Source organism: Sciurus vulgaris (assembly GCF_902686455.1).
Source record: "Sciurus vulgaris genome assembly, chromosome: 6".
In the NCBI taxonomy this organism is placed as follows: domain Eukaryota; kingdom Metazoa; phylum Chordata; class Mammalia; order Rodentia; family Sciuridae; genus Sciurus; species Sciurus vulgaris.
Genome location: NC_136466.1, coordinates 30,561,826 through 30,632,573, shown reverse-complemented (window position 1 = coordinate 30,632,573; position 70,748 = coordinate 30,561,826). Strand labels below are relative to the sequence as shown.

Here is a 70,748-nt window from a genome sequence, read left to right as displayed (position 1 = left end):
GTGAGGACGAGGGCTCTGGCACTCCCTTGCCATCTGTTCTCGTTTCCTCTGGGGTATCTGGCACTGTCCAGGAGTATTAACAGCCTTCAAGACCCCAAGCCTGCCAAGGATCAGAGGATGGCGAAGTGAGGCAAGGAAACTCATCTGCCCAGAGCATGGAGCTACCTCCCTCCTGGTCTCAGTCTCTGCCCTCTCTTCCCCTTTGATCCCTTTTCTGACCACTTCTCCCTTCAGTTCAGACCATCCCTAGCAGAGAAATTACAACTGCTCCTCACAGACTCCCACTGACTTTGGGTCAGCACACTAGCCTAAGTGGTCCTTTAAAAATGCAAGTCCTTGAAATGGACTTTTTGTGGACTCCTCCTAGTCAGTCAGGTCTCAGCCAAATGTCACCTCCTCAGAAAGGCTCCCAGTGACCACTTTAAAGTCTCCAAGCCATCACGTTTTATTATCTCCATGACTTTTAGCTGATATTATCCTGGGATTTCATTTGTTGATTGCTTTACTATGTGTCTCCCTCACCAGAACCAACAGGACAAAGAATTCATCTTGTTTTCCGCTGCCTGGTGCACAGTAGGTAGGTTTTCAATAAGTATTTATTGAATGAATATATGAATGAATGAATGAATGAATGAATGAATGAATGAATGAGCCCTTCATAAGAAGTGCCTAACTGCCAGCCGCTGGGCTGCTGGGCTGTCATCAGGTGATCTGGGTGCAGGTGGAGAGGGGCGCCTCTCTATGGTGGTGAGCAAGGCATGAACCTGCCATAGCCCCAGGAGCTATCTATGGGGCAAGGGCCTCTTGACCTGATGGAAGCCAAGCAGTAGGCCATGTGACTTTTTAAAAGCAGCAGGAAGCCAGGCTCTGGAGATAAGAAGTGAGGAAAGAGAGCCAGAGGGTGGAGGGGTGCTCTCTGGGGATGCCCAAACCTCTGTGGCTGGCCAGCAGCACCACATGCTTCCTGTGGAGATCAAGAAGAGGAGATCCCCTCTATAGGCCCTAGAGCTGGGGCTGCCCCAGGAACCTCACCCTGGTCCTCTCTGAGGTGGCCAAGACATGGGGCTGCTCTCCCTCTAATTTGCCATTCAGGGACATGGAAGGGGCTGTCCTCAGATAGGTGTCAAATCCATGAGCATTCTGCCCCTGGATCCCTGTGCTCCTCTGTGTTTTAGTCTCTCCACTGGAAAAATGGACTCCACCACACCAGTGCTTGTGAGGAGGCTGAGGCATCTGGGAAAGCCAGGGGCTAGAGCCTCAAGGAGGAGTAAAGGTCTGGAAGGCTGAGATTCTAGGTATAAGAGGCAGCCAGGAAGGTGTCTGAGCTGGGAATTGCTGAAGCTGAAGTTCCCAAAGTAGGTGTAGGCAGACCCTTGAGACCCCAGGGCCTAGCTATCATTCTGATGCAATAAAACAAAGACCTGGCATCCCTGACTGGTTTACACCAAGTAAGGAAGGGTAACATAAGAGCATCTGAGAGTTCAGGTCTCATCTCTGCCAATCTGTGGCTGTGTGGCCCTGGACAAGTCATGTCTCTACTAACAACTTCAGTTATATCATTAGTAGAAGAAGGGTCATGATCTCTCTCTCGCATGATAATGGTGAGCCTTAAAGAAATAACATAGGTAATTCCAGCAACTATGGGCTTCAGCTCCCATTGCCTACCAGGGTCATCTCCTAGGGTAGTGAGGGTATCTGTGGACACAAACTAAGGAAGCTAGAAAACCACTGTCCTGACTCAGTTACATGCCCCACCCTGGCCTCTGGCCCAGATTCTGGAGGCCTTAGTCAGGGGGTGGGGGTCAGTTTGTCCACAGCTGGGGTTTCCCTATAGGAAACAGTGGTAGCCTGATGGAAAAGCTCTCAAAACAGATGGATGTAGCCCTACCTAAGAAGAACATTAAACTGCCAGAATGAATGGGTAGACCAGTTAGAATTGTCTCCTTGGGAAAACCCAGGCATGAGCTATCACCTGGACTGGAGTACAGTTCCTGTCTGTCCTGCTCTAGCCAGCCCTGGGAAGAATCTCAGATACAGAACCTGAGGTGATCTGCAGACCTGAGACTGCAGCCCTCTGAATCCCGCTCAATTTCTAGCCTGCTCAAAGGTCCTGGCCTTGAGCTGCCTGAACTGTCCAAGTCTCTTCCATTCATATCATCTTCCCTTGTCCCCCACCTGCCCAAGGCTCCTGCCACCTGATGCACCAGACCCCCACACTGACCTGTTCCCTCCAGGGTATTCTCAAGGAAGCCTCTCCACTTCTACGGTACCCCCATTCCTGGTTTACACCCTTCTCCATGACCAACCCTTCTCAGCCTCTTCTGCATTTCCCAATCCTCTTCCCATCTTCTAGGTTTGCGAATTCTTTAGGGCTTGGATCTTTCTCTCCTTGGCTACTACAGAGGTCTCAGAGTTATGGTCTGAAGGTCAAATCACAGTCACCGCACAAATGGTGTCTTATGCTAGTTGGTACTTGCCACCATGCTTCTGCATGCTCCCCTTTGGAAGAAACTCCATCATTGCAGAGCCACCTGGTGAGCTACTGCATCCAGACTTCTCTGATCTGACTTTAGCCTAACCCTGCCATGCCTCTCATGGAGTTGGGCCATCTGGCTTGGCTGAAAGGCTCTCTCTAAGGCCTCCATCACAGGCATGTTCACCACCTCCTTGCCACCTGGTGAATAAGTCCTCTTCCTTCACAGACCATCTGGAGCTATCTTCCCAAGGAACTGTACCTCATTCTGCACCCCAACCCCAGTGGGGCTGAATCGGCTCCGGCTGGTGGAACAATGACTGTGACTGTGTCCATGATACCTGGCAGCTGAGGCACAGTGAGCACCCAATATTAGGAAGGAAGAGGGACTCTGAAGACATTTTCCTTGAGGAATTAGGTATATGAAAACGGCAGAATGAGGACTTCTGGTTCCCGAAAGAGGCTGACACTGATGACACTGAAACAATAGAATCTTTTCCTCTTTTTGGAACCAGAGATTGAACCCAGGGACGCTTTGCCACTGAGCCACATCCCCAGCCCATTTTTATCTTTTTTTTTTAGCGAGAGGGTCTCTCTGAGTTGCTTAGGGCCTGGCTAAGTCACTGAGGCTGGCTCTGAACTAGCAATCCTCCTGCCTCAGCCTCCCAAGTTGCTGGGATTACAGGCGTGTGTCACCATGTTTGTCCAAAACAATCGAATCTTAGTCGGGGTCTGGCTCTAGGCACCAGTCTTCTGGTCCATTTTCACAGGGGTCAGCTTTGTGCACGGCATTTCAATATCGACTTGTAGATGCACACAAGACTGGGGCAGTCCAGACCCCAGTTTGTGAATGAAGGATTTATTTACCAGCTTCTGAGAGAGCTGCTCGAAGACAACGTCAGCCATCAGTTCTCTTTGGGGTCATCCTCTACTAAAAACAAAATGTCTTGTGTAAGGTCACACCTGCTTCCAGGTGAGGCCCACAGCCCTGACTGAAAAACATGAAATATAAAATTCTGGGTCCCTCCTTGTCTTGGAAAAACTCTAAAGGACCATGCAAAGGAGACTTAGTTTTCTCTTTTCCACATGTCGATCCCCAAAGCTTTTCATCTCTCTCCCTCTCTCTTCGTTTTTTTTTTTTTTTTTTTTTTTTTTTTTTTAGTAATGGGGATTGAACCCACGGGTGCTCTGGCAATGCACTAACCCCCCCCCACTCCTTTTTATTATTTATTTGAGATAGGGTCTCACTAAGTTACTAAAGCTGGCCTTGAACTTGTGATCCTCCTGCCTCAGTTTCTCGAATAACTGGGATTACAAGCATGCACCATTGCACCCAGCACTGAGAGTTTTTCATAGCAAAGGTGCTAAACTCTCAGAGTCTGCTTCTTGAACACCTAATCTATGGCATCTGGTTCCAGGAGTGAAAAAAAATGAGGTGCTAAAGTGGGGTTTTGAGCTGATCACTGCCTGTCTGCTAGTGAGGACCCCATCACAGGTGGCAAGTAAAGCAACCTATGGCACACAGTAGTAATACAATTGTTAAAACTTCCACCTGTGTTGGAAGAGAATGCACTTGCTGATAGCACATTAGGTATTTGAGAAATATGGGAGAATTTGTTACTATAAAGATAATGGATTTGCCAAACTTGTTGAGTCTCAACAAAAGATATTAAAGAGCTTAAAATGATTAATTTGCAGCATAAAACTCAATGTGAAAGCCAAAGGCCTCTTTGATGCATATGAATAGTTCTACTCTGTTATAATGGAAGCAAAGAAAAGCTGAGAATCAGGTCCAGAACTTGTCAGAGTAGTTGCTATGATTTGAGTGTGCCCCCTCCTGCTGTGGACTCATATGTTAGAAGGTTGGTCCTTGGTGTGGCATGTTGGAAAGTGGTGGGACCATTAAGAGGTAGGGCTTAGTGCAAGGCAATTAGGTCATGGCAGGAGGTGGGTGTTGATTTTAGAAAAGATTGATACATCTCATGGAGTGAGTCATTTGCTCTGACAAAAGGGGGTTATTAAAAAAAAAAAGAAAAAAAAAAAAACAAACAGGCCTGACTTATAAATCTCTCTGGCTTTGATCTCTCCCTGTTGCACATGCTCTAGCCAAGATGCCATCTGTCATGATGTGATACAACCAGGGGAACCCTTACCAGCACCAGTACCATGCTGTTCAAACTTTAGGCCTCAAAACCTGTGCACTAAATAAACTTCTTTGTAGAGTAGCAAGCTTCAGGTATTTTGTTATAGTCGTGGCAAATGGATCAATACAGTATGTGAACTCCAAAGGTTATATTCCTAACCAAGGCAGGTTTCCAAAGGAAACCCCTCATTGGGAAAGAATGAGAACCTAATACATGAAATGGGGCCATCTGTTACACCGGAAAATCTTGAATCCTCAGACTATCCTAAACATTCTGGTGCTTCAAAAGTCTATTAATCTTTGTTAAGAACTATAGATTCCTGGGTGTGGTGGTGCATGTCTGTAATCCCAGCTTCTTGGGAGGCCAAGGCAGGAGGATTGCGAGTCCAAAGACAGCCTCAACAATTTAGCAAGGACTTAAGCACCTAGCAAGACCTTGTCTCAAAATAAAATATAAAAAGGGCTGGGGATGTGGGTCAGTGGTCAAACCTCTCCTGGGTTCAGTCCCTGATACCCAAAAAAAAAAAAAAAAGAAAAGAAAAAGAAAAACAGAGAGCTAGAGATTGCCTCATACTTTAAAAAGATTGCCAGAAATGGTTGGCACACACCTATAATCCCAGTAACTTGTGAGGCTGAGGCAGGAAGATCTCGTTTGAGATCAGCCTCGGTAAATTAGCAAGGTCCTAAGCAACTCAGTGAGACACTGTCTCAAAAAAAAAAAAAAAAAAAAAAAAAAAGACCAGAGAGGTAGCTTAGTGGTAAAGCACCCCTGGGTTCAATCCATGGCATAAATAAATAAGTAAAGATCATACAGAGGCTTCTGCCCTGCGTGACATGTTCTCTCATCCTCTCAAGATCTGCTCCCAACATGCTTCTTGTCCACTAGACCAATAACTGGAGTTAAGTATAGCATAACCTGGTCAGAGGTGCTGAGCCTACAAGTGGAGTAAAGGACTATATACCTCAAAGGAAATGCAAGACCCAGATGGAAAATACTAGCAGGAGCTGGTAGAGTATGCACAGGACTGGGTTCTGGACTCACGGGTCAAGCAGAAATTTTTGATGAAAAGAATTACAGATATGGGGGCACTCTCCTAGGATAGAGTATTTTGAACTGTGGTGAGACCCCAGAAGATGGTGTAAATTCATTATTCGAGTGGCTTCTAGAATCAGGGACAAAAGGATGGCCTACATTAAGTGACAGAAATGCCAGGATCACTGTGGCAGACTGTGGAGGAAGCAGGTATGCAGGAGTGGATAAACTAAGCAAGCCTGGAAGACATCTGAGGGCCCAGAAGATACCAAGACAATAAGGAATGTCCTAGAAAGAAGATCATCAGTATCACTAAGAAATAAAATCCTCTCCATGCCAGGACTTGTGTTCACAGAACTGGACTCACTGTCAGCAATAGTAGTGCTATCGCCACGGAGAGGGTCCTGGAAATGGTTAAATGAACGCAGCATCCCTACCGTCAAAATAGATTGAAAGTCAACAAAACTACTGCTCATCTTTGCAATCAAAAGATATCAATCATGGATGAGTTCAGTCACCCCCGGTTAAAAAAAAAATCCCCTGCCGATCCCCTGCATGGTGAAAAAAAATAAAAGTCCCCTGCCAAATTGCCAGTTTAATGACTCCAAATCTACTGAATGTAGTAGTCAGATCTCCCAGAAGGAAGGCATCTCCTACGCCTCCGCAGCAAGGTCATGATCTGCCAGCCCTCCCCAAGGGGACCTGTGGTCATTTACTTGAGTAAGTGTACCTACCAAGAAAAAGAACACCCAAACATTTTAAATTAATTAATTAACTTTTTATTTGTTCTTTTTAGATATACGTGACAGTAAAGTGTATTTTGACACATACATGGAGTATAACTTATCCTAATTAGGAACCCATTCTTTTTTTTTTTTTTTTTTTTTTTCCCTCCTTCCTCCATTCTTGCCCTTTTCCCACCCCCTATATGTGTCATCATCCGCTTATCAGTGAGATCATTCGTCCTTTGGTTTTTTGAGATTGGCTTATCTTACTTAGCATGATAATCTCCAACTGCATCCATTTGCCTGCAAATGCCATAATTTTATTATTCTTTATGGCTGAGTAATATTCCATGGTATATATATACCACAGTTTCTTTTTTTTTTTTTTTATTGTAAACAAATGGGATACATGTTGTTTCTCTGTACATGGGGCAAAGGCATACCATTTGTGTAATCATAAATTTACATAGAGTAATGTTGTTTGATTCATTCTGTTATTTTTTCCCTTCCCCCCACCACTTCCACCCCTCTTTACCCTCTATACAGTCCTTCCTTCCTCCATTCTTGCCCCCCTCCCTAACCCTAACTCTAACCCTAACACTAACCCTTCCCTCCCCCCCATTATGTGTCATCCTCCACTTATTAGCGATATCATTCGTCCTTTGGCTTTTTCAGATTGGCTTATCTCACTTAGCATGATATTCTCCAATTTCATCCATTTGCCTGCAAATGCCATCATTTTATCATTCTTTATGGCTGAGTAATATTCCATTGTATATATATACCACAGCTTCTTTATCCACTCATCAATTGAAGGGCATCTAGGTTGGTTCCACAGTCTGGCTATTGTGAATTGAGCAGCTATGAACATTGATGTGGCTGTATCTCTGTAGTATGCTGATTTTAAATCCTTTGGGTATAGGCCAAGGAGTGGGATAGCTGGGTCAAATGGAGGGTCCATTCCGAGTTTTCTAAGGAATCTCCACACTGCTTTCCAGAGTGGCTGCACTAATTTGCAGCCCCACCAGCAATGTATGAGTGTACCTTTCTCCCCACATCCTCACCAACACCTGTTGTTGCTCGTATTCTTGATAATCGCCATTCTAATTGGGGTGAGATGGAATCTTAGGGTGGTTTTGATTTGCATTTCTCTTATTACTAGAGATGTTGAACATTTTTCCATATGTTTGTTGATTGCTTGTAGATCTTCTTCTGTGAAGTGTCTATTCATTTCCTTAGCCCATTTGTCGATTGGATTATTTGAATTCTTGGAGTAGAGTTTTTTGAGTTCTTTATAGATTCTGGAGATTAGAGCTCTATCTGAAGTATGATTGGCAAAGATATTCTCCCACTCTGTAGGCTCTTTCTTCACATTGCTGATAGTTTCCTTTGCTGAGAGAAAGCTTTTTAGTTTGAATCTATCCCAGTGGTTGATTCTAGCTTTTATTTCTTGTGCTATGGGAGTCCTGTTAAGGAAGTCTGATCCTAGACCAACAAGGTGAAGATTTGGACCTACTTTTTCTTCTATAATCTGCAGGGTCTCTGGTCTGATTCCGAGGTCCTTAATCCATTTTGAGTTTAGTTTCGTGCATGGTGAGAGATATGGGTTTAGTTTCATTCTGTTGCATATGGATTTCCAATTCTCCCAGCACCATTTGTTGAAGAGGCTATCTTTTCTCCATTGCATATTTTTGGCCCCTTTGTCTAGTATGAGAAAATTGTATTTATTTGGGTTTGTGTCCCTGTCCTCTATTTTGTACCATTGATCTACCTTTCTATTTTGGTACCAATACCATGCCGTTTTTGTTACTATTGCTTTGTAGTAGAGTTGAAGATCTGGTATTGCAATACCCCCTGTTTCACTCTTCCTGCTAAGGATTGCTTTAGCTATTCTGGGTTTCTTATTCTTCCAGATGAATTTCATAATTGCTTGCTCTATTTCTGTAAGGTACGTCATTGGGATTTTAATTGGAATTGCATTGAATTTGTATAGCACTTTAGGTAGTATGGCCATTTTGACAATATTAATTCTTCCTATCCAAGAACATGGAAGATCTTTCCATCTTCTAAGGTGTTCTTTAATTTCTTTCTTTAGTGTTGTATAGTTCTCATTGTAGAGGTCTTTCACCTCTTTTGTGAGATTGATTCCCAAGTATTTTATTTTTTTCGAGGCTATTGTGAATGGGGTAGTTTTCCTAATTTCTCTTTCTGAAGATTCATCACTTATGTATAAAAATGCGTTGGATTTATGGGCATTGATCTTGTAACCTGCTACTTTACTGAAATCACTTATGAGTTCTAAGAGTTTTCTGGTGGAATTTCCAGGTTCCTCTAAATATATAATCATGTCATCAGCGAACAGGGATAGTTTGAGTTCTTCTTTTCCAATTCGTATCCCTTTAATTTCTTTGGTTTGTCTAATTGCTCTGGCTAGAGTCTCAAGGATGATGTTGAATAGAAGTGGTGAAAGAGGGCATCCCTGCCTTGTTCCAGTTTTTAGGGGGAATGCTTTCAGTTTTTCACCATTTAGAATGATATTAGCCATGGGCTTAGCATAAATGGCCTTTACAATGTTAAGGAATGTTCCCACTATCCCTATTTTTTCTAGTGTTTTGAGCATGAAGGGGTGCTGTATTTTATCAAATGCTTTTTCTGCATCTATTGAAATAATCATGTGATTCTTGACTTTAAGTCTATTAATATGGTGAATTACGTTTATTGATTTCCTGATGTTGAACCAACCTTGCATCCCTGGGATGAAACCCACTTGATCATGGTGCACTATCTTTTTAATATGTTTTTGTATGCGATTTGCTAAAATTTTGTTGAGAATTTTTGCATCGATGTTCATTAAGGATATTGGTCTGAAATTTTCTTTCCTTGATGAATCTCTGTCTGGTTTAGGTATCAGTGTGATATTGGCTTCATAGAATGAGTTTGGGAGGGTTCCCTCCTCTTCTATTTTATGGAATACTTTGAGAAGTATTGGAATGAGCTCTTCCTTAAAGGTTTTGTAGAACTCGGCTGAGAACCCATCTGGTCCCGGACTTTTCTTTGTTGGTAGGCTTTTGATGACTTCTTCTATTTCAGTACTTGAAATTGGTCTATTTAAATTGTTTATGTCCTCCTCATTCAGTTTAGGCAATTCATATGTCTCTAGAAACCTGTTGATGTCTTCGAAATTTTCTATTTTGTTGGAGTATAGATTTTCAAAATAGCTTCTAATTATGTTTTGTATTTCAATCCTGTCTGTTGTGATATTTCCTTGTTCATTCCGAATTTTAGTGATTTGGGTTTTCTCTCGTCTTCTCTTTGTTAGTGTGGCTAAAGGTTTATCAATTTTGTTTATTTTTTCGAAGAACCAACTATTTATTTTGTCAATTTTTTGTATTGTTTCTTTTGTTTCAATTTCATTGATTTCAGCTCTGAGTTTAACTATTTCCTGTCTTCTACTACTTTTGGTGCTGTTCTGTTCTTCTTTTTCTAGGGCTTTGAGCTGTAGTGTTAGGTCATTTATTTGTTGAGTTTTACTTCTCTTATTAAATGCGCTCCATGAAATAAATTTCCCTCTAAGTACTGCTTTCATAGTGTCCCAGAGATTTTGATATGATGTTTCTTTGTTCTCATTTACCTCTAAGAATTTTTTAATTTCCTTCCTAATATCTTCTGTTATCCATTCATCATATAATAGCATATTGTTTAATCTCCAGATGTTGGAATAGTTTCTGTGTTTTACTCTTTCATTTATTTCTAACTTCAATCCATTATGATCTGATAGAATACATGGTAGTGTCTCTATCTTCTTGTATTTGCTAACATTAGCTTTGTGGCATAATATATGGTCTATTTTAGAGAAGGATCCATGTGCTGCTGAGAAGAAAGTGTATTCGCTCTTGGTTGGATGGTATATTCTATAAATGTCCGTTAAGTCTAAATTATTGATTGTGTTATTGAGATCTATGGTTTCTTTGTTCAATTTTTGTCTGGAAGATCTGTCCAGTGGTGAGAGAGGCATGTTAAAATCACCTAGTATTATTGTGTTATGGTCTATTTGGTTTCTGAAATTGAGAAGGATTTGTTTGACATACATGGATGAGCCACTGTTTGGGGCATAGATGTTTATGATTGTTATATCTTGCTGATTTATGCTTCCCTTAAGCAGTATGAAATGACCTTCTTTATCCCTTCTGACTAACTTTGGCTTGAAGTCCACATTATCGGAAATGAGGATGGATACTCCAGCTTTTGTGCTGAGTCCATGCGCATGGTATGTTTTTCCCCATCCTTTCACCTTTAGTCTATGGGTATCTTTTTCTATGAGGTGAGTCTCTTGCAGGCAACATATTGTTGGATCTTTCTTTTTAATCCAATCTGCCAGTCTATGTCTTTTGATTGATGAATTCAGGCCATTAACATTCAGGGTTATTATAGAGATATGATTTGGTTTCCCGGTCATTTGGTTCATTTTTTAAATTTTATTTATTTATTTGTTTGACACAACTAGTTTCCTCCTTTATTTGACGATTCCTTTAGGATAATTCCTCCCTTTGCTGATTTGCTTCTTTGTTTTTCATCTCTTCCTCATGGAATATTTTGCTGAGAATGTTCTGTAATGCTGGCTTTCTTTTTGTAAATTCTTTTAGCTTTTGTTTATCATGGAAGGATTTGATTTCATCGTCAAATTTGAAGGTAAGTTTTGCTGGGTATAAGATTCTTGGTTGGCATCCATTTTCTTTCAGGGCTTGAAAAATGTTGTTCCAGGCCCTTCTAGCTTTTAGGGTCTGGATTGAAAAGTCTGCTGATATCCGTATTGGTTTCCCCCTGAATGTAATTTGGTTCTTTTCTCTCACAGCCTTTAAAATTCTGTCTTTATTTTGTATGTTCGGTATTTTCATTATAATGTGCCTTGGTGTGGGTCTGTTGTAATTTTGTATATTTGGAGTCCTATAAGCCTCTTGAACTTGACTTTCCATTTCATTCTTCAGATTTGGGAAATTTTCTGATATTATTTCATTGAATAAATTGTTCATTCCTTTGGCTTGTTTCTCTAGGCCTTCCTCAATCCCAATAATTCTTAAATTTGGCCTTTTCATGATATTCCATAGTTCTTGTAGATTCTGTTCATGATTTCTTACCATCTTCTCTGTTTGTTCAACTTTGTTTTCAAGGTTAAATATTTTGTCTTCAATGTCTGAGGTTCTGTCTTACAGGTGTTCTATCCTACTGGATATGCTTTCTATGGAGTTCTTAATTTGGTTTATTGTTTCCTTCATGTCAAGGATTTCTGTTTGGTTTTTTTTCAATATCTCTAACTCTTTATTGAAATGATCTTTTGCTTCCTGTATTTGCTCTTTTAACTGTCGATTGGTGCGATCATTCAATGCTTGCATTTGCTCTTTCATCTCATTGCTTGCTTCTCTGATCATTTTAATTATGTACATTCTGAACTCCTTTTCTGTCATTTCTTCTGCCATGCTGTCATTGGGTTTTATTGATGTAACATCTAGATTTGTTTGCAGCATTTTCTTTCCTTGTTTTCTCATATTGTTCAGGTATCAGTGGACCGCTGAGATATTGCAGATTTCCTCTATTGACTTACAATGTCCCTGAAGATTTCTATATATATCCCCCCTTAGCCTTCAGTAGCCTGAAGTCTTGGAGGAAGTTGATAATGCGGTGCTCCACAAGGAAGCTGCCTCTCTAGGAGCGGTGGCCTTCAGGTGGGGTATAATCCCTGCTAGTGGGCAGAGGTGCCTCCACTTGTTGACCAATGGTCATCCAAAGGGGACCTAGGCTGCAGGCTGAGGCAAGGCCTGTTTGGGCCTGAGTCTCTAGTTTTACTGTCCTTTTGGGGAAACCTCACCCGGCAGGGAAGACTCACCCGGTGGGGAGGTCTCACTGGTCAGTTCCCTCCTAGAGGTTCCCCTCAATTTACAGCTACCGCCTGGGCTGGGCTGCCTTCCTCTGAAAAGTTCCCAGGGGCCCAGCCCTACCTCCTGGGCCTGGGAGCCTCACCCTTCGCAGATGAATCTCCTTAGGCTGCCCCTCCTCAGAGAATCTGCCCGCAGGCCTGGAACCTTCGCTCCGCCCTAACCTGTCTCTGTGCGGCTCTTCCACCCAGAAGCCTCCTAGATCCTGGGACCCTGCTCTGCACCTAATCACCTGGCTATGTGGCCCCTCCTCTGAGCAGCCACCTGGGGCCCCGTACAATCGCTCTGAGACCCAGAGACCCGCCACACGCCTCTTCCTCCAGACAGCAGCCCAGTATTCCGGTGCGGTCACTAGGAGTCCAAGAAACTCACTGCGTGCCTCCTCCTCCCACCAACCACCCGTAGCCCGGGGCAATCAATCACTCCGAGTCGAAGTGACCCTCCCCGTTCCTCCTCCTTCTCCAGATAACCCCCCAAGTGTTCAGGAGCGGTCACTCTGAGTGGCTCTGAATCCACGTGACCTGCAGCACGGGTCCTCTGGGCAACCGCCCGGAGCTCTGGTGCGGCCACTCAAGACCAAGCGACCCACCACGCTTCTCCTCCAGGCAGCCCCCCTATGTTCAGGCACTGTCACTTTAAGTCCAAACAACTCACCACTCGCCTTCTCCTCTGAGCAGCCACCTGGAGCGCTAATGCAGTCACTGCGAGTCCAAACGACCCGCCGCACTCCTCCTCCTCCTCCTCCTACTCCTCCGGGCAGGCCCCGGTGCTCAGAAGTGGTCCGAGTCCAAACAGCTCGCCACGCGGCTTCTCCTCTGGCAACCGCCTGTAGCTCTGGTGTAGTTACTCCGAATCCAAGCGGCCCCGCTCCTCCTCCTCCTCGTCCTCAGGGCAGGCCCCGGTGTTCAGAAGCGTCGTTCTGAGTCCAAACAGCTAGCCGCGGAGCTTCTCCTCTGGCAACCGCCCGTAGCTCTGGTGCAGTCACTCCGAATCCAAGTGGCCACGCTCCTCCTCCTCCTCCTCGGGGCAGGCCCCGGTGTCCTGAGTCCACACAGCTCTCCTTGCCTCTCCTCCCCTGGGCAGCCGCCCAGGAACCCATTCTTGTGGTTGTACATGATGCGGAGTTTCACTGGTCATGAATTCATAGATGAACATAGGAAAGTGATGTCCAATTCATTCCACTGTCTTTCCTACTTCCATACCCAACCCTTCCCTTCATTCCCTCTGAAATTCTATTCTCCCTCCCGGCACCCCATTGTGTGTTAGCATTCAAATCCGAGAGAACATTCAACCTTTGGTTGTTTGATACACAAACATTTTGAGGACTGTTGAAGACAGGATTTGAGTCCACATTGTTAGCTGGGGACCTGTAGGAACACCAAGACCAGCTTGTTAGAGTAGAGCAGGGAGCGTGTACAAGCCAATGACATAGATTCCCGGCCTGAGTTCTGCTCATAGAAGGCCCTGTGGACTCTCTCAGTGATACTACTGTATAAATGCACGTGATAGCACAATCCCTTACAATGGGACCTCAGCCTGTGTAGTAAAAGCTTTCATAGTAAAGAAAGCCAACTGGGTGTGGTGGTAGTAAACCTGTAATCCAGCAACTCAGGAGGCTGAGGCAGGAGGATCACTAGTTCAAAGCCAGCCTCAGCAACTTAGCAAGGCCCTAAGCAACTCAGCAAGGCTGTCTCTAAATAACAAAAAAGGGGCTAGGGATGTTGTTCAGTGGTTAAGTCCTCCTGGGTTCAATTCCCAGTACCAAAAATAAATAAATAAACCAAGTGGAAGCCTTCAAAACTTCGCCCCATCCCAGCTAAAGTAATAAATAAAAACCAATATCATGTTCTAGGGTAAAAATTAATGCTGCCTTTAAAGACTTACAGGAAGTCCAACATATCTGCATTTAATTTACCAGCAAAACCCAGATAGATCCTGGGAAATAATAGTGGGCTGCTACCAATTCAACAAATTTTAGCCCCAGCTGCAACCACTGTGCCTACCACACGTGGTATCTTTGCTGTGGTAGATTAACCTGGCCTTAGGCACAAGGTGTGTGGTCACTGATCTGAGGAATCCATTCTTTTCTACCCCCACCAGAAATAGTTTTAATTCACTTGGAAAAAACAATAGTTTAAATTTCTAGGGCAAGAATAATTCTCCTGCCCTCTGTCATAATATAGTCCCAAGATGTTCTGGACATTCTCCAGAACATCCCACTATTCTACTCTATCAATAATGTTATGTCAAACATAATTGGTGGCCATTTCAAGACATGTGCATTCTAGAAGATAAGCCCTGTGAACATTTAAAGCCTGCCAGGAAAGTTTTAGATCAGGAGCATGGTCAGGAAATTTCCTCTGAAGCATATAGAACAAATTGTGACATCTTGTGCTTCCCCATGAAGACAGTAGCACAACTTTGGCAACTTTCTAGGGTATTAGAAAAAACCTGTTGAATGCATGGGACTCTTACTCTGACCCATATACCTGGCAGTAACATAAAAGCCTGCCATCTTTGACTAGGACTCCAGGCAGGAAAGGGCTCTTTGGCAGTTTCAGGATGCAAGACAAGTAGCCTTGCCATATGAATCACCAGATTCTGTGGTTTTAAAAGTATCGGTAATGGGAAAATACACTGTTTGCAGGGTCCTGAAACAAGGCCATACCATCTGCATTGGAGAATTATACACCTTTTTGAAAACAGTTCCTGTCATACTTCTGAGCCCCAGTAGACCTGGAGGGCCTGATGGACTGGCCATGCAGCAAGAACTATCCATGATAAGTTTGCTTTTTTTTTTTTTTTCCAGATCTACTAAATTGTAAGTTCAGGTGAGTCCAGGAACAATTCATGATAAGATGGAAGTGGTATGTTGGAATCAAGCTTGAGAAGGATTGCAGGGCACAAGTGAGCTACACAAACAGGTAACTCAGAACCCCATGTTATCCACCTCCATGGCACCAAAAACCTTTCCTCCAGTTCATACCTATGGCTTCATGGGTGATTCCTTATGACCAGTTGTTGGAGGATATAAATGCTCAAGCTTGATTCCCAAATAGGTCCAGATAGAATACTGTACTGCAAGGAGATTCATGGAACACGTGGTGGCTAGTTGACTACTTTCATCCTCTTACACTTTGGAAGAGCCAATGAGTCATTTTTACCAGAATAGACACATATTTCATGTATGAGTTTGCCTTTTCTTTTTGCAGGACCTCAACTAACACCACTATCCAAGGGCTGTCTGAGATTTTGATCCATCAGCGTGGGAATGCCATCTATCATCACATCCCACAAAGGGATCTGCTCTATAGCAAAGAAGGTAAAGCATAAGTCCATGACCACGGGATTTGCTGGTCACATATCCTGCACCACCTAGGTGCTGTCGGTCTGACAGAGTATTGGGCATATAGAAGCATAGTTGAAGCACCTGAGCTATCTTCTAGAACACAATTCTCATTATAAATCAAAGACCCTTAAATAGAAATGTGTCCCAATAGGTATAATATAAATATCTTGGCACCAAAAGACAGAAGCAGGAGTGAGTGGCCCCATTTACAATCATTCCCAGTGACCTATTGGGAAAATTTGTGCTTCCCTTTCCTACAACTCAGAGATCTGTATGTTTAGGGGTCCCAGTTCCCCAGGAGAAAAATTTATATTAGGGGCCACAGAAAGAATTCCATTAGACCCTAAGCTAAAGTGGCTGACAGGGCACTTTGATTGCCTTTCAACCAAGGACCAGCATAAAAGGAGTCATATCTCGGCAGGAAGACCTAAGCCTGAGCATCAGGAGGAGATAAGGTTACACATGGTGTCCTCCTGGGACATCACCCAGGTGGTGTGCATAGGTGCTTCTTTGGTACTCCCTTCCCCTATTTGACACTAAGTGGATAAGTGTAGCAATCTCATCCTGAGACGGAATCAGACTTCTCTGAGATGCTAGCAGGCAAGCCACCAGGATGAGCACAAGTGCTGAGCATGAGGGGGGAATCTAGAATGGATAGTAGAGGGGGACGTGAGGAGTATCAGTGGTGGCCCTGAGATCACGGGCAATGGCAGGACCTCCAGTTCAATATTAACCTTCCCTTTCTAAGTTTCCCCCAGGAAGAGAAACCCATGGGAATAATTGGTGTGCTAGAGCTGACTACTTGCTTATGAGAGCCCATTACTATTTTGTGAGTGTGTGTGTCTGTGTGTGTGTGGTGCTGGGGATTGAACCCAGAGCCACACATGCAAGGCAAGTGCTCTACCACTAAGCTACACCCCAATTCCCCATTGCTAAGTTTTTGACAGCCTGTTTTTAAGCTGGTAATGCGAAACCAGTGATGATGGGAATATTTATACCATGACAATTTGAAAATGTTACAGGTTGAGATTTAACCCAGTGTTGACAGCACAGCACTGGAATCCCGGAGGAGCTGTTCCCAAATCTAAGGAGAAGTGGTCCTATGAAGAAGTGGATCCTTGGGCTGGGGATATAGCTCAGTTGGTAGAGTGCTTGCCTCTCAAGCACAAGGCCCTGGGTTCAATCCCCAGCACAGCCAAAAAAAAAAAAAAAAAAAAAAAAGTGGATCCAAACAGCCTCAAGAGGTGGCTGTGGTGGATGCCCAGGACACCCTCAGGAGTCAAGAATGATTGCCTCTGCTTATGAGTCCTGCTGGAAGACAGCTCATTGACAATGAACCTTCCCTGGGAATTTCCTTGTCGGAAGAAAATTGCCACATCTAAGGTCACACCTTCTTCCAGAGGCAGCTAATATCCAATTACTGATTAACATGAAGACATAAACAGATATTACCTCATGTACATATATGACTGCATGACTGATGTGATCCTACAATATGTACAATCAGAAAAATGAGAAATTATGCTCCATTTGTGTATGATTTATCAAAATGTATAAATGCATTCTACTGTCATGTACAGCTAATTAGAACAAATTTAAAATGTTTTTAAAACAAAGAAGTAGGATAAAAAAATAGGCTTGATCTCCTCACCCCAATTTAGAAAGCTCTTAAGGGCTCTCCTAGTTCTAGAACATGCCTTTGGTTCAGCTGAGACTTTTGCCATGACTGTTGCAGACAAGGCTCTCTTTCTGTTCACGCCTGCTCCCTTCCATTCCTTTCCATATACATGCTAATCTCATAATACATGCTAGACTAGACTCTAGTTTCTAGAGTCTAGGGAATCCAGACTGAGGAAGGCAGCCGGTCCTGGTATCAGCACAAAGTTCTTCTCCAAGTAAGAAGGAGAAGAGTTCTTGGGCCCTGTAGACTCAGAATGGAATGTATCCAAATGGGCCTGAGTCTTTACCCCTGTGAAGGAAACTAAGCACCCCGTCCTCACCTGCCTTAAGTCTTTCCCCTGGGCAGCAATCTTTTAGGCCTTCAGCTTTCCAGGTTCTGGAGGATATGGTAGGGTTGGTGAAGAGAATAACTGACCAGTTGAACCTAAGCATCCTCTGACAACCTTGTGGATGCCAAGACTGCTGGCACTGTCCATGGTGCCCAAAAAGCCTGGACTCACAGGGGTCTCCACCTTTTCCAGGACCACCCTGCTGTTAGTAGGTGGCCCCAGGAGGGATGGGGAAGCCTTTCTCTGCCTCACAAGCATAGCAAGGGGAAAGTTTACCTGAGGGAAAAACAGGAAAATGGATTGATCCTTGAGTCTGATTCCAGGGACAGTGAGAGACATAGCCTTCCTGGAACTCACAGGGCATGGAACATTGTAGCCCTAGACAGAGAGGTCCCAAAAGTCCTACAAAGTCTCTGATCATGGTGCCATGAGGCGGGGAACCTCCAAGAACCTCTCAGCATGCAGTCTGGGACTAAGACAGAACTGCCACTTCGTAACCCGACCACAGCCCACAGCTGTGTCTGTTTTCCCTGACAGGGGCTCTGACTAAATCTGTCCATGTGCCTCTATGTCATTCAATATGTCACTGCCAGCGTCCCCAGCTGATCTCTCCATCTGTCCCTTCCAAGCTCTGGCTGAGTCTGTTTTGTCTTTCTATCTATCCATTTCTACCAGAATCCCCAAGTTGTATCTGTTTATCACTGTAATGAGTCAGCTGAGTCCATCTGTCGGTCTCCCTGTGATTGTTGGGACTCAAACATGGTAAGGGATTCATTGTAACCAGAAGACATGGGGTCATAACCAGTTTGGCTTGGTCACAGAGTTCCAGGCTATGTCTCCTTGTTCATAAGCCCCACAGACACAGAAACCTTTGGTGTGACCATGGCCCAGGGATGGCCTGAGGCTCTGTAGCTTCCTCTTATTTTTATCTAGTTTCCAACACTGGTTGGTGTGCACCCCCAGGGTGGGGTTGCATCCATGGGAGAGGGTCTAGCCAATCCACAGCCCTGCCTCTAGCCCTGGCGACATATACAGCTTCTATTTCAGTTAAAGACCTGAAAGAGACCCACAGGAATTGTCCCAGAGAGGTCCCAGTGGAGAAAGGACCTGAAGGCTGTAAAGGTCAGTCAAGGAGAGTTTTTAGGGTGTGGGGGCAAAGGGGAGATTATGAGCTATCCTGTGGTTACGGCATTTCTGACTTGGAGCTGGGTTCCAGCAGCAATGACTGCTTCCCTGGCCTCTCCTCCCAGCGCATGAGCTCACCCTTATCCAGGCTGGCTGCAGAAAAAGACCTGGGCAAGAGCCAAGATCTCCACCAGGAGAGTTCGGGGCTGCCCCAGCCTCTGAGCTAGAGGAAGTGTGACACATGCCAGAGAGCTGGGCTTCCCTCCCTCCTGCTGCTTCCTTTGAGATGGTTCCCAAATCCATTAAGTGAGGGAAAAAGCAGGCAACTGTGCTGGTGTTAGGTTCCCAGCTCCCCTGGCCGAGGGCAAGGGCATACACTTGGCTCACCTCACAGATACTGTTGTTGATAAGGATAATGATAACAACATTCCTGGCTGCGCACTGCGTACCTAACCTGCTGCTAGTCTTTGTCCCAAAGAGCGTTTTCTATACTTTGGAAGATCCAGTTGCCTTTCCATCCTGACTTCTGTAAAATCTGTGACCATTTCTTTAAATCAAAGTCGGAAAGAGGCTCACTTTCATTAGACCCTGGAACATAGTCACAGTTGGCACCTATGCAGTGAGGACAGACTCCATAGTCCCCTGAGGAGCAGAAGACAGCATATTACATGGTCCAAGAGGTAGGCATGCAAGCCCAGAGTAGGTGTTGAGAAAGATGGTGTCCATTGGGAGACCCCCCAACCTCCCACTGGACTGTGATCTACCCGTTGAGGGGACAGATGTCAGCCAGTTGACTGGGTGGGATGCATTCCAGGAGGGGTTTGGGGAGGAAAGAGGAAAGTAGGAGAACTGTGGGTGGTTTGTGTTCCTGGGGCCCAGGGTGATGTGAGGGAGCCAGGGTGGTAGGCAGTAAGAAAGGGTAGTCTGCAGGGGCCACAATGGGAGGGTAAGGTCTTAGTCCAGACTAAAGCACTGAGAACTCACTCTGAGCTGGCAGGCAGCTCATATGGGACATGGCCAGACTAATCCCTTGAAATGTGAGCACCTCCAGGGTTGGGATTCCTGCAGAGCTTGGCACAGTTCCTGACTTCCTAGGCACTCAGCGAATACTTGTGAAATAAATTAATGTGCAGCTCCCAGGGGAGGGGAGCAGGAGGGGTCTGTCTGCAGATAGGGCCTGTGGAACATTTGAAGTGGTCGTCTGCGTGTGCAAGGTGGGTCAGGGCAAGGCCATAGGGATGGAGAGGAGTAGGCAGATTTGAAAGGGGCCAAGAAAATAAACACACCAGAACATGGTGGGGAACTGACAAAGAGCTGAAGTCCTTAAGCGGAACGCAGGACGGTACCCAGGGTTCTATCCCTCAGCCTGATCTTCTGCATGGGATAGTGGCATGTCACATTTGCTTCTGTGAAGAAAAAACCTCCCACAGGCTCTGAGGCCAAAGTCTTGCACCACAGGCAACCGGCAATCATCGTCCATGTCAGAAGGCCCTTCTTGAGCCCCTTGTGACTCCCCCAAAAGGAGATGCTAGAAGTGCAGATAGTCCCTCCACCACCAGGACAGCGTGGGAGACTGTCAAGTGACAAACTGACTAATTTCCCCTGTCGTCTGTGTTCATACTTCCCGGTAACCCGTAAGCCTGGCTACCCAAGGGTGGACCCCATGAACCTCTAAGCAAGGTCTGATCTCAAACCAGGACTTTGTTGGATTTGGCTTTGTTTCCCAATGATTGGCTTGTCAGAATGTTGACAGCTGGGCAAGAGGGAGCAACATAGAGAATTTCCAAAACAATAAGGACGTTTGGAAACAGTCTCAGACCATATGAAGGGAGAGAAGAGCTCCATTGTGTGGTGGCTCAGGAGTGCCTACACAAGGCAGGAAAGCCAACCACAATGCTGTTTGTAAAAGTCTTCCTTGGAAAAACGTTTGGTGGTACCTGTTAAAGCTAAAATACATATATCCCATGACCTACAATTCCCAGCATTTACTACAAAAAAGCAAACATTGACGGGTACAGTTCATGCCTATAATCCCAGAGGCTCTGAGGCTGAGGCCAGAGAATCCAGAATTCAAAGTCAGTCTCAGAAACTTAGCAAGGGCCCTAACCAACTTACCGAGACGCTGTCTCAAAATAAAAATTAAAAAGGAATGGGGGTGTGGCTAAGTGGTTAAGCACCCAGTACAAAAAAATAAATAAATTAATGATTTTTTTATAAAAAGAAAGAAATGCAAACATTGCTGACTGAAACCTGAATACAGAAAGTTCAAATCAGCTTTCTTTCTTTCTTTCTTTCTTCTTCTTCTTCTTTTTTTTTTTTTTTTTTTTTTTTTTTTTTTTTTGTTTGTTTGTTTTGTTTTGGTTTGGGGAATTGAATCCAGGGATGCTTAACTACTAAGCCACATCCCAAACCCTTTTAATTTTTTTTTTTTTTTTTTTTTTTTTTTTTTGGTGACAGGGTCTTTTTTGTTTTTAGTCTGCTTGCTTATTATTATTTTTTTAATTGGTTCTTCTTAGTTACACATGACAGTAGAATCCATTTTGATAAAATTATACAAGCATGGAATATATCTTATTCTAATTAAGATCCCATTCTTGTGGGAGGGCACACGGGTGGAACTCAGGTATTTTCATATGTATACATAGGAAAATTATATTAGATTCATTCTACTCTTTCCTATTCCTTTCACCCCTGTCTTCCCTTTGTTCCCCTTTGTCTAATCTACTGAACTTCTCTTTTTCCCCCTCCCTTCTTATTGTGGTTAGCTTCTGCATATCAGTGAAAGCATTCAACCTTTGGTTTTTGGGATTGGCTTATTTCACTTAGCATGATAGTCTCCAGATTCATCTATTTACTGGAAAATGTCATAAAGTCATTTTTCATTATGGCTGATTAATATTCCATTGTGTAGGGTCTTACTAAGTTGCTTAGGGCCTCACTAAGCTGCTGAGGCTGGCTTTGAACTTGCAATCCTCCTTCCTCAGCCTCCAAAACCACTGGGATTACAGGCATGCACAATTGCACACCGGCCAGCTTTCTTAACGTTAGCCAAAATGGGAATAGCCTAACCATTCATCAGCAATGTAATGATGAAACAAACTGTGGTATATTCATGCAATTAATGGAATACTACACAGCAATGGAAAAGAGACTAGTACTGCATGCAACAACTAGGAACAAATGCACTGGCACATGTTGAATGAAACAATTCAAACATCCAGGAAAACGTGGTCTATGCTTCTGCTCACATGAAGTCTGAGGATAGGCAAAACTAATGTGGGTGATAGAGGTTGGAACCGGGGCTGTACCTGGAGTAGGAAGCACAAGGAAGCCTTTGGGGATACTGGAAAATGTTCTGCCTTTCTCTGGTTGCTGATTTTATGGGTATAAATATCTATGCCAATGCTCTCAATTGTACATTTAAGATTTGCCACTGTATTGTACAATCATAGAAATGTTAAAAGAATTTTTTTAAAGAGACCTTTCCCCACTCCCAAAAGAATGACAGACAGCCTGAAGGAGGTGCCAGTTTTCCAGGGTGAGCTTCAGATGGTGTCGTAGGCACAGCCTGGGAGGTTTGTGCAGTTTTCCCCTTGAAGTTGAGAAGAAGAAAAGGGAGAAAGCTTTTCAGTTTGTCATCCCTCAGGTTGAAGAGCATGTCTGGGCTAGAGATAACATCAGTGGCAGCAACATGAAACTGTTTCTCTGATCTTATCTCAAACCACAGTGAAAAATAACCATGAAGCTGTAGCTTTCCTGGTAGGTGGTCAGGGTCTTCTCACAAGAGGGAACTCAGTCAGCCCTTTCTAAGGGTGAGGCCTATGCCCAGGAGCCTTTCTGAGGGCACAGAAAGGGGGCTTCTGAGAGGATTCTGTCTAGCACATCTCCTGTGTGGTCCTGAGGAAGTCTCCACCCTCTCTGGGCCTTGATGGGTAGGGAGCTCCTTCCAGCACTGACAGCAGGCCAGATGACTCCTCACCCCAGTGCCTGTCTGGGGGACTGCCTGCTCACACTGGCTCTGCAGACCTACAGGCCCTGAACATCCGGCCTCTCTGTGCCTCCCAGCCACAGGGCCAGGATGAGGACTCTGAGCCATGGCAGGTTACTCTGCATCTGCCTAGAACTCCCTGTTTTAGGACAGGCTGGTCTGGGCTATGGCTACTCCATTCCTGCCATATCGAACTTTCCAAATAAGAATATTGAGGCTTGGGAGAGAAATGAGTGCCAGATTTGTTTACTGTGAAGTTCATGTAACAATGTGGGAGGGTCCAGGGAAGGAGGTGCTGGATCTAGAAAAGCCAGCCATGTGCCTTCAACACAAACCAGCCTAGCATGATATAGTATATGTCTGATCCCTGTAGCCCCTGCCCTCCGCTTTAATCGTGCATATCTGAATTAGTAAGTATAGGCATGTGCAGGCAGCTAGGAACCAAAAGGAGTAAGGGTGCTGGCGTACAGCATACCTAGCTCCCAGTCTTGGGACTGTGTGGCACAGGCCATATGGGTAGCCTGGTAGCCACACCCATGTGTGCCTCTGTGCCCAGGGCATTAACATATGAGGCTGAGGATACCTGGACAGCTCCCTGCTCCCTTCAGGACCAATTCAAGAGCTGCCCTGTCTTCCAGGTGATGGAGCCACCTCCCCTCCCTTCCAGTCCAGGGGCTGAGCAAGGCTGGCCTCTCTTGTGACTCTCACTCTCCAGCATTTCCACAGCCAGGCTTTATTGAAGCAGCAGGCGCTAACTAATGCATCAGTTATAGACATGTGTCCCCAGGGCACCCCCCATCATCATCCACCCACAGCCTCGTCAGCCAGCCAAGGGCCAGCAAACTCCCTCCCCACCTCTGCAGTATATTGTTTCCAAGACTCCTCCAGTACTGTTCCTTCAACCTCAGGAGAAGACAAGTGCCAGAGGTCTCCGCCGGTCCTCTGACATGATTTCCATCCTTCTATGGATATGATAACACTCTCTAAGGCTTCCTTGAACTTGGAGAAATCACTTTGCTCAATAGTACAGTCCTTGGGTGTGTCTGTTGGCTAAATAAGAAACACATGTTTAAGTCATTGTCTTAGCAGAATTCTAAAAAATGAATAAAATAAAATAAAAGTGGATTCCTGACCTCCCAGCAGCCATGAGGGTCTTGTAAGCCCCCACCGCCTAGGAGGTAACTCAGGAATACACTCCCTGTCTGAGGAGCTACCTGCCTGGCAAGGTGAGGGGTAAGGGGGACAGAGTCTAAGGACCATTTGCAGTCATGGGGAAGGAGCCAGCAAGGTGACAGGAGACGTCATGGCTATCCAGGACAAGGTCATGAAGACAAGCAGGGTGGGAGTACACAGGGGGCCATGTAAACAGTGGACAAAGAGAGAGAGCAGCTCAGTCACTTTCCCAGACATGATCCCCTAAACTACAGCTCATCCCTCCATCATGGACTCCCTGTGGGGTTCCTCAGCCAGAAGAGGCCCCAAGGGCGGGGCAAATTGGCCCCTCCACCAACTGGAGTCAGCACAGAGGCCCTTCCCTCTCCCCAGGCTGAGTCTGTGTCCAGGCTGCTGTGACTTATCTCAGACCTGCCCTGCACTGACCTCTGTAGGGGAGGAGGGGCTTGGAGAAGACACAGACAGACACCTCCAAGAATCCCTTTGACTTCATACTCCCTCACACCCCACCCTCCACCCCATCAGTCAGTGTCAGCTCTGAGGCAGCCCAAAGAAGAGCTATCTGTATGGCCCAAGAATAGCAGCTGAGGATGACAAGTGGTATCCATAAGACCTCTGCCCCACTGGGCTCCTGCCTGTGGTGCAGGAAAATAAAAGCAAACAGCAACTTACTTCCAGTTTGGGGCAAATTTTGGCTAGCAGCTTAATGTCCTTATAAACTTTTGTTATGTGATGGTCCCGATGCTTATATTTTGCAGCGAGATCCTTCAGGGTGGAAGTGAAGTTCTTCGTAAACTCCCCATAGCAGAGTTCCTGAAACAAAGTTGGGGTGCACTGAGGTTGGGAGTACACAGCAGAGCACCAACTGCCTCCCCAACTCATCCATCCTTGGTCACCTGGCCTGACAGAGCCCTGGACCTAAGATCAGGTCATACCCTGACTCACACAAGAGACCGGAAAGCCCTGCAGTGGAGGCAATTGATGTCTTGTGCCCATTCGCTGCCCCTGCCATGGGGCCGGGGTGAGCTGGGACAGTGGCTAGAGAGACTAGCAAAGTCCAGGACCTGGCCACTGGTTCATCCTTTGGCTGATCTGAAAGTTCCATTCTTTAATTTTCAATGTCTCCAGCATCCCTGGTTCTTATCTTACCCTGTGTGTCAACTTAGGCAATCCCTCTCTCTCTGTTCCAATGTGATCAGAAAGGTTCAAAGGGTAGACACTCCTTACCTCGCTGGTATTCTGGGGCCTACTGAAGGAACCCTAAAAGCAAGAGAACTTGGTCAGAAACACAGTTCCATGAGAGCAAAATAAATTTGATGAAGACCCAGGCTTACCTCGTATACATTGTTGTCGGCAGAAAGTTCTTTCTGAATCTCAGCACAGAGCGCAGTGTGATTTTTGTGGGAATTCTCAGCGGCTACCTTCACTGGGGAAGAATTACTTTCTGACCCCCAGAGCACACAAGCCAGAAGCACGTACAGGTGCATGGTACTCCTTGAAGGTGGCTCCCAGCGATCTGAACTCGGGCAGGAAAGCATGTCTGCAGGAATGGGTACCTATATATGTGAGTCTAAGGAAATGCAAACCTCTTATCAGTCATCAATGGCTTCTGAGGAAGACAGAGAGGACAAGATGTGCTTTTCATGCATTTTCAATGAGCAGAGCACACTTCATGGATCTTTCTCTTTGCTGAAATTCAGTTTTGGTCTGAGACTTCTTGTTTGTAATCACATCTGGGGTTGTGACCTTTCTGCCTGCATGTGAGGCAGGTCTCTGACCAGGACTGTGCCATCTTCAGGTACAAACTTGAGTCAAGTGCATGCAAAGCTGCAGCCACAGCAAGCCACCCTCAAGGACAAGGCTGGCCCTGCTGCCCACCTAAGCTTTGGAGACACATTCACTTCCTCACTTTCCCGCACACAAGGAACACAAGGGACTAGGTTCAGGGACAAGCTATTCGGCCTGCCTGCCTAAGCAAGGAGAAAGAGGACTGCTTTTCTCTCAGCCTGAAGGCCATAGATTTTAGGAAAAGGTAACTGTAAACTTTATGGAAAACCAAGAACTAGTTTAGAAAAATGCTACACTGGAGCTATGTTTAACCCACTATGAACTTAACATTCTGACTCCTAAAGATTAAGATCACCCAGTTTGGGGTAACTTTGGTAAATATGCTGAGCTCTGACCCCTGTGGTTTGGTTTCTTTTTCCCTGAACAGTTGGTCTATTTGCTGATTTCCCTTAAGAGTCGTTGAAGCCCTGAGGTGAGGGCAGGGCGTGAGGCACCAGGTCCAAGGCCTCCAAGGGGCCTGGGTGTTTTGCCTGACACCAGGTTGAACCTATTCAGACAGTGACTAGCCAACCCCCAGCAGCACCCAGACCTCCCCACAAAGGAGGCTGCCCTTTCTCTGAGGCAAGCTTCCCTTAGTCACGAGCTGGTTGCTTGGTAAGCCTAAGTCCTTTCTCAGGGGTGGGAGCCCTTGAGCATCAGGGAAGTACATCCAGGTGTACCAAATGCTGCACCCAGACCCAACTACCCTTTGGCTCAGCAGCATTGCCCCCCGAGACGGTGCCCCAACCCCCGCACCTCCCCATCCCTTCCCCCACCTGCCAGCTTCCTCCCCTCCTTGAAAATAAACCAGAAAACTGTGTAAATAAAAGCAGACATTCAATAATTTATTATTATGATAAAACATCTTTAATAAATATAGAATACGAGCTTAAATAAATAAATAAATATTTTTTAAAATATAAATATATAAATAAATATTACCAATCCCTACCAGTATAAAATATCCCACACTCCTCTACCATGCTCATATCAGGGTCAGCATGACCCAGGGCAGATCCAGGCCATCCCCATTGTGTCTGTGGCCCACCCCTTGGTCCCTATAAGATGAAGATCCTAAGTTTCTGGCTTTTTCTGGTGAGAGAGCAGAAATGTATGAGGTTAGCTCCCAGAGCTGGCCTGGCTGGCCCAGACCCCTCACTGCTGGACTTGAGTTCGGCAGTTAAAGGAGATGTTAAACAGAAACTTCTTCAGGTCCTCTTTGAAACTTTCAAAGGTGATAAACTGGGTCATGCAGGAAGTTTCCTTAAGAAATGAAAATAAAAAACACTTGAGTCCAGGCGAGTGGGTAACGTGGAGAAACAGCAGCATATTTCTGTATTGCCTCTAAGAACTCAGAGGCCAGGAGGTCCATTCTGGGGGTATCAGGTGACACCAATGCCACCCATGTGCTGCCCAAGGGGTACACAGCTCTGCCAACAGCAGCTGGTGCCAGGGCCCTGACAAAGTGCCAGCCTGAGTCAGTTGTCTGGACAGTCAGACCGCCTCTTTGGCCCCAGATTAGGGCAGAATGGCTGGGTGGAAGCCTTCTTCCAGCACCCAGAAGGGACAGGGGTCAAGACAGCAGATCTCATCCTCATCCTGTAGGAAAAGAGGGGTGTTTGGGGCCTTGTCCTCTCCAGGTAGGCCCCTTTCCTTCCAGGCAATCCATGCACCCCACATGGGGCCATGGGAAAGTCCTGTCAGGAGGAGGTACTTGGGCCCTGGCACTTCCTCTGGACCTTGAGCAGGCCCTGAGTTTCCTTGGGTTTGCCTCACCTCTGACCTCATTCCTAATGACTAGAATAATAAGGAGGGCAGCAGCTGCTGCTAAGGGACACTGTGGCCTTCAGAGCTCTGTGCTTTTGACTGGAAGGGATGAAAAGGGACGTGTAGTTCCCATGCTGGAAGAGCTCATCATTACCTGTCAACGCAGAAAGCTTGTAGGGGTTCTGAACGACCACAGCCTGAGGTCTCTCCACACCCTGTCCCCACCCTCCTGCCTAGGGCCCTGATGTGGGCACTTACTGGGGTGGGGGAGCAGTACTCCTTGTAGTGGCTCGCTATCATGGCCAAGAGGCCCTTCAGCTTGGTGAGGCTGCCCTGCAGGCCCTGCTCGAACAGCTCCAGTCGGGTCTGCAGGCATGTTGGCTTCTGTAGAAAGAGTTCGTTCCTCCGTGAGCAGAGACAAGTGCCAGTAGTGGGCACAGGCCACCCTCCCCATCACTCCTTTCTGTTCCTATCCCCTTCCCCCAGGAGAAGGGCTTCAAAAGGACACAGAATGATCCCTGACTAGTCTCAGGCTGCGTCCAGTCATATACAGTGCCCTGTCCACTGTGGACATACAGTCCTTAGTAGTACAGCCACATTCTCTTAGCCTAACACTTTGAGAGGGTCCCACCCCCAGGAAAGAAGGCCACTCTCTCTCCACCATCCACAGAGAAGGGGAGGGGAGGGGAGAGGCACAGCCCAGACTTGCGCTGGAACAAGTAGTATTCCTGAAGCCCCTTGACAGTCAGCACCCTGATTTCACAGGATTTGGTCTCAGGGTACAATTAGCACCCGAAGCCTACAGTCCTATCTCATGAAGTGACCCACACTTTCCCACCTGACCCCTCCCCCATGAGCCTTTGAATGCTAGGTGTACCTATAGCTGCTCAGCTGACACCGAGCCCACACAACCAGCATAGGCTTCTTGAGCACCCAGATGCTGCCCCTTCTCCTGTGGACACATGCGAGGGTCCATCTAAAATGAAGCCCCCAGGCCAGAGGCCTCTAAAAGGTTGTAACAGAAAGAAGCATCTTACCGTGGGGTCAAACAAGTCAGAGACAACTTCTATGGTGTCATTCTGTAGAAAGGAAAATGTCATGTTATCAAACTACTATCAAGGCAGCGACTGACAGTCCAGAGCCAGCAGGGTGGCCCAGGTACAGCCTGCACCTTCTCCCTCACTCACCATCACACTGGCGGTGTCCTTACTGTGGTTCAGAAGTCTCAGGGCTTCCTTGATGATGGCATCCACGCACTTCCTGGGCTGGGGGACAGTGCTGGGAGGGCAGATGGGTGCAGAGATGCTACAAACCACAGTGCCCAGTAGAATTAGTTTCTGCAGCCACATCCTCCTGAAGACTTTAGCCTTTCTCTCTGAGTACAGGGCTCACTGGCAAAAGAGCTCTTATATACACAGTTAGAGGAAATGATTAATGGTGACCACAAAACGCCAGGGAGGCGGGGGAACTACCTGAACTGTGGAATCTCCTGGCCCTTATCAGCTACACATGGGAAAGGTGAGCCTTTCCCCCAGGTGGTCAGGCTTAGGGGTTTTCATTAAGGAACTCTTCTAAGAACCAACAGCCCACCTGCCCACCTCCCTGAGCGCTCTCCAGCCCTGGACAGTCTGACCGGGCCCTAGGCTACCCACTCCTTTTGAGGGGCCTCCGAGCACAACTTGAACTTCCTGGTCTGGAGTGGCCAGGGCGGGGCTTGGGAGACACTAGATAGGACTCCTACTCTCAGGCTCCCCATCCTGCCTGTTCTCCCAGGAGGGCTTGAGTAAGCTGTACCCACCCTGGTGGCCCACCCAGCCCCAGCCTTCCCCTTCTCCTTCTGGCCTTCTCCTCTAGTCACCATAAGACACCAGTGAAAGGAGGGGAATTCTCACAGGCCCCTCCCCTGTCCACTTAGAATTCAGCCAAACACAGTCCTATGATGGCTCAAGTGGGCTCCTCCCGAGCACCCACAGCAGTTGGCAAGGTCAGCCTGGTCAAAGACCTCTGTTCCTGTGAGCAGAAAGAACAATCATGTGTATAACCAGACAGACAGACTATAGCATGTTCCTTCATGGCAAGACCCCAGTTGATGGTTGCAGTCCTCATTTGCACTGCAAACACAAGCCTCAAGCTGCAGAGTTGGTTGGGGCTTTCAACGGGCCAGCCAGGGCCCTGAGTTTGACTCCTGGCTATGGGGAAGTAAGGCCCTTTGAGGTGGGCACACCACCACTACATATAGCCCCCAGCAGCACTAGGAAGCTTGGGGGCTGGCTGCAGAGTTGTGTGGCTGAATCCATACTGGGCACAGGGCCCACAGCTTCTCTGGTAAGGTCAGGCTTTGTTTCCTGCATGGTCCCAACTGCAGCCCACCAATAGCTCCAGAGGCCTTAGGTGGAAGCAGGAACTACTTCTGGAAAAACTACAGGCTCTTGAGGGGCTGACAAGTGTTTGATTTTCACAATGGGTTTGGAGAAGACAGCAGAGTTTGTGTTTACACAAGGGATCCAGCTCAAGCTGCCCCGTGCTGGGAGTTTCTTGGCTGCAGGACTGTAGGTCCGCACACGTCTATGTGTATGTGTGCAGTGTGATTGGGTGTGCCTGTCTGTACTCATAAGTGCATCTTGGAGGGGGAGATGTATAATATAAGGGTGTATCTTTGTGAGCCTGCTGCCTGCTTTGTGAGAGGCTCCAGGTCTGTGGGGTGCCCCTCAGATATGGGAAAAGCTCTCCATGCTGGGCATCATGTTTCTGGACCCCAGAGGCTGATTCAACCTAGACTGATGAGGACAGACACAAATGAGGACATTCTGCTGGACTCAGAAGGTCAAGTTCTCAGACAGCAGGTAGACCTCATGGCCTGACCACTATGGTCTGAGTCTGTGGCCCTAGCAAATTTCAACATGTGGTGGGGATTTTGCTGCCCTTGCACAGGCAAGCCAGGCCCCACTGGGGTTCCCTGCCAGAATCTGAGGCCCACCGTGAGGCCAGTTCTACCCTTCTGAACCTGAGGGAGCATTCCTAGTAGCCAGAATGGGCCTGGGAGGGCAACATGTCCAGGTGCTGGGACTTCCTTCACCTCTCCCACCAGTCCTGTGCTCAGCTCCTTCCATGGGGGCTCTCAGAGGGCAGGAGAGAGATGAGCGTAGATGTAGATGAACTCAGATGGGAGGTCTGAATCACATAGGCCTGGAGGCTGGGAGCAGAGAGGGACACAGACGGTGGCCAAGGGGGTAGCAGCCAGGGAGGCAAAGAGCTGGTGTGGCCTCTGTGGAATAGAAGGTCACTTTCTTCCTAGAAATGAGTTGTCACAGCTCAGATGGGTAACAAGCCTCTCCTATCTGTGCCAATTCCTGTGCTGGAGGAGGGGTACCTGGGCCCCTCCCACTGGCTCTTGAGGCTCTCAGTGCTAGGGAAAATTCAGATTCACCTTCCTCAGCTTGGGGGGTCCAAGGGAATTGGAGAGCTTCCAGGGAGACACTGCCTTGCAGTAAGGGTTAAATGGGCAAGTAGAAATCAGGTGGGCAGGTTGGGTTGTGGGAGAGAGGGGGAGGAGGAGACAGGGGCAGGTGTATTAGGCACCAAGAGACCTGGGGTTTTAGGAGCAGATATTATAAAGAGAAGACAGGTTCTAGAGAGATTTAGGAAGTAGAATCTTGGTGATGTAGTAGACTCATTCATTCAATATTTATTGAGTACCTTCTATGTTCCCAATAAGGAAGGAAGATTTTCTGTTTTTTGGTACTGTGGATTGAACCTAGAGACACTTAACCACAAAGCCACATCCCCAGGTCTTTTTATTTTTTATTTAGAGGCAGGGTCTCACTTAGTTGCTCAGGGCCTCACTAAGTTGCTTAGGCTGGTTTTGCACTTGCAATCCTCCTGCCTCAGCCCCCCAAGCCTCTGGGATTGCAGGCATGCAGCATGGTGCCCAGCTGGTTTGTCTTGATTCTACAGAAGCCACTTTGGGTGGAATCACAGGAGCCCACTTCCCTTCTCTGTGGGCCACAGTTCTGCGGGACCCTGCAGGAGAGGTACACCATGGCACCTGACAAGAAAGGGAGATGTTAAGATGATGGGAAATGGTCAGGGTTTTGCCTTCAAGGACTTTATAACTCCATTGATGGGAAAACAAAATTAATATACTAGCCTGTTCCCCCACTTCCCAAGGTGTGCTTTTGAATGTTAGCAAAAGGAGTTAGAATCACTGTGACAAGTTAGAATCCCTAGGTGACTAGGATGGAGACCCAGAAGACAAAAAGGCAGGTCCTCAAGGTCCAAGGGTCCAAAGGAAGTTTGGGGGCTTCAGAGGCTAAGTGTGTAGGAGACAGATCTGGGTGAAGTCCAAGTTCACATGATAGCTGAGGCCATGAGGGTTATTTAGGAAGAAGGGCTGAGGGCCAGAACAGCTGTGATTAAGGACTGAGTGACAGACAGTGGCCAAGGGCCTGGGGAAGGGCAGCAAAGGAGAAAAGCAGGGGTCACAAGGAAAGATCTGTGCCAGAATGTGGCCGGCAGGTGCCAAAGTCAGCGTAAGTAGGACAGAGATCCATGGGCTTGGGGAGGAGGTTTGTGGGCAGCCACATATCTTTCTTCTGGAAAGATGACATCAGGACAGAGGCCATGACACAGGCAGGCATTCCTAGATTGCACACATGGAAAGAAATGACAAGAGATAGCATCAGGCTAGCTGTGCTGACTCAGGGGTCCCAATGGGGCTGCGGTAGGGCAGAGGTGGGGACCAGATGGGCAGTGTGATCCCTCTTGGGACCCTGCTCATAAGGTCAGAAGAGAACCTTTGGAAGGAGTTTCCTGTGTGTATCCCTCCCCATAGGCTCTGGAGGAACTGGGGGCTGGAGATTACCCAGGGATCCTTATCTGAAGAGGAAGTTATCATAGGGGAAGGAAATGGGCCCCAAAGTCCCTCATACCCTGTGGGACGTCTCCATGGACATCTCAGATGATCTGAAGATTCTTTGTGCCTGCAGCCCCTTTGGGAGGTCCTTGTCCTCACTGGGGGTCTGAGATCCAGGAGACCCCTATGCAGCCCAGTTCACACAATTAATGACAGTAGAGCCAGGATTTGAACCTATTCTGTTTCTGACTAGAAAGTTAGGAAGTGCTGGTCACCTGACTGGACAAGCAGAGGAGTCGACTGAGCTTGCCTGTCCCCCTCAAGTCCGCTGTACAGGGAAACTCCTGCCAGGTGTCCCCAGGAAGTTAGGAGTGACCTATGACTGCCTCAGAGATGTATGAGGGCTGAAGGCAGAATTTTTACAGCAGATCCTGCCATCCAGACATCTCTATGAACCAGGCTTGGGCTCTTGTCCTTATTCAGCCATCAGCAATCCCTGGGTAGCCCAAGAAATTTCCTCTTTTCCCTGAACTCATCTGCCTCATCTGTGTGATGAGTGAATTACTGCTGCCTCTCAGAAGGAATTGTTGCTGGTCCCAGGAACCCTTGTGAGAGACTCTTCCCAGGGAAGAGATAGTGCTCCAACATCTCCCTCAACTCTAGGAAGTTTCTGAAGCCCAAACTGGGCAAAGGACCAAAGTTTTTCTGGAGTTTTCAGGGACAGCTGTCCTACTGCCCAGTCCAAGCCCCAAAGCACAACTTTCTGGACAGATGTGGTAAGGTGGAGACACCAGCCTCCACCCTGAGGGCTCACAGGGTCCTGCATCACCCTGAAGGACCCTGAATGGCTCATCCTTCCATGATAATGGGTTCTTATCCCTTCTGGCCACACCAGACATACAGACCACCTTCTCTGTTTTTGCCATTTCAGCTCCAGGATGACCCCCTCCTGCACCCCTGTCTCAATCCCCAAAAGTACACCTCAAAAAGGTCTGGCTGCTCTGGCCAGACTCTAGTTCTGATACTGCTCCTGAGTGTCCCCAGGCTCCTGGCACTGGTGAGTCCTGACCACCTGAGGCTCTGAGGGTGGATAACCTCATCCCTGGCTGGACTCTGCATCCATTCAGCCAAACTTTCAGGAGGGTCTGCAGCATTGCAAACCTCACAGGTCCCTTGCACTTGGAGAGCTTGGGTCGAGGTCCCATGGGGTGGAGAAAAGGGATGGGAAGGCCCAGACTCACAGGCACAGTATTAAGGGTGCCCACCGGGATGTGCACAGAGAAGGCACAGCTATGAGGAGGTGGTCATGAAATTAGAGTCAAGCAAGTTAAGAGAAGGCTGGGGGCATGTTGGGGTGTAGAAGGGGGCAGGAGGTGAGCGAGGAATCTTTGGTCCTGAGGTCTGGCTCAGGCAGCGGGGTGGACATCCAGATCATCTGCTGCAGTTGGGGAGACCCAAGGTAACAGAGAGATTTTGGAATCAACCAGAATGGACTGGATGTGATAAATTTGAAAAGCCAGGAGACCTCCAGGAAGATTCAATCAGTTGTCACTTTGTGTCCAGAGGTCCAGTCCCAGACAGTGGGGAGTCATTGGTGAAGGGGAGACTCCTAGCACCAGAGGAACTGTGTGGACCAAGTGGGCCATGGGTAGTCCTGGGGATGCCAGTTTTTAAGGATGGGCCAAAGGCACAAAGACCTCCTTATTTGCTTCATTCCTTATTCTTGGGGTTGCTCGCTATTTCCTCAGGATATGGCAACTACACCAAGCCCACTCAGGCAGACAAATTCTGTTTGCACACACCCAATGGGACCACCAGGCATGCCAACCATGACATCCTCCCCTACCTGTGCCCTCTACTTGCCTGGGAATGCATCCCCAGCCCTGAATCTCTGCCTGGAGCCTTAACCCCAGGTGGGACTCTACCTTTACTGCCTCCTTTTAAAGAGCCATTGGGGCTTGCATGAAAACAATTAAAAGGAAAATTAAGACTTGAAGAGTTAATAATTTCTGGAAGTTCAGAGGGTGTCCAGGTTAAGGTGCTGGGGGATTTTAGGCCCTTGTCTTGCTCTCGCACCCAACTGTCTCTGGAACCAGTGGGCCCGAACCAATGTGGCAGGTACAGCTTTCTGTTCTCAGCAGGATGGGGTGTTCTGTAATGAGCTTCCTCCAGGACTTCCTGGATCTCCACAAGCTCCCTCAGACTTTTCCTGAGACCCTGTCTGGGCAGGTGTATCTCTTGCTTCTGTTTTTCAGGCCCCAGAGAGCCCTGATCCCTGCTCCCTGTTTTGCAGCAATGACTGGATACTCCCCTGTGCTCCTCCCAGCACCTCCTGAGAGACCCCACAGCCCCTCACAGGAGTGAGGACCCCCTACATCACTCAGGCTGAGGGACAGCAGGAGTAGTGATTAAGGTGGCTATGAATCCGGAGGAGCCCCCTCCCAGCCCCGGGACCACCACAAATACTTCCCTCTAAACGCATACTCCTTTTTTTTTTTTTTTTTTTTTTTTTGTGGTGCTGGGGATCGAACCCAGGGTCTTGTGCATGCAAGGCAAGCATTCTACCAACTGAGCTATCTCCCCAGCCCCCTAGACGCATACTCCTTCCCATGCCCTCAGGCCACATTCCAACAAGGGAGGTGCCAAGTTGCCTGTGTAACTTCCTGGGGAGGCAGCAGCTCCCTTGGTGTTCAGTAGTGGGAGGGGGACAGACCTGCCCTCAGGCTTGGCCACTTCTGACTGCTAGACAGCTTTCTTAACTCTGAGCCCCTGCTGGCTCAACTCCTCCAGGGGTTGAAGACTTTTGCAAGTGGTTAAAGGTCCTGGAGATCTGCGCATCAAGATGCTTCCTGCATGCTGCCAAGAGCTGGGCCACAAAGAGGAATGTTTTCTGTTTGGGCTGACTGGAGGCCCCTCCTCCAGCCTCAGTCTCCCTGTCTATCAAAAAGAGAAGTACTAGGGTGCATTCCCAGCAGTTTGGGAAGCTGAGGCAGAAAGATTGCAAGTTCAAACCAGCCTCAGCAGTTTAGCAAGGCCCTAAACAACTTAGTGAGACCCTGTCGCGAAACAAAAACTAAAAAGAGCTGGGGATGTGGCTCAGTGTTATGACCTCTGGGTTCAATCCCTGGTACCAAAGAGAGAGAGAGAGAGAGAGAGAGAGAGAGAGAGAGAGAGAGTAGTTACCAGGGTCTGCACCAATCTCCAGAGTCTTCTGTGCCCTGGAGTGGGGAGCTAGGGTAGATGGAGTCTTCCCAATAGTGATTGCCCTGTGCAGACCCCTCCCTGGGGTCCCAACACCTCCCCATACAGTACCAAGGGACAAATGCCAAGGTGCCGAACTCAGTTAGCTGCAAAGTAACTGAGCCACACCCATTTTCCTGGAAAGAGTCAACAGGAAAAACCAGGACAATCAACTGTCCTCCCTAGTCCTGTACCCTGTACTGGCTGGGAGGAGGTGGCCCCAAGCTGCCAAGGGCCCAGGGCCATGCTTTGTAAGAACAAGCAGGCCTTGAGCCTGGCCCTTAGCCTGGGGAGGATACCCACTGCCTGAGGTGGGCCTGGCCCAGGTATTTCACCAACCCTCCCTGATTCAAGGCACACGGACCCTCCAAAAGGTAGCAGTGACTGCACGGGAGCTGGAGGAGGCCATGACTACCAGGGAATGTGGGGACAGTTATGAGTTAGCAGTCTCTCTCAGAAGCTCTATGAGGAATGGGGGAGGGGAGATGCTGATTGAGACAGGGAGGAACACCACTCTGGATCTAAGTTCTGGTTGTGTAGGGCAGGGGGCTGCTGGGTAGGAAGAAGGGACAGATAACCAGGAGCAGTGGTAACATCTGTAATCCCAGCAGCTAAGGAGGCTGAGGCAGGAGGATGGCAAGTTCAAAGCCAGTCTCAACAACTTAGTGAGGCCCTAAGCAACTCAGCAAGACCCTGTCTCTAAAAATATTAAAAAAGGGCTGGGGATGTGGCTCAGTGGTTAAGCACTCCTGGGTTCAATCCCCAGTAGCCCCCCCACAAAAAAAGAAAGAAGAAGAAGGAGGAGGAGGAGGAGGAGAAGAAGGAGGAGGAGGAGAAGGAGGAGGAGGGACAGACAGACATATAGAGGTTTTTGGTGGTAAACCTTGTGATGATTAGGCGCATGGAGGATGGAGCTGGAATACCAATGCTATGTCACACTCTGGGGGCTGGAACCAAGAGGCTGTCAAGCCAGATGGTACTACTGGGGGCCTGAGTCCAGGCCAGAGGAGACTCCAGGAAGGCCCTGGATGAGTCTCAGCATTTCGTGTGCCCCAGTGGGCACGGGCTGAAGCACTGTTGCTTAAGGACTCAGAGGCTCTGGAGTCACATTCCTTTCATTTCTCTGTGCCTCAGTTTCTCCATCTGTACAATGGGAGTAATCATGAACTTCATCGGGTCAATTTAGGGATTCTTTGAGTCCCTTCCAGATGCAACAGAGCTGCAGCAACTTTGCCTGGTCCATCTCCACCTCCTTGACCCTGACCTGAAGTTTTCAGGGGCAAAATTGAACACCCACTCATGCTGCCCTCAGCCCGGTCCACACCACCTCCACCTTCTCTCTCTCTCTTCCACCCTGTGTCCCCTCAGCCTCCTGGGCCCCGGGATTCTCCTCTGCTGTGCCAGCCTTCTCCTCCAGCACTCCTCGCCCTCTACCCTGGCTCCTTCCTGCTGGCGCCACACACAGTATCTACAATGGCTCCATGCTAACCGTCCCTCCCCCGCTGCCCGCCACTCCTCAGGCCATGGTCCTTCAGTCTTGTCATCTCCACTGTGGTTGGACTGGCTGGGCTGGCCTGGGATAAGGGAAGGAGGAATGGAGAGAAAGGACCAGTGAGACCCAAAGGGGTCTGGGGCCCAGGTGGCTGGGCCCAGCCCTTGCCTTGGCTACCTGGCACCCTACCACATAGGTGGCCCACTGTCTGAACTACCCTGTACCTCAGCTACCCTGCCCTGGTAAATCTCCAGGGCTTTGCTCCCCCAGTGCCCAACTCCTGCCTGCACCTCTCCCATCCCTCCTCTGCCTGATGGTCTCTGTTCCTCCTGGGCATCACCCAGGTGGGAAGCACCTCTAATGAGATCCATATTCATTCATCCATCTGTTATAGTCTGTAGGAACCCCTATCTTACCGTGCCAGGCAATCTGGACACAGTCAGGAGGACCCCAAAGGCCAACCCCTACCCAAGCATGGGGAAGCCACACAAGGTCCTCAGGTTCCAATTCAGATGGGGGTTCAAGGCCAGGGCGGGAGGAGCAAAGCTCCTTCCTGGAGCATCATGAGGTGAGGCTCCTCTGAGTTCTACCTTCCTTAGGCACTTGCCTTTCTGACAATTTTCTCTTTGCTCTATTCTTCTACATTTCCAAACTTTTTAATAAAGAGCAGATATACTCTCCTGTCTTGCCATCCCAATGAAAAGCTATATATTTTAATGGGGCAAAGTGGAGCATGCCTGTAATCCCAGTGGCTCGGGAGGCTGAGGCAGGAAGATCGCAAGTTCAAAGCCACCCTCAGCAATTTAGTGAAGCCCTAAGCAACTTAACAAGACCCCGTCTCAAAAAAAAAAAAAAAAAAAAAACAGGCTGTCAATATGGCTCAGTGGTTAAACGTCCCTGGGTTCAATCCCCTCCCCCACCAAAAAAAGCTGTATTTTTAAAGTTAAAATGAAAAATAAAATTCTTGGTTGACTGATATAATCTGCTTTCCTGAGAAAGCAATTGGATGAGGGAGAGTGGGCACACCGGCTCTGCAGTGGCCATCTTGGGGTGTACAACGGGGCATTGCTGCCCCCTGGTGCAAATTGGACTTATAGGCCTGGCACAATGCACGGTCTGCACAGGCTCAGAGAAGCCAGATAGAAGTGACAGCTTACAATATGTAAGCAGCCTCGGGCTTCCCATTGGGTCAGGAAGTGTTCAGCCCCTTCCCCGCGGGTGGTCAAGCATGGCCCAGTGTCAGTCCATTCGGGCCACCATAATAAGTTACTACAAACTAGTTGACTCTTAAACAAAAGAAATTTCTTTCTCACAGTTCTGGAGGCTGAGAACCACAACTGGTAGATTCGGTTGGTAGTGTGTCCCCACTTCTTGGTTCATGGATAGCCATTTCACTGTGTCCTCACATGGTGGAAGGGTCGAAGGGATCTTTCTGGGGTCCTATTCAAAAGGATACTGATCTCATTCATGAGGGCTCCCTTTCATGACCCCTGCCTCCAAATACCAAGACATTGGAGATTAGGTTTCAACATAAGAATATGTGTGGGGACATAAACATTCAACCTAAGTCTATAACATACAGGAATTCCCTCTTCCTGACCCAAGGACTGAGCACCACTTGGTTCCAGACTCCAATATAAGGCTATGTGTGGGCCAGGCTGTACTGGTCCCAGGAAAGATCTGAGGTTGGCAGTCAAGGGTAAGCCTGAGTGGATGAGGTCAGTTGTCACCCCAAACTCCAACCTGGCTCCAGGCTGCAAGCTGGGTTACAGGAGAAGGAAGGAGATGAACATCTAAAACATCTAAAAAGGCCCACTCCTGTCTCAAGTGTGATCCCCCCACCAGCTACTCCTGTTCCTGCCTTGGGTCTGATCTCCCTCCCCATCACCTGCACCAGGTCTGTGTCTGATCCCACCACTAACTCCCATCTACTGCTGGCATTCTTCACTAACACAGAGCTTGCCATGGCCCCCCAGTGCCCAGCCCAGGACTGGGGAGGGAAGGGCAAGAGACTGAGGGAGTGTTGTAGGCTTCTTATCAGAATTCACTCCAGGTCTTCTTTTTGCTACATGAATGCTCTCAGCTTATTTTGGTCCCTGGTTATTGTTTCCTCTGTCCAGAGTTCTTTTCCCTAGATTGTCACATGGCTGGCACTTTCTTGTCGCTCAGGTCTCAACCTGAGAGAGGCCTTCCCAAACCATCCCACGAAAAGCAACCTCATAGCTCCCTCCTCCCCCATTCTGTCTAGTTCACTGCCACATTCCGAGCACCCAATACAGGGTCTGCCACTTAGGTGCTCAGCCAATCTGTACTGACTGTGAACTACAAGCACCATGCAGCCTGGGGTGAGAATAGTGTGGCTCCAGGACCAATGGCCAGGAGCTTCAGGAAAGGGTGGAGAGGACTGCCAGGAAAGAGCAAAGGGCAGACTGCTGGCTCCCTGCCCACACCTGAAATGAAGGTGGCTCCAATGGCTGACAGAAGTTTAGCAGACTCCAGGGGAGAGTCTGCTATGAGGTGTTTGCCAATTTCAGTGATGTAAATACTCTCACCGTGGCCAATTTCAGGCTACAGATAATTTAATAACTGGCTGGCAAGCTTATCATTGGCCCTGGACCCCCTCAGGACCAGGTGTGGGAGAACTATGGCAGGACAAGCCACAAGACAGCAGATATCAAGACCACAGAGGAAAGGACAGTTGAGTCTCTCACCAAGAACAAAGAGAGGACAAGCCGGACTCATCATGGGAACATGGGCACAGATGCTGTTTATTAAGATGAAAATAGGACTAGCCACCAGGTGCAGGAGAGAGGACCTGTGGGTGGAGATGTGGGAGGGTGGGCAGGTGAATTGGGAAACACAGTCTAGATTCAAACTTAATACATCTCTCAGACTCATCTCCCTCCTGGGCTAGGGTGCACCCTAGGCTGAGTGGCATACCTCCCCCTAGTGGTCCTTCAAGGAACTGCAGTAGCATCTCCAACTTCCTGGGTCAAGTCCAACAAAGGTTCCCTGAGCAAATGTCTTCAGTGGGCCAGGATAGGGAGAGGTGAGGGATAGAAGAAAGTTATTTATTGGGGATCATAAAGGTTTTTAGGGATTGAATGTAGAGTAATACATTTTTGAGCTAGTGGTAGATAATTTTCTATCTTTTATACTATTGAAGCATCTGGGCTGTTCCTTATTTATAATCTCAAGTGAGGAACAGATCAAGGTGGAAAAGAGGGGAAAAAAGGGAAAACCCTGACATCTGATTTCCACACCAAAACCTTTATGGGACTTGTGAGGAATCGGGCAGGCTCTTGCTCCCCAGCGTAATGACAAAGGAAAGCTCACTCTGCCCCTCCTGCCCTACTGCCCCAGACTGGAGGAGGCAGGGGAGCCAGAAGGGAGGCACACGGGGCTAAAGGATCAGGTGGCAGACTGAACCACATCCAATTTGTCCCAATCTCTACCTGTGAAGACAGCCTTAGCCACCTCAGGGCCACATGACTGTCCTTCCGCTGAGTCTCAGCTTAGAGTCCTCTTTCAGGAAACAGCCCCATCGTGGGTCAGTGTGCACAGTTCCAAGGAAGGCAGCACTGGAGCTGCTCTCTTACATGCCAGTGTGAGGGCCTTCCAGGCTAAAGAAAGGTGAGTGAAGGTTTGGAGGTATGAAGACAGGCCTGTGGCACATCTAGGAAGGCACAAAATGACTGTTGGCAGGAGCATGTAGGAAGTTGGCATCTATGGGGAAATATAAGCAAAAGGTAAAGGTAAGCCCCATGGACTAGCCTAAGGATATGGACATAGACAAGGTCCGGAATACCCTGAGGATGGAGGAACTAAGTGTCAGAACAACATTGTCAGGCTTGCATTTTCTAAAACTCAACCTGGCTCCCAAATGATCACAGCGTGTTCTAGGGCTGATAGACCTATCTATCAGGATAGGTCTCCCCTACAGGGAGACCTGCAGGGGTCTTTTAAATCAGACGAGAGAGGTTGGAGACTCCAGGCTTGGAGAATCTTGAAGGAGTGGAACTGTGAAATCTGGGTGGCCTGTATCCCCAGAGCCCAGTGCATGGTGAGAACTTAGAGAGTATTTACTGCTGGACTTGCCCTGAGAGAAGTTAGGGATGCTGCTGCAGTTTTTTGAATGACCACTAGGGAGAGCCATTCCATGGACTCTGGGGGAACCTCACCTGAATCAAGCAAGTCCTCTCTGCACTTGCTGTGTGAACTTAGGCAAGTTGCTCAGCCACCCTGACTTTCTGGGTTCCCATAAAACAAAGCACACACTCCAGTAAGGTGAGAAATAAGTTGGCACAGGAAAAATACTCAGAATTGTGTTTGGTATTTGTTGAGAGCTCTGTGCCTCTTGTCGTTGCTTGGATTATCACCCTCCAGGGCATGGGGGTGATGGGAGGGTGGCGTGAGTATGAACTTACTGAACAGCATCCACACTGCAGCCTAGAGCACTGAAAAGTCATGGTACACACATCTCATCTAGAATGCTAAGACCCGAGTCAAATTGAGACACTGACAACAAAGTTCAGGGAATCTGGTTTATTTTCACACATGCCAAGAAACCTGTTTAAAAACCTGAGGTACAAAGAAACATGCCCCCAGGCTTTCTGGAGTTCAATTTTCTTTCAAATGGAGCAAGACATGGCTCCTCTGCTAAAATAAATACACTTCACATTGAAGAAGGTAATAAATAAATAAATAATTACATAATAAATAAATAGCCTTGATGGAATAAAAATGAGAACATAATTGCGCAAGACCAAAAGGGAGCTGCACATTTCAGAAATTGGATAATTAGCAATTTATCTGATGCCACAGGAGAAAATGTAATCCTTCCGGTGCCGGATGGTTTGAGAGACATCCAGAATTTGTAGATGCTCTGCTGTTCTAACATCCCAAGGTCCCATGTTGAGAAGACCGAGGGACTGAACCAGATGTCGGATAGGGGATTCTGGGGTTCAATGCTGAATCCAGCTCTTCACCAAGAATGTGCAGATAGTACTGCAGTTTCTTCCGGAAGTCATTCCAGTTGCCCTCTTTGATAAAGATTATTCTCTGTGAAAAAGCCAAGAAGATGGAATTAGAGGAGTCTGGGTTGTAAAGGAGATGGCAGGCTGAGTGTCACCACCTGCAGGGGCATCTGAAGGGACAGCTTACCGGGTCTGTGACTGTGGGCTCAACCCTGGGCAGGCATTGCATGAGAAACTGTGGAAGAGATCAAAGCAGACAGTCAGAGACTACCCCCGGAAAGGAGTAGGCCTTGATACTCTCCTTCCCAGAAGTTGGGCAGGGTCAAGGCAGGGATCTCAAAAACCTTCTACAGGTTCACATACCTTAAGACTAGTCTTGATTTTCTGTTTGTCAGTCAAAGTCTCGGCAGCTTTCAAGAATTCACACAGGTTTAGCCTCCGAGAGGCATTCTAAGGGAACAAAGAATATATGTAAACGTAGGAGATTTAGGGCATGTCCTTTCCATGACCCAGCTGTATAATCTCCAAAACCTGCTATCAGGGGCACCCTTGGACAACCTCCTCCTAGTCCCCTCCTTGCCCCAGATGGGTCCCTGATCTGTCCCCAAAAGCACAGTCCTTGAAGCAAATGTATGCCCCAGGCAAGGCCTGCTTCCCCCAAGCACCAGCCCCTGGCGCCAGGTGAACTGCATAAAAGGCCCGGGTGGATTTTTCTACACTTGGGGGAAAAACAACTCCCAACAGAAGCTCTAGAAAAGACAGAGGTTGGCCCGAGAAAGTATTTGGGCCTAAGGAGCCAGGTATCAAGATTAATGCCTTGACCAAATTAAGGGCTACTAGAAATCAACAAGAAAATCTCAAGGACCACCACATGGAGATGGGTGAACTGCCAGCACCCCAAAGAGGGGAAATATAAACAGCCAGTAAACTTGGTAAAGACCTCGATTTCATGTTCAGAACAAGATATACTAAATAAACAAAGGAGAGGCATAACCATTGCAGCTGATTGGAACTATGAAAAATAGTTGGGGCTATTGAGGGTAGAAAACATAAGCCCCATTTTTGAAGGAAAAGGAAGGAAACAGGTGCATGAACAGGGGAAATTCTAGTCTGCCAATCTGGTGGCTGCCCCACTAAAAATTGAGCTTAAGGTCCCTGGTATTATTCAGCTAGAGCTGCCTTTTCATTTTCTAATTAAAAAAAAAAAAAAAAAAACTTCCATTATTAAAGCCATAACTAGGGCCACAGAGTAAACACCTGTTAAGTGCCATTCACTGATCTGGGAACATTAAGCGCATTGCATTATTTGATTCTTACAACCACCCCACCAAGATAGGCTCTGTACTACAGATGAAAAAGCTGGGGCAGAGCCAGGTAGATGACAGGACTGAGGTCACCTAGAGGAGGACTGGATTGGGATCTGCTATGCCCAAGTGCAGGGTTGAACTCTTACCTGCAAGAGCAATCGGTCTTCCCCATCAGCAGAGTTCTGTAGAGACAGGATAGAGAGTCATGAGGCCTGTGGCCCCTTGCTGCCCACCCAATCCAACCTGCCCAGACCAACCTTATCCCAGCTACTCACCAAAGGCAAAGGCTCAGTCTCCTCTAGGTGCTTTCTAATTTCCCGGATCGTTGCATTGCAAATCGTCACATTGGCGTTCCCAGTGTTCAAGGGCAGCCCCTTGGCAGTTCGGAGACCAGAGCAGGACAGGAATAGGAGCAGGAGCAGGGTAGAGAGGCTGCTGGGGTTCCGGCTGGCAGAATGCATTATGTCTGGTCCTGGTCGTCCGTGGGATTCTGAGGAGTCCACAGCAGCCTCCTGTCTTATATGTGCAGCAGCAGGGTGCCCACAACCCCAGGCAAGGTGGGTGCAGGGGGGCAGGCCTCGGAAGAATCTGTATCTGATATGGAACCTCCATAGAAAACCACAGACTTATTCATCACTTTCTAGTACCCAAGATCAGCAAAATGGGAAAACAGATTACATACAGGGTATCTCCTCCTCTTGTTGAGGAGATTAGAGATGGGCAAAGTAGAGCCAGCTTAGAAGACCCTCTGACAGGTGGGAGCAGCCTGACCATGAACTCACCAGGCCTCTGGTCCAATGGGGCCTCATTCTCCCATCCCCTGAACAGATCTGGCCCTCACTGCCCACTCTGCCTGGCGCTGCGTTGTCCTGGTATGTGGCCAAGTGAAGGACCACTGGAAACAGGAGTTTATCTGGGGTCTGTCACATGGTTAACTTGACACCTTCCCAATGCTGAGTTACTAGTGTTAAAGCCCCCAGTGATTTGCCTGTGGTCTCTGGGCAGCTTCTCTTTGACACTTGTTTTTCCTGGCGGGTGGCAGATGGAGCTCAGGCACCAGGAGCCCATTTCATTCTCTTTTTAGTCTGAGAGCAGTACAGCCTGGCTGTGCCTGCATTGTGAAGGTTTAGCCCCTGCTAGAGGCCTGGCTGCAAGCTCTGGGCTGTCCCTTTGGTAGCTCAGAGCTGGATTTGGGATCCTGAGGATGGGGTGGCCTTTGAGGACCCTGTCCCTGGAAGCTGGGAAGGGTGCTAGCCTGGGAAGTTCAGGAGGCAGAATTGGCAAGATCTGAGGTGTAAGGACAAAAGTAGAGAGGCAAGAGGAAAACAACTCCCTGGTTTCAGACTGGACCTGGGATGCTGGAATAGCAACTACAGGGAGAGAGTCGCATTGCTGGGGTCTGAGCCCCAGTCTATGCGGGAACATGGAATCGGTAGAGAGATAGGAAGGGGGATGAGGTGGGGGGAGTGTTGCAGAGTTGGGAGAGAACAGGGAGAGACCATGGGGAAGTCCACAGAGAACCTGAGAAGCCACAGCCAAAGAGGAAGGGAGGAAACCAGGAGGGTGACAGCCCAGGGGACAGTCCCTGAAGAAAGAGGTGGTCCCCTACCCATGAGGCATAATGGGCAGGCCCTGGCACAGGCCTGGAATGTGGTTTTTGTGCAGTTCTAAGTGTGATGGGGCATGGGAAAGAGATTTTTGAGATGACAGGGCTGGGGAAGGGTAAGCTGAGAGGCAGGAGAAGCCAGGGTTTGGGTTGCGCACAGTGTGATGTGATTGGCATGGGGAGATGAAGGGTGGGTCATGCCGAGGCAGGGGAATTGGGTGCTTCAGGCCACACAGAAGGAAGGTGAAGAGGCTGGGACCCAATACAATGCCGTGACAATAATCCCCAAAGCTGGCTTAGCCAGGTCTCAGGCCCTGCACCAAGAGGCATCCTGGCGTCTGAACCCAGGGCATCTTCCAAACCTATGGGGAGTCTCATAGACCCATACACAGGAGCCTTAGGACCAGCCTGGGTGCCCAGGAGACACGATCCATTCATCAAACTTGTATTAAGGACTTGCTGCCTGTTGGCACCAATAGTAAAGCAGATACGTTCACTTCCCGTAAGAGGGAGAGGCTGTTTTAAAGCCTTGCTCAATCCTGCAGTACCAGCACCACTGGGGAGCTTGCTAGAGGTGTAGAGGTGCTGACTGACCCTCTGACCATGCCCCTAATTTTCTGAATCCAAAACTTCATTTTGAAAATTAAAAAAAGAAAAAAAAAAACACTTCATTTTGATGAGATCCTCAAATGATTCACACACCATCTGAGCAGCTCTGATTTAAAAGTACACCAGCAACCTTACTTGAACAGGGTCCCCCGTCCCCTCCCTGCCTACTGCCCCCAGGAACCAGGGGTTTCCCGAATGCTCCAATGTGGCTTGGTGTTACCTTCTATATAAAAGTTTTGATTTTTTCTTTCTTTCTTTTTTTTTTTTTTTTTTTTTTTTGGTACCAGGGATTGAACCCAGAGTTGTTTTGCCACTGAGCCACATCCCCAGCCCTTTTTTATATTTTATTTAGAGACAGGGACTCGCTAAGTTGCTTAGGGCCTCGCTAAATTGTTGAGGCTGGCTTTGAACTTGCAATCCTCCCACCCCAGCCTCTCAAGCCGCTGGGATTATAGCCATGCACCACCGTACCAGTGCATAATGTGATTTTTTTTTCATGTTTGCTCATATTCATTCATTCTTTTGTATTCATTTTTTTCATGTTTGCTCATATTTATTCATTTTTATTTGTATGATGTGATTTCTTTTATATTTTATATATTTTTAATTGTGGATATACACAATATGGTATAAATATATATAAATATATTATTTATTTTTATGTGGTGCTGAGGATGGAACCCAGTGCCTCACATGTGCTAGGTAATTGCTCTACCACAGAACCACAATCCCAGCCTCAATGCGATTAGTTATAGAAAAAAAAAAAACACACCTTGGTTTTTTTTGTTTGTTTGGTTGGTTGGTTGGTTGGTTGGTTTTTTTTTTTTGGTACTGAGGATTGAACCCAGAGGCACTTTACCACTGAGCCACATCTCCAGCCCCTTTTATTTTTTTTTATTTTGAAACAGGGTCTTAGGGCTTCAGTAAATTCTGAGGCTAGCCTCAAACTTGTCATCCTCCTGCCTCAGCCTCTCAAGTCACTAGGATTATAGGTGTGCATACCATACCCAGCCTAAGTGGACTTTTTGAGAGAATTCTAAAACTCAGTGAATTTTAATCTATGGAGACTAAACAAGCTCATGTATTTTTTTTATTCATTGTACACAAATGTGGTACAATTGTTGTTTCTCTGGTTGTACACAAAGTAGAGTCACACCATTTGTGTAATCATACGTGTACATAAGGAAATGATGTTTGTCTCATTCTATTATTTTTCTATCCCCCACCCTCTCCCCACTCCTCTTTTTCCTCTATACGATCCATCCTTCCTCCATTCTTGCCTCCCTCCCACCCCCCATTATGTATCATCATCCACTTATCAGAGATCATTCAGCCTTTGGTTTTTTGGAATTGGCTTATTTCACTTAGCATGATATTCTCCAACTGCATCCATTTACCTGCAAATGCCATAATTTTATTATTCTTTATGGTTGAGTAGTATTCCATTGTGTATATATACCACAGTTTTTTTATCCATTCTTCAATTGAAGGGCATCTTAGTTGGTTCCACAATCTAGCTATTGTGAATTGAGCAGCTGTGAACATTGATGTGACTGCATCACTGTAGTATGCTGATTTTAAGTCCTTTCCAAAGCACAAGAAATAAAAGCAGGAATCAATAATTGGGATAGACTCAAACTAAAAAGCTTTCTCTCAGCAAAGGAAACAATCAACCATGTGAAGAGAGAGCCTACAGAGTGGGAGAAAATCTTTGCCACACACACTTCAGATAGAGAACTAATCTCCAGAATCTATAAAGAACTCGAAAAACTTTACACCAAGAATACAAATAACCCAGTCAACAAATGGGCTATGGAAATGAATAGACACTTCACAGAAGAAGATCTACAAGCAATCAACAGATATATGAAAAAATGTTCAACAGCTCTAGTAATAAGAGAAATGCAAATCAAAACTACCCTAAGATTCCATCTCACCCCAATTAGAATGGCGATTATCAAGAACACAAGCAACAATAAGTGTTGGAAAGGATGTGGGGAAAAAAGTACACTCATACATTGCTGGTGGGGTTGCAAATTAGTGCAGCCACTCTGGAAAGCAATGTGGAGATTCCTTAGAAAACTTGGAATGGAACCACCATTTGACCCAGCTATGCCCCTCCTTGGCCTACGTATTTTGTTTCTTTAAAACTCCTGATTTTTCCAGGCATGCCTGTGATTCCAGCTACTCAGGAGACTAAGGCAAGAGGATGGTAAGATGGAGGCCAGCCTGTGCTATTTGGTGAAAACATGTCTCAAAATTTTTTTAAAAAGCTGAGGTTCAATTTCCAGAATAATAATAATTATTATAATATATATTATAATTATATATTAATATAATATATTACAACATTAATAGATTTAACATATAATAATATAACTAATATTAATATAATCATGATATTAATTTAATATATTAATATATTATATAACATATAATATTATTATATTAAAGTAATATTAATATGTATAAATAATATAATTGATATTATTTTAAATATTATATATACTTGATAGCAATATAATTGTTATGATTATAATATTAATAAAATTATATTATTATTATAAAGTAAAAATAAATCAATAAACTTCAGATTTCATGTTATAGTATAACAGCAAAAAATCCTAAGTAATACTATTAGAAATGTTTGTATTTCTTTCTGTGTTGTTGTTTGTCTTTGTCTTTTACAGTGCCTGGAATCAAATCCAGAGTCTTGCACATGCTAGGCAAGTGCTCTACCACCAGGTATATCCCCAGTCCTGTCCCTTGTTTTACAAATAATTACAAAATTTATTAAAGGACAAAGGGCTGAGGCTTCATAGTGGGGACATTGGAAGACTCGTGGGTTTCCAGTTGGGTCTATGGGGGTTGCGGAGTAAGCTGAGGTGTGGATCTGCGGAAGCTCAGACTAGCTTGAGAAATCTGGGAAGGATCAGGACAGCAGGGGACCAGTGAGGGGCAACAGGAGTCCTGTGGACCAGAGGGGTGGGAGGCTGGTCTAGGTGGATTCTGGTGGGGACAGAGAGAACTGGATGGAAGTAATGGCTCTCACAACCAGCTTCTGTTGAGCACTTACGAAGTGCCAGGGGTGATGTTCTTTTCATGACTTAACTCATTTGTTTAATCCTCAAAATTGGCCTATGAGGCTGGTTCTAAAATTGTCCCCATTTTTCAAGTGACAAAGCTAGGGTTCAGAGAGGCTGAGTTTGTGGAGCTAGGAAGTGACATCACCAGGATTGAATGTTAACAGATCTGTCCCCAGAGGCTCAGTTCCTCTCAACAGCACTGGAAAAGGATGGACTTAGGGGATGATGCCTCCTGACAAGGGGGGACAGTAGGGTGAAGAGATGTGGCCACTAGGATTATTGACAAGGAGGTCCTTGTGGCCTCTGGGGGTCAGTGTGTAGTGGGGACAGGAGTCAGTGACATTGGGTTGAGGAGTGAGAGAGGATGAGAAAGATGGTAGAATATTTTTTAAAGTTTTTTTTTTTTTTTTTTCCCTGAAGGGAAAAGAGAAGAATCAAGGCATCAGAAGGTCCTTCCAGGTGGGGATGCTCCAGTATGTCTATATGGTGGCCCAGCAGAGGCAGCTCCTGACAGGGACACAAGGCATGCACAGGGAAGGTCTCCATTTCATATCCCCCCATGAGAGAAGATCATGGCTTCTGCATTGCCTATGAGATAAGAGGTAAATTCAGCCCCTGAGGGTTTGGGAAGGTGGGGTCAGGGTTAGGTGGATTTAGCTGATTCCCTGGGGGTGACCTTGAGGAGCTAACCACCCAGGTCAGAGGTCAAAAAGGTTGAGAGGATCCATGCTTCTGAAGGGCAAGAGAACAGAAGGCACCTGAGGGGCCATGGGAAGAAGCCACCACAGGCACGGAGGGAGCACAGGGCAAGAGGAAGGGAAGCAGGAGGTTGTGTGGCCCCATCTCCCTGCAGAAGCTTTTTGATTTGTTTTTATTTTGTTTTTTTCTTTGTTCGTTTTTTGTTTTTCAGTACTAGGGATTAAACTCAGGGACACTCTGCCACTGAGCTACATCACCAGCCCCTATTATATTTTATTTTGAGACAGGATCTTGCTAATTTGCCCAGCTGACCTCAAACTTGTGATCCTTCTACTTTAGTCTGGTTACAGCCGCACATCACCATGCCCATCACAGGAAGAGGCCTTTTGAATGCAACCTAACCCCCACTGCTGGTCAAGGAACCAGGGCAGAATGGAGAGGTGTTCCAAAACTGAAGTTGCAGTTAAGAAAGGGTTGGGCTGCCCAGCCCTTTCTGGGTCCCTGGGTACAACTGGGAACCTGCTACTTTGGTGACTTCCCATTAGAATGAGTCTGAGCCTGGGTCTCCTGAAAGTTTCCTTTGAGGTTTGCCTTAATTTTTATTTTTATTTTTTATTTTATTTTATTTTTGGTACCAGGGATTAAACCCAGGGCACTTAACCACCCAGTCATATCCCAGCCCTTTTTATTTATTTATTTTTTGAGACAGGATCTTGCTAAGTTTCTCAGGGCCTCTCTAAGTTGCAGAGGCTGGCCTTGAACTTGCAATCCTCCTGCCTCAGCCTCCCAAGTCACTGGGATTATACAGGTACCCAGCGGGTTTGCCTTGATTTACGGGAGCCACTTTGGGTGAAATTACAGGAACCCACTTCCTTTCCCTGTGGGTCACAGTCCTGCCTGAGCTCCCAGGAGAGGTCTGGCCCCTGTAAGACAGTAATTCCACCCGAGTGTTTGCGTCAATCCTGCCCAGGGAAAGTCACTTCTGCCAGCTGACTGATTGCTATCAGGAAGCCAAATGAGCCACATGTGCCCACACCTGGGGCAACCATGAGGGAGGCCCTACCAGTCAGGACAGGACAGCCATCCTAGAATGCTGCCGGGCATCTATCAGGACACAGGCCCTGGAGGTTTGGGGATCTCTGGGCCTTGACCAACAGATTTCTTTGGCTCTGGCCGGGTACCCCCAGAGTCAGAAGTTTTAGTCCTTGGAGTCCTGTCCAACTAGAGGTCCATACCTGCTCCTTCTCGTCACCCGCCCCCACAGCCCTATTGGAATTTTCTGAGGCTCCAGCTACCGGCAGGGACTCAGGCCTCAGTCACCGTGACAAGCTCCCCTGCTACCCTTTCCATGGTATCACATGTCAGATTGTGTCTGCCCATGACCTCAGTAGCGCTTCCTCTCTTGGCTCTGATCACATGGCCTGGTTTTGTCACTGCAGAATGCAGCTCAGGTCTCCGGACTGACTTAGCAGTGCCATCAGGTGTCTCAACCCCACCTCAGAAAAAGGCTTCGTGGGTGTGCCTAGGCGGAGAGGCCTGGCTTTCTATCCCATCATGTTCTCCAGTCCTTCCCTGGGGCTTTAAGCTATACACCCTCTTTCCATCCCATTCCATCCCATGCTGCGGGAAAAGCCTCCAGGGAACTCGGTCAGGGCCAAGTATGCTCCTCCCTCAGGCGCAGTCCAAGAGAAGACAGATGAGATCGCAGTTTAGAAGGATATGCCTTATGGGGGATGGGGTGGGGACAGCAGGGCTTAACCCCAGGGCAGTGGCCCTCTTGGATTCTTCCTCTTCCCTTTTAGGAAAATGGAATCCAAGAAGAGTGGATGATCCTGAGGGGGAGAGCTCAGCCCTGAAGAGCTCCATTCCTGCCAGTCACTTCCATTGTGTCCCAGATATGGAGTAGCCTAACCCAGACTGGACTATTAGGGAAGATAGGAAAAGGGACAACTCAGACCTAAAGGATAATCTGGAGCAGGGCATGCCACAGAAGGGTGATTTAAGCAGAGTTGGGCTTGGGGCTGCAGGCACTCTGTCGACCCCAAGCTTGCTTTCTTCTGCTCCAGTACCTGGGTACCTGGGGGTAGCCCTGTCATTCCTACTGTTAGTAATATGCATATGGGCCTTCAGTGCCTGTCACTCTCTTGTTGCCCACTTGGAATACAAAGATCGAAAGACACAGTCCTGTTCATCATATTTATTCCAGACAAATCCAAGAGCCTGGGAAGGACAGACACTCAGCTCCACACTCCCCATTCTCAAAGAACTGGCCCCTAAGAGCCTAAGGTGACTGCACTGAGGCTTAAATACCAAGAATCCAGCATCCCAGCCTCTCAGGAAATGCTTTTCTAAGTAGGTGAGCCACAGGGCCATAGCTTATTAGTTGTGTGGATGATATTGCCAGGCAAACTCTTGTCTGCAAAGAGAGGGCAGGGTTGGAGGCAGAGAGCCAGAGCTGTCCAGAGGATGGTAGGACCAAAACCCAGCAGGACCCAAGCACAGAGAGGGTAAGGTGAGTGAAGGGTCACCCCCCTCCCCTGTGCCCACTCTGCTTGGAGAATAGCGAGTTCTTATCTTCCTTGGTGAGGTGAGGGGAAATTCTTTGCCAATATCTTTTTGAGCTTTACTGATTGTGAGTTTCAGAAATGATGAGTAAATCGATGTGTTGTCAAGAAGATTCCACATCAGAAAAGATATCAGTCCATCTCGGGCTTTTCCCCACCATCACCCCATTCCCAAACCCCTCTACTGCTCCTATAAGAAAGAATATAGATCCCATAGGGTTAGGGAAGACCGCAACCTGCCAGCAGCTTGAAGACCCTTCTGCCTCTCCCTCCTCCTCAGCCTCCTTCCCCTCAGCTTCCAAAGCCCTCCGCCTAGGGCTGTACCTCATGCTCTAAATCACAGAGCACCCAAACAATGCCTCTGTGAGCAGCTGGACCAGGCTGGGCATGGGACAGGACTGCCCAACTTAACTCCAGGCCAGCAGCACTCATGGTTTCTTGCTTTTACCCTGAAGGAAAATGGAATCCAAGAACAGTAGATAATCCTGACAGGGAGAGTTCAGCCCTGAGGGTTCATTGCCTCCCTAAAGGTCACTGCCATTGGGTCATTGGTCACTTGCTTGGGTTTAGGTGCATTTGAGTCAGGTATGCCACACCCACGCCCCAGGTGAGCTGCCAACAGGGCTGCGATGACCACTTCCCCAGACTGGGCATGGCACCTGCCAGGCACCTTCCACCTTCTCCATACCTGACCCAGGATTCTTATGTCTTCGAAGAAAGGAGAGTTGCTGTACATTCTAGAAATAGATGCTAATCTCTAGGGGAAGTTGAATATCTTCCTGAAAACCCTGGATCATTTCCTGAAGTCCTACTGAACTTCTGACTAACTCCTCAGGCCTTTGTCTCTAAGGCTTTTGAAGTCCAGTGCCAAGCCCACCCGAGACCACTCCCCCTTCTCTATGGTCCAGGAGCAGCGCCACTCTGTTTACAGATGTTAGCTGTTGAACTTCTGGCTTCAGAACTGAGTCACTCAAGTTTAGTCTCAGGGTTACTGACAATCTTATCTATTTGTGTAGCAGTTATTTATTTATTATTCACCCTATTGTTAAGATATTTATTTTAGTAATGAAACTCTCAAAGGAGCATCTGAACTCTTAGAGGGATTATGAGATATTTCATTTATATCTCAGACTGAAAAAGGGGTTCCTTCTCCTCTGGGAAAGATATACACCTTGTAAAGAGTCACTTTGTCCCCACTGTTGCATTTCCAGAAGGTATGCTCTGTTTGTTTTAGATTTGGTCATAAATTCCATGTTCTGCAATTAATTTTTTCATGCTGTGGCTTTGATTCCTCTCCAGTCTCTGTCTTTTGGCATTTCCTGGTATTTCCTTGTCCTATCCCCTGAGTGAGCGCACTGAGGCTCTGTTCCTGGCCTCGAACCCCAGGGGTCCCTCTCCCCACTGCCTGCATCAGCCTCCTGGTACTTCTCTGATCCATGCTCTTCTCACTATTCTTATGGATACCCCCACAGTGGCCCAGGACTGATTCAAATCACAGGTTCCAGACCCTGCATTTCACAGCTGTCCAAGTGGGCTTCTTAGATACCTCACTGCTATTGCCCATCCAGTGACTTATAGTTGGTCCACTTGGACCAGGCCCCAGAAGAAGTACAACCCAGGGTTCTTCCGATGAAAATCCCCACTGAGGGTTCATAGGGCTCCCTCCTTCTGGGGAATGATTGATTCTTTTTATTTTGGGATCCTGGCTCCCCAAACTCCTTCACCCCTATTGAGGATTTCAATTCTCTCTTGTCAGTCTGAAAGCCATACTCTGGGGCCATACTCCCAACTCCTGTTAGGCAATACCAGGTGAGCTGAATTGTGTTCCCGTTTTTTTAATGTTCAAAAACCTTCTCATTATATTCCATATTAAGTGACTTTAATAGACTAGATCACTTTCCGAAGTCCAACTGAACCTCTGAATAAATCTCCCAGGCCTTTGAATTCCCAAAGCCAAGAACAACTTCAATGTGGCCTTCATCCTAGTTGGCTGTCAACTGAAGCCACCTGTTTGTTCTAAACTACTCCCTCAAGATTAGATGGCATTTTAACAGGATGCTGAGTAGGATCTTACCTATTGCCTGGTCTAAAAGAAAAACAGCATCCAATCCAGGGCCTCACTGAGACAAAAAGATGATAACACAGAAGCCTGTAAAACATTCCACCCTTTCACAGTTTGGTGGAGAAAGGACAAATGGTTTCCCATGACCTCAGCAGCCTCTTAGACATTAAAAGGACTTGAACTGCCAATGAGGAAGGCTGCCTGCCAGTTGAGAGGACTCACCAGAAACAGGCTGTAGATGACCACAGGGAGGCTCAGAAGAGGTTGAGCAAGGGGATTGTGAGATAGAGAGTTCCTTCCCTGTTCTTATGGAAAATGCTGAAGGATGAGTACACATGTCCATGGGACCTGCCTACCATGGAGAACCTCACAGCAAGACGTGCCTGTCCCCAAAAGCAACAACAGATAAGAGGATGGCAATGATGCCTGCCATATAAGAGACTTGGGTTTCTTTAATCCCCATCCCCACCCCAATTACCAGGGAGGAAAGAGGAAAACCGAGAAAGAGCAGACCATACCCTCTCCCACCCCCATCATCTCAGTTTTCCATAGCAGAGTTGGCCTGTCCCAGAGAGGGGAGGTGTTGGGCACCATTCTGGAAAAGAGACTGGGGCTCTAAGATGTGCCAGATTTTAATCTTAAACTGCAAGTGACTCCAGATTTGGGAACCTGCCCAAGAAGTTGGCCAAGGCCAGGAATGAGTACCAGGAAGTGTTATGGTTTAGGTCTTAAACATCCCCCAAAGGCTCCCATGTCAAGGCATCATCCCTAGCCAGAGGCGTTTATGGGAGGTGTGGAATCTTTGGGAGGTGGAGCCTCATGAGGAAGCCGCGTCACAGGAAGTGTGCACTTGAAGGGGATATTGGGACCCTGGGACATTCCTTTCTCTCTTTCGCTTCCTAGCCGCCTGAAGGTGAGTGTCTCTGCTCCTCCGTGCACTCCCTGCCTTGATGTTATGCCTTGCCACAGGCCTAGAATGATGGGACCAAGTGACCATGGACTGAAACCTCTGAAACCATGAGCCAAAATATATCTTTCCTCATTTTAAGTTGATTTTCTTAAGTGTTTTATGACAGAAAGATGACTAACACAGGTAGGGACAGTGATGGGGGAGGGGTAAAGACAAAGGCAGTGTATTTTGTGTCCCACCTTATCCCAGGTATTCCACAGCCCTGCACAGGTGAAGAGCAACCCAAGGCCCTGTGTGCCACATCTTTTGAAGTTGTCTTCACTCACAGTCAGTTATGGCTATGCATTTACTTTCCGATTCAGATAACCTGGCTAATTCATTTTGTAGGAGACCTGTATGGTGTGGATAAATTCCATTCCTGCTGAAGCAGAAGACCCCTGAGTCAGAGAGAAGTGTTTGAACAACTTTTTACCTTGCTCTGACTTACAAATGCGCCCCCAGGGCACTTCTTTTGGGAGTCCTTTAGCTCCTAGACACTCATACTCCCCCTAGACTCCTCCTAAACTGTCACCTTCAGAGAAAGCCCTTCTCCCAGACCTGCTCCTTCATCAGGAGCCGGCTCATGAAGGTGTCAGGGGTTTTTGCCTCTGCAGAGCCTGTAGGTACTTCCTCAGGTCCCCAGGGAAGGCCCAGATTTATTTCAGGCCAGGCTCAGACATGGTGGGTGCCAGGAGTGATACCCACCCCTTGCCCCTTGGTTTCCAGTCCATAGAGCTGGTCACTACGAGTTGCAACAGCCAGGGAGGTGTGAAGAGCAGGCTGGAGCCCAAATGCTAAGAGCTCTGAGTAGCAATCAGAGAAAAGGGAGGTCATAGAGCCCTGGATCATGGAAGTGCTGTCTGGTCCCAGTAGGCAGCAGGGCTTTCATTATGTGTATTTGGGAACGAAGGACTGAGTGGCCCAATGTCTGGGGAAACAGCACTCCATAACACAGGTCTGACTACACAGGATGGGTATCTCTGTGCTTCCTTTTGAGAGGTGTGTTTTCTATAGATGCTGTACTTTATGACTGTGTCTACATTTGGAGTAATACTCTGGAGCCCTCATTAGCCCTGCTCCTAACCTGGGACCAGATAACTGTGACTCTGTTTCAGAAGAGCTCCAAGACTGGCTCACTCAGTCCCAACTGAGAGTGCTCAGGAGAATACTGTCCATATAATCAGTATGTGATTTTTTTCCAAAATAACCTTGAGCTTTGGAGTGAGGGTAGAAAGTCAGACCTTGAATCACAAGCCAAGCACAGGGGTACATCAGCCAGAGGGAAAAGTGTCCTTCTTTGTTTCTATATTGGTACCAAGAATTGGTACTCAACCACTGAGCCATATCCCCAGTCCTATTTTTTGTATAGAGAAAAGGTCTCACTGAGTTGCTTAGCATCTCACTGTTACTGAGGCTGGCTTTGATCCTTCCTGCCTTAGTCTCCTGAGTTGCTGGGATGACAGCCATGGGCCACGGTTTCTGTCCCTTTTCAAAATTGTAATTAACAAATAATAATTGTACATGTTTATGGGGTACAGTGTCATATTTCAATACATGTATACAATTTGTAATGGGCTTTATCATTTCTTTGTGTTGGGAACATTCAAAATCCTCTGTATTAGCTAAAAAATATACCATTAATTGTTGCCCACCATAGTTATCCTACTGTGCTATAGAACATTAGAAGTTATTCTTCCTATCAGCAGAGATGACTCTGCTGCAGGCCCTGCAGGTGGGGAGGCACACATTCAAGATGGGGGCTACATGAGGAGGTTTGTGTTCCCAGTACAAAGACCATTCTGAGCATTTTCCAAGGGTTACCTTATGCACTGGATGTCCTAGATTTGTAATGGACTTTTTCAATTCTGAAATTTTTCCAGACTAAACTACTGAGTCACAATTCTTGTCACTCCACTGAACATGTCCATTATTTCATTGATGCCTGGTAAGATTTTAGATGCAGGTAAGAACACCTGGCCTGGAATGACCACACTTTGTTTCTGCCCAGATGCCAATGTCAACAGAGCCGTGAGGTCACTAATAGCAAGTGAGAAGTGAATCCAGAGTCCACAGGTCGTTCTCTGGTCTTGGTAATTGTATTTGTCCTTGCTTCTCCAATATTTGCCTTCCTTTACTAAAATCATCTTACTCTCTCACCTAAACTACATTTAGATACTAGTGTTTGTAGCTACTGTCTTAGACTGTTTGGGCTGCTATAACAAAATACCACAGACTAGGTGGCTAATAAAGAGCATAAATTTATTTCTCATAGTTCTATAGTCTGGGAAGCCCAGAAATCAAGGCCCCAGACTTACAGTCTGGTGAGGACCACATCCTGCTTCATAGATAGTCATCTTTTCTCTACAAAATGAAAGAGTTCCTTGGGATTTCTTTTCTAAGGCACAATCCCATTCACGAGGACTCTGCTTTCATAATCTAGCAACACTCAAGAACCCTACCTCTAAATACCATCATGTTGGGAATTAAATTTTAATATATGATTTTTGGGTGACACAAAGATTCAGGCTGTAGCAGTAGAGCAACATTATTCACAACAGTCGGAAGTGGAGACAACCCACATTTTCATCAGCAGATGAACAGATGGATAAGAAGCAGTATATGTATGCAATGGGATATTTTTCAGCCTTCAAGGAAGGAAATTCTGGCACTCAATACAACATGGATGTACCTTGAAGACTTTGGGCTAAGTGAAATAAACCACCAGAAAGGACAAATATTGTATGCTTCCTCCTAAATGAAATAAAGGAGATAAAATAGGATGATCAAATTCACAGAGGTAGAAAAGAGACAAGTAGTTGCCAGGTGCTGGGAGAAGGGGAAAATGGGAACTAAAGGTTTAATGGGTACAGAGTTTCAGCTTGGGAAGGTGAAAAAGTTCTGGGGATGATGGTAACCAACTGCACAGCAATGTGAAGGTACTTATGACATTCATCTGTACACTTAAAAATGGTTACAATGGTGAACTTTGTGTGTATTTGAATTCTCTCTCTCTCTCTCTCTCTCTCTCTCTCTCATGTTTTCTCAATACAGTCTGAGATACTTAGGTTTTTCCATCAACCAAAACTCTCAGCACAGAAGAAGGGCCAACCCCAAGGTTGTCTCCACCCTGAACCCTGGTCCTTCTTCTGACTGTGAGCCCTTGGCCTCTTGCCATTCTCATGAATTCCTCTTCATCTGGAGATTCATTTCATGGTCCCTCCTCTGGGTGACCTCCAGCCTCCCTACTGAGCCAGGAGGCAGTGCCTGCCCCCCTTGTCCCCACTGCACTCCCAGTCCTCTCAGTTGACAAAAGCCATGTGTTCCCAGCAAGGAGGTTTCTGTGATGTCACATCAGAGTTCTATGAGCCCCTGGAGGTCTGGATGGGGGGTTGGGGGCATGGTGTGGGAGCCTCACAAAAATAAGATTTAGGCACCAGGAAAGTTCCAGGTTAAGATGGCTCCAAGGGTGGAAAACTATTGCTCATAGCAGGAGCCTGAGCAGCCCCAGTCTTGCCTTGAAAGTTGTCATCTATACACTTGACATTTAGGGATGTCACTGAAGTAGATGTATACACAATTTAGCAAATAATTATAAAGCAATCATCCATTTAACCAACACTCAGGTAAAAAAAAAATAGAATGCTGCCAAAGATCCAGAATTCTCCTCACTCTTTCCCTATTATCACGACCCTTTCCTACTCACCTGCCCTATGATCACTTCTTTGGTTTTCTTTGTAGCTTTATTCCCTACCTGTGCATTCCAGGATAGGCTTTGCCTGTTCTTAAACTTTGAATGGCTAGTTGTTTCCAGTTTCTACTGCAAGCGAATCTGTTATTAACATTCTGGTATGCATCTATATGAACACATTTACACATAATGCCCCATCATCACAAAGGTGTTCACATCCTAATCCACAGAAATTATTGTTTTGTTATCTTACATAAAAAAGGAGACATGCAGATTTGATTATGTTCAGGGTTTTGAGATGGATAGTCCAGGATAATCTAGGTGGGCCCAGTAGAATCATGTGTCCTTAAAAAAGTGAATTAGGAAGATCAGATCCTGAGAAGAAGACATGACCACAAAAGCAGAGGCTGGGGAGAGGGAGGAAGGGAAAGAAAGACTTGGAGATGCTACAAGGCTGCAGGCCAAGGAATGCAGGAAGTTTCTAGAAGCTGGAAAAGTGAAAGGAATACAACCCCACCAATATCTTGATTACTGGCTAATATTAAATAATTTCACAAGCTTGTATAATTTATATCCCTATCAGCTGTATTTGAGAACTCCTCTGCTCTGCCTCTTTGTCAACATGTAAAATTGTTTTTATACCAGTTTGACCGGTACAAATGGTGTCTCGCTGCCATTTAAATTTGACTGGTCCGACTGCCAGTGAGGTTGAGAATCTTCTGTGCATTTATAAACCACTTGGATGCTCCTCTATTGTTTTCAATCTTTTGCTCAGTTTCCTGCTAAATTGTCTGCAACTTTCTTACTAGTCAGAGTTGTATTGCTATAGTCTGGATATATCTTTTCCCAATGTTGTTTTCTTATATTTTCACTCTATGGTATTTTTTCCTCCTTTGGTACCAGGGATCGAACCCAGGGGTGCTTTACCACAGAGCCACATCCCTAGTCCCCTTTTTTAATATTTTATTTAGTGACAGGGTCTCTGAGTTACTTAGGCCCTTGCTACTTTGCTGAGGCTGATTTTGAACACTCAATCCTCTTGCCTCAGCCCCCTGAGCTGCTGAGATTACAGGCATATGACACCACACCTGGCTTGAATATTTGTTATCTATGGATAGTACTTTTATATCCTGTGTAGGAATTTCTTTCCTACCTCAAGACGTTTCTATACTATCTAAAAATTTTGTGGTTTCACCTTTCATATTGATGTCTTTAATTGATCTGGGATTGTATGCGGTAGGCTCTGATTTAATTGTTTCCATGTTAATACTCATTTGTTCCAGCACCATTATTTGAAACAGCAGCCCTTTCCTCACTGATTTGCATTGCTACCTCCATCACATTTCAAAGGTTCATATGTGTGTGGGCGTGAGTCTTTTCTGATCTCTTCTGTTCCATTGCTCTGTTCTCTCTCCTTGAACTAAAACCACATCATCTTAAATATTATAGTTCTCCCATCGTGTCTTTTTTCCTCAAGAGTGACTTGTCTATTCTTTTTTTCTGGTACCAGGGACTGAACCCAAATGTGCTTAAGCACTGAGCCACATCCCCATCCCTTTTTATTTTTTATATTGAACATCATCTCATTAGATTGCTTACAGCCTCACCAAGTTGCTGAGACTGACTTTGAACCTGTGATCCTCCTGCCTAGCCTCCTAAGCCAATGGGATTATCAGTTTTAAATCAGCTTGTAAATCTTTTCCCTGACTCCCAAAATGTTAGGATTTGGGGACTGCACTGATTCTATAAATCAATTTTTAATGTGTTTTTAAATATTGAGACTTGTAATCCATAATAAATACAGTATATCCATTTTTCACCTCTTTAATATCTCTCAATAAAGTAAATGTTTTTCAGTAGAGAACTTCTCTTATTAGATTTAAATCTTGATATTTTGGAATATTAAAAATTATATATTTTTGAAAAATATGATGTTAATGAGCATCTTTTCCCAGTATAAATAAATGCACCTGATTTTTATAGATTGGCTTCATATCCAACAAACTTGCTAAACTCTTATCTAAAAAAACCTTATCTAAAACCTTATCTAAACCTTATCTATAGACCCTTTTGGATTTTCTCCACATACATCATCTATGAATAATGACAATGTGCTAGTACTTTTCTTATTTTTATGCCTTTTATTTCTTTTTCTTTCCTCATTACACAGACTAGGATATCCTGTACAATGATGAATAGAAGTAGCAATGCTAGCATCCTTGTCTTGTGGCAGATCTCAAAGGAAAAGTTGTCATTTTACCATTAAAAATGATGTTTCCTCTCAGTATATTGCATGTGCTTTATCAGATTAAGGAAGTTCCTTTCAGTTCCTAGATTTGCTAAAAGTTATCATGAACAAATATTGATTTTATCTGTGTTCTCCCCCACATATAATGAAATGATCTTATGTTTTCTTCTTCAATCTTTTAATATGGCCAATCACATACATTTATTTTCTAATGTTAAAATAATCTGTATTCCAGATAAATCCAACATGGTCATTGTATACTATTACCTTTGGTGGTCTGTGCACATGCATGTTTTCTTTTTTTGCAGTTCTGAGGATTGAACCCAGTGCCTCATGTGCTAAACAAGTGCTATACTAGATCACCATTTTTATAAGCTATATCCCCAGTCCACCATTTTTGTGTGTTGCTATTTTATTTATTCATTTATTTATTGTTGGTACTGTGGATTGAACCCAGAGGTGCTTAACCACTGAGCCTTGTCCCCAACCCCCCTCCTTTTTTTTTTTAATGTTGAGACAGGGTCTCACTAAGTTGCTCAGGACCTTGCTAAGTTGCTGAGGCTGGCCTCGAACACACAGTCCTCCTGCCTCAGCCTCCCATGTCACTGGGATTACAGGCATGTGCCACAACAACCAGGCATGTATTGCTAATTTGTGTATCCTAATTTTTTAAAGGATTTATTTGCCATATTTCATGAGGGAACCATATGTCCTGGTTTGCCTGGAACAATCCCAGCTGACATTTATTATCCTGGCCTCATTATTAATAGCACTTCCTTTCACTCTTAAAAGCATATGGTTTGGATGAGGAAGTGTGTGATCACTCTGGTGAGAATGGTCTGTGACACAGCCTTCTCATTATCTTTGCCTGATTTTGGTATCACAGCAATGTGTCCTCATTCTGTATTATCCAGGAGAGTTTATGGAAGATTGGAACTATGACCTTCCTTGAGTGTTTGATAGAATTCACTGCTGCAGCCATTTGGATGTCAGAGTTTTCCTACTGAATTCCATTATTTTGTAAGTTATAGAGTTATTTTTTTTTTAATTTTCTTCTTGAGTCAATTTTTTAAAATATTTTTTTAGATGTTTTTGAACCTTCATTTTATTTATTTATTTGCAGTGCTGAGGATTGAACACAATGCCTCACACATGCTAGGCAAGTGCTCTCCCACTGAGCCACAACCCCAGCCCCTCCTGGAGTCAATTTTGTGGTTATAATTTTATAAAATTTTTTCAGGTTTATTTCTAGATTTTGCTAGCATATGGCTTTTCAAAATATGAGCTGCTTTTTTATGTCTGCATCATCGATCATCCTAATATTGGTTGTCTATTTTATTTTGCTACAGGTTCGTTAACTGTTTTAATCTTTCCAAAAAAATCAATTGGAGTTTTGTTGTAGTCCTCTCAGTTTGTCCATTTTCTCTTTCATTACGTTTTCCTCTTTATTATTTTCTTTCACACAATGTCTTTGGGTTTACTTTGCTGTTCTTAGTCAAATTTCTTTTCTTTTTTTTTTTTTTTTTTTTTGATACCAGGTATTGAACCCAGGGGTGCTTAACTACTGACACACAGTCCCAGCTCTTTCTGTATCCCGTTAAGTTACTTAGGGTCTCGCTAAATTGCTGAGGTTGGTTTTGAACATGTGATCCTCCTGCCTCAGCCTCCTGAATCACTGCAATTACAGGCAAGTGCCACCACATACAGTATATCCTCTATTTTCTAATATATGTACTTAAGGCTCCAAACCAAAAACATTTTTTTCTATAAAGGGCAAATAGTAAATATATTTGGCTTGGCAGCTCTCTCTCAGAAATAAAGTACCCTGTTCTGCCATTGTATCACAAAATAGCATTAGGCAATAAATAAATAAAAGTGACTGAGTCTTGGTAAAACTTTACATGCAAAATTGGGTTGTAGACTGGATTTTACCAACTTTTGTATTAAACTTTGTTCTATATACCAGCAACCCCCCCCAAATTTTCATATTATATTTTGTTATTCAGGTCAAATATTTCTTATTTTCTTTTTGATTTCTTTAACATGTAGTTTATTTTATTTTTATTATGTATTTTTGTGGTCCTACGGACTGAACTCAGGGGTGCTTTACCACTGAGCCACGCCCCCATTTTTATTTTGAGGCAGTGCCTCACTAAGTTCCTTAGGGCCTCACTAAATTGCTGAGGCTGGCTTTGAACTTATGATCTTCCTGCCTCAGCCTCCCAAGTTGCTGGAATTACAAGTCTATGCCACCATGCCTGGCTACATTTTATTTTTTTGAAACAGGGTCTCCCTAAGTTTCTAAGGTTGGCCTCAAAAATATGATCCTTCTGCCTCAGCCTTCTGCCACCATGCCGAGCAACATGGGTTATTTTTGAGGTATGTTTCCTAATGACTAAGTATTTAGGGATTTATACTTTGTCCATTTTGCTACTGATTACTATATAATTACATTATGGTCAGAGAATATGTGCTATATTAGTTTTAGTCAATAGAAATATAATTCAAGTCATACAATTTAAAATTTTCTAGTAGCCATATTGAAAAAATAGAAAGAAGCAATGGAAATTAATTTTTATAATGTATTTTATTTAACATTAACATATTTTAACATGTAATGAATATAACAAATTTTTAATGACATTTACAGTTTGGGACAGAATCTTCAAAATATAGGACTAGCCACATTTAAAGAGTTCAGCATGTGTCCAATGGCTACCATATTGGATAGTGCTGCTATAGATAATATCATCCTTTGAAATTTACTTTTTTACATTTTGGTACTGAACTACATCCTAGGTCTTTTTTTTTTTTTGAGTCTCCCTAAATTTCTGAGACTGGCCTTGAACTATTGATCCTCCTGCCTTTTGAGTCATTGGGATTATAGGTGTGTGCACCATGGTGCCCAGTTTAAATTTATCAAGTCTTATTTTATTGTCTAGTGTATATCAATCTTTTACAAATGTTCCATGTACACTTTAAAATAATTTGTATTCTTGTATTCTGTAGTTAGGATGCATTTTGTACATGGTCAGGTTTTCTTACTGTATTATTCAAATCTTTGTATCCTTACAGGATTTTGGTGTGCTTATTCTGTCAGAAAGTAATGTGTGAAAAATATTCCACTATGATTGTAAATTTGTCTTACTATCCTTATAGTTCTGTCAGTTTTGTATAGTATATTTTGAGGTTATGCATGCAAATCTTAAATTACTGTATCTTCTTCTTTTTTTTTTTTTTTTTTTTGGTGCTGGGATTGAACCCAGGGCCTTGTGCATGTGAGGCAAGCACTCTACCAACTGAGCTATATCCCCAGCCCTGTATCTTCTTGATTTAATGATTCCTTGTTATAAAGTGACTTTGTTTCTAGAAAGCTCAAGTCTGCTTTGTCTTGTACTTTATGGATCCCTCACTTTCTGTTGGTTACTGCTTGCCTGGTATATCTTTCTCTAGTCTTTTACTTTCAACTTCTCTCATGTTTTAAGCAGTTTTATGAACAATGTATTTGTGAATTTTGCTTTTTAATCCAAATGCTATCTATATCCTGGAATGTTACTTCTTGTTTATGTTTTGTTTTTGTAATTTAGTGTCATTACTGTAATGTTTCTATTAAATTTATCACCTTAAAAGGTCATTTTCATTAATCCTGCCTATTTTTTTTTCCCTTTTATTCCTTTGGATTCATTATTTTTCTTATCATTCTGTGTTTTCCCCTTCTACTAGTTTGGAAGTTATACACTCTGTTCCTAGTCTTTGAGTGGTTACCCCAGAAATGTTAACATCCCAAACTTACCAAAGTTTCAGGTTAATTGTTATTTTCCTTTTGGGAAATGCAAGGCATTTGAAATTCTGCAATTTCATGTACGTACTTCTTGACTACATGATCTGATTTTTATGTTATACCTCCACCAGAGATTATTGTTTTATAAATCTGTGTTTGTATAGCTCTACCTTCCTCATGTTTTCACTTTCTTGCTTCTCCTTCATCCACTTTCCATTTGGAATCACTTTCCTAATGTCTTGAATTTATCTTTTAGAATATCCTTTAGTGAGAATTAGATGGTTGCCAAAACAAAAAACAACAACAATAACAAAAATCTCAATTTTTGTTTCTGGAAAATGTAATGTTTTAGCTGGTTCTAAACTTCTAGGTTAGTAGTTATTTCCTTCAACATTTTTATTTTGTTTTTATTGCTGTTGTTGTTGGTACTGGGGATTGAACTCAGAGTCACATCTCCAGTCCTATTTTGTATTTTATTTAGAGGCAGAGTCTCACTGAGTTGCTTAGTGCCTCGCTTTTGTTGAGGCTGGCTTTGAACTCCCAATCCTCCTGTTGATACTGAACACAGTGAGCACGTTTATGCACAGGAACAGTAAAGGGGGGATTCTAGATAGACTAGTGAAGGCTAACTATGTGAACAAAGGGAACCTGATCATTTTCTTACTAATCATCCCAGGTCTTTCTTTTAATCTTACAATTTGAGTTCCTAATGTTTGATCAGCGAGGGAAGGGGAACATCCAGTAGGGAGCAAATGTGGAAGGGAGTGTTGTATGGCCCACATGGAGGCAAAGGTAATTGGTGCTTTCCCTCAGTGCCGTTTGTCAGCCAATCACCCTGAATACCCCTTCGGGTGGACAGGAGGGGGAGTCCAGTGAAGGAAACTTTGGGATCCTCCTGAGAGTAGCCCGGGCCAAGAACCCCATAGTTGTTTCAACCCTTCCTCCACCTCCACGCATCCTGGGTAGATCAGGACTGGGACATTGTGTACTGATAACAATTGCGCTCCGGTCCTCGGCAGAGAAGTAGGAAAGGGCTTTGGCAGAGTCCAACATGCCTGATCTGCACAGAACAGGTGATTGGGAACTTCCTGGGCCGGGAAACCTCTCACCCCAGTTTTGAAGGATGGCGGCTGCACTAGTTGCATTTAAGTAGCCAATGGGTGTCCATTTTTGCCCTCCGGAAATAAAGAGACAGAAAGATGCACCTCAAATAGATGTGGGGTGCATGGAGAGATGCTTACCTTGGTGTAGATCTTGGTGGGAACCTCCAAATCTGATACCGTCGTTTACTGGTGACGAGTTCTGCTTCCTCAGGTATTGAAGTATAACATCAGAGAAGCACGCCAAGGCAAGCATATTAAGCAGGTTTTATTTAAAGATAATAATACAGACTCCTCCCAGGACAGAGAAGGGGGCCATGACTGATGTTCTAGAATCCCCAGAGGTGAGTGCACCCTACATCTTTTATAGGTTAAGGTCTCCTTTGTTCCCCAGTCCTCTCCCCCCTTATCTCTCCTTCCTGTCTATGTGACTAGGCCTGGTTTTGCAGGTGAGATGCAAAAAGTGAGAAGTGAATGGACGGGGGAAAGGCCAAAGTGATTCAGCCAGGAAAGGGCTCAGGTGGCATTAATTAGCCTCTCCTTGCCTGTAGTCCCTGATAAGCTCAGGTAAATTTGGTAATCATTGGGCTCCAGAGATCCTTGACATTCTATTTTCCCAGGGCAGTTTCCAACTTCCACAGGTAGATGGCTTTCATGGCCTCCATTTCCTCGATTTGACCCCATCCCCTCTTTCTACACTAACTGCCTGTCCCCAATTCTGGCTTCACTGTCTCAGCCTCCCAAACAGCTGGAACTACAGGTGTGGTCCACTACACCTGTCTCCTTCAGCATCTTTATTAAATGACTCCCCCGTCTCCTCATTTTATTAAAATCATTGAAAAATCTGTTGCCAATCAAATTCTTACTTCTTTGAAATCAGTGTCTTAATTCTCTTGCTGCTATTTAAGATTTTCTAGTTGTTTTTAATAATCCACAGTAAAATTATCATGTGTCTTGGTATAAATTTATTTATTTTTGAGATTCGCCAAGTTTCTTAAATGTGGCAACTGGTATCTTTCATCAATCTGGAGGGATCTATTTTGTCTCTCAGTATTTTCTCTCTTCCACTCTTTCTGCTCCATCTGAAGTTCTGATAAAATATATATCAATTTTTTTGATTTGTTCCTTCATGTATCTTAGTTTCCTTGTCATATTTCTTTTTTTCCCCTCCATGCTGTTATCTGAATAACATCTTCTGACTTGACTTTCAGTTTTGTTTTCTTTTTTAACTAAATAAACTTGCCCATTTTATTTCTGGAAATGAAATCTCTTAATTTCTTTTTATGACTAAACTTAACTCTCTATTGTAAGCCTCTGTGACACTTGATAAGTTCATCTGGGGTTTCCCCCATTTCCTGGGTTGCATCTACATTCCGTGGTCCTCCGCAGGTATCAGGGAAGTGAAAGGCAGGGATGGCAACAAGCTGTGTCATCGTGGATCCTTACTTGCCTTCACACATTGGTCTTCATATGTCACTGCAAAATCTTCCCTCATTCCTGACACCCTGCTCCTTCCACCTGACCCTGTTTGGGGTCACAGATTCCTCTCCACTGGGGCAGAGGACAGATGGGTCCATTGCTGGAGGCTAAGAGGGAACTCTGAGGATCTCTGGACATCAGCCCACTCTGGGATTTACTAATCTCTAGCTCCACCAAACAAGGATGTACCCTACACTGAGATCCCATTAATCCTTCTGGCCAAGTCCAAGGAAAAGACAGAAGGTTGGCTTTCTGTTTCCCATGTACCTTCACTCTCCCTTGGCTACTCCCATCCCAAACATTCCCCTTCACCCAGTCCATGGAGCTGGGCAAGTGGCCTAGCACTAAATCATCTTGCATTCATTCCATGTGTCCTGAATCCCTTAATCCCTGAAGAGGCTTAATCCCTTTTGAAATCCAGGAGTTTTTGTCTGTTTCTGAGGTAACTTCCCTCTCTAGAAGTCTTGGATGCTTCACATTCCAGTACTGGATGCTTCATATTCCAGCCCTGGAAATTGGTGAAGCCTTGCTGATAACAAGTTTACTAGGAAAACACAACTGGGTTAATATTCCTCAACATTCTCCTTTTATATAAACTGCCACCTTCCCTTCTTTCCTTCTTCTGGGGAAGCAAGGAAAGTGATGAGGTGCATAACCCATGACCACAAGAGACAAAGAGAGGGATTGGGGTCTGGGTAGCAGTTCTTTTCTCCCACCTTCATCTCTCCTTTTTTCTCTTCTCCGGTGTGGGCTGTTAGCCCACTACCCAAGAAGGCTGCCTTTAAGGGAGCATTGTTTGAAGTCCTTGAAGCCAGAATTGGGGATAGGCAGTTAGTGTAGAAAGAGGGGATGGGGTCAAATTGAGGAAATGGAGGCCATGAAAGCCATCTACCTGTGGAAGTTGGAGACTGCCCTGGGAGAATGGAATGTCAAGGATCTCTGGAGCCCAATGATTACTAAATTTACCTGAGCTTATCAGGGACTACAGGCAAGGAGAGGCTAATTAATGCCACCTGAGCCCTTTCCTGGCTGAATCACTTTGGCCTTTCCCCCGTCCATTCACTTCTCACTTTTTGCATCTCACCTGCAAAACCAGGCCTAGTCACATAGACAGGAAGGAGAGATAAGGGGGGAGAGGACTGGGGAACAAAGGAGACCTTAACCTATAAAAGATGTAGGGTGCACTCACCTCTGGGGATTCTAGAACATCAGTCATGGCCCCCTTCTCTGTCCTGGGAGGAGTCTGTATTATTATCTTTAAATAAAACCTGCTTAATATGCTTGCCTTGGCGTGCTTCTCTGATGTTATACTTCAACACCTGAGGAAGCAGAACTCATCACCGGTAAACAGCAGTATCATCCTTACTGTTGCTAAAGTGTGTGGAGATTCAGTTTTAGTGGGCACATGGAATGGTTCCAGAATTCTTAGCCTGCTGCACCAGCCATGTTGCTTCCCATCAGCCTTCTGGGGCCAGACTTTCCTGGTCAACCTCTTGACAGCCCCTGCTCTTCTCTATAACTTATTCTTCTGCCTCTGTTTGCCCTCAGAACAGTCTTGCAGCTCTACTCCTTAGACCAGGACAACCCCCATCCCACACTCTGTCGCCTCCTCTAGATCAGTGTCTCCCATTGGATACTACAGTAATGACCTCAAACTTACTCTGTTCTAAACTGCATCATCCTCCTGTAATAAATCCTTCTCTTTCCGTGGCATTTCTTACCCAGTAACTGGCATAACCATCCCTCCCTTCCAGACACCCAAACCACATGGTCATCCTCATCTGTTCAGGTCCTCACCTCCACGTTACCCACTTCACCTCTACCTCCCATACTCTCAGTCATGTGAAGGGAACTCCTCCTGGCTCTGTCACCTGCCCCATCCCCATGGCTGCTTACCTGAACGTCTGCTACAACCTCCTCACTGGAATCATGCCCTCCAGTTTTACTCTGCCAATTCCCCCTCCACTTAGAAGCCAGATGCAATCTTTCTTAAATTTAGCTCCAGTCTTTTCATTTTCCTGCTTCTCAAAATGCTTCTGAGGCTGGGCACAGTGACGCATACCTGTAATCCCAGCAGCTCAGGAAGCTGAGGCAGTTAGGATCAGGAGTTCAAAGCCAGCCTCAGCAACTTAGCAAGGCCCTAAGCAACTCAGTGAGACCCTGTCTCTAAGTAAAATACAAAAAAAGGACTGGGGATGAGCCTCAGTGGTTAAGTGCCCCTAAAAAAAAATGCTTCTGTGTTTCTCTGTTGTTTGCTATGTTTTAAGTTCATGGCTCCTTGGTGTCCTCCAGCTTCACCTCCCCAGCCTCCCCATGCTGCTGCACCCTGGGTTCACCCAGCCCAGACTCCTTTCTCTCCCCCTCAGGTCTTTATGCAAGTTACAAGTTGTTTTTCACCCTGGAATGCGGGTCCTCTCCTCTCCTCCCCCCACACTCCTTTTTCTTTTAGCATTCCACTTAGACACTTCTTTCCCCAGGAAGCCTCCATGGTTAGGTCAAATACCTACTCTGGGCTCAGTGCCTGTGCTTCCTGTGTAGGTTGTAGACTTGAACTTTTCTTATTGATCATTTGCCCACCTTTCTCGCTACACTGTGAAGACTGCGTCTTATTTTCCTTATAATCTCTGCAAGTCGTCTGTGCCTAGACAGTGGCAGTTCCAACATAAATGCTTACCAATTGAATGAGTGTTTGATTATCTCCCTTCTTTCCTCCCTCCCTTCTTAGTCAAGTCCTTTGCCTATTTTTCCATTGGAGTCTCAAGTTTCCTTATGAGCTTTTCATATAAGGTGAGAAAAAAACATTTTTTTTCCTTTCATACTGGGATTTCCTTTCATACAGGGGCACTTTACCACTGAGCTATAGCTCCAGTCTTTTTTTTTTTTTTTTTTTTTTTGAGACAGAGCCTCACTAAGTTGCTGAAGGTATTGTTAAGTTGCTGAGATTGACCTAGAACTTGTGATCCTCCTGCCTCAGCCTCCCGAGTAGCCGGAATTATAGTCATGTGCCCAGCATATGGTAAGAAGTTCTTGATTACATTTGTGGAAACTATTTTCTCTAGTTAATATGATTCATGTTGACTTTCACTGTAGTAGTTTCAAATTTATATGCTAGTAAATCTACTGACCTTTTAGATTTTTTCTGGTTAGTTTTTGGATATTAAATAAGAGGAGGAAAAGAGGGAACTATTTTTAAAGTCCTGGAAATGTTCTAGATTTTGATCTGATTATTGTTTATACAAGTGCATACATTTTTAAAAGTTCACTAAATTGTACACATGTGTATGTTTTATGTATGATACATAAGTTTAAATTACATTTTTTAAAAATCCAGGTACCTTTTTGTTTTTTCTTTCTTTTTTTTTTTTTTTTTTTTTTTAATTAGTATAATTAGTACTGGGGTTAGGGAGCTTTACCACTGAGTTATATCCCCTTTCTTTTAGTATTCCTATTTCCAGACAGGGTCTCACT

At 45.8% G+C, this 70,748-nt stretch overlaps 3 protein-coding genes across 4 annotated transcripts; all 3 read right to left on the bottom strand.

Moving 5' to 3' along the window:
* Positions 1-23,511: 23,511 nt before the first annotated feature.
* On the bottom strand, positions 23,512-25,455 carry LOC306664157 (uncharacterized protein). 2 transcript variants are annotated; one of them, XM_079144933.1, is made up of 4 exons: positions 25,283-25,455; positions 25,176-25,208; positions 24,621-24,761; positions 23,512-23,825 (listed from the first exon to the last, which is right to left on the bottom strand). In XM_079144933.1, exons 1-4 carry the CDS (start codon positions 25,433-25,435, stop codon positions 23,577-23,579), a joined length of 576 nt encoding a protein of 191 aa, XP_079001059.1. In that variant the 5' UTR covers positions 25,436-25,455; the 3' UTR covers positions 23,512-23,576. The 2 variants fall into 2 exon arrangements, with proteins under 2 accessions (XP_079001059.1, XP_079001060.1); XM_079144934.1 differs by lacking the exon at positions 25,176-25,208.
* Positions 25,456-26,638: 1,183 nt separating this feature from the next.
* CSF2 (colony stimulating factor 2) lies at positions 26,639-29,198 on the bottom strand. The gene is made up of 4 exons (XM_079144716.1): positions 28,730-29,198; positions 28,580-28,621; positions 27,801-27,926; positions 26,639-27,038 (listed from the first exon to the last, which is right to left on the bottom strand). The coding sequence occupies exons 1-4, from the start codon at positions 28,889-28,891 to the stop codon at positions 26,931-26,933; spliced, it is 438 nt and encodes a 145-aa protein (XP_079000842.1). The 5' UTR covers positions 28,892-29,198; the 3' UTR covers positions 26,639-26,930.
* An 11,697-nt stretch (positions 29,199-40,895) lies between these two features.
* Positions 40,896-43,870, bottom strand: IL3 (interleukin 3; the record flags this gene model as incomplete). The annotated part of the gene is made up of 6 exons (XM_079145113.1): positions 40,896-40,900; positions 42,115-42,187; positions 42,290-42,337; positions 42,466-42,552; positions 43,556-43,591; positions 43,685-43,870. 6 exons carry the CDS (start codon positions 43,868-43,870, stop codon positions 40,896-40,898), a joined length of 435 nt encoding a protein of 144 aa, XP_079001239.1.
* Positions 43,871-70,748: the final 26,878 nt, after the last annotated feature.

Excerpts from the sequence above, each read along its gene's own strand:
- CSF2 (XM_079144716.1), bottom strand. The coding sequence starts at position 28,891 with ATGTGGCTGCAGAAACTAATTCTACTGGGCACTGTGGTTTGTAGCATC. Across the intron at positions 28,622-28,729 it reads AGGACACCGCCAGTGTGATG|AATGACACCATAGAAGTTGT; the intron begins GTGAGTGAGGGA and ends TCCTTTCTACAG. Across the intron at positions 27,927-28,579 it reads CTGACTTGTTTGACCCCACG|AAGCCAACATGCCTGCAGAC; the intron begins GTAAGATGCTTC and ends CTCTTTCTACAG.
- LOC306664157 (XM_079144933.1), bottom strand. The coding sequence starts at position 25,435 with ATGCACCTGTACGTGCTTCTGGCTTGTGTGCTCTGGGGGTCAGAAAGT. Across the intron at positions 25,209-25,282 it reads CCGACAACAATGTATACGAG|GGTTCCTTCAGTAGGCCCCA; the intron begins GTAAGCCTGGGT and ends TCTTGCTTTTAG. Across the intron at positions 24,762-25,175 it reads GGCCCCAGAATACCAGCGAG|GAACTCTGCTATGGGGAGTT; the intron begins GTAAGGAGTGTC and ends ACTTTGTTTCAG.